The 72089-nt window shown below is 44.0% G+C and overlaps 2 protein-coding genes across 2 annotated transcripts; one reads left to right on the top strand and one right to left on the bottom strand.

Moving 5' to 3' along the window:
* The first annotated feature begins 41651 nt into the window (after positions 1-41651).
* LOC147869067 (pentatricopeptide repeat-containing protein At1g08070, chloroplastic-like) lies at positions 41652-43275 on the top strand. The gene has a single exon (XM_087335492.1). It carries the CDS (start codon positions 41776-41778, stop codon positions 43159-43161), a length of 1386 nt encoding a protein of 461 aa, XP_087191618.1. The 5' UTR covers positions 41652-41775; the 3' UTR covers positions 43162-43275.
* A 948-nt stretch (positions 43276-44223) lies between these two features.
* Positions 44224-49063, bottom strand: LOC147869068 (chaperone protein dnaJ 15-like). The gene is made up of 11 exons (XM_087326273.1): positions 48896-49063; positions 47594-47717; positions 47415-47497; positions 47160-47271; positions 46963-47067; positions 46783-46833; positions 46567-46656; positions 45355-45463; positions 45108-45259; positions 44941-44994; positions 44224-44644 (listed from the first exon to the last, which is right to left on the bottom strand). The coding sequence occupies exons 1-11, from the start codon at positions 49003-49005 to the stop codon at positions 44441-44443; spliced, it is 1194 nt and encodes a 397-aa protein (XP_087182399.1). The 5' UTR covers positions 49006-49063; the 3' UTR covers positions 44224-44440.
* Between the last annotated feature and the right edge of the window lie 23026 nt (positions 49064-72089).

Below are 72089 nucleotides of genomic sequence, written 5' to 3' on the forward strand. Positions count from 1 at the left end.
ACGCACCGTTCTGCGTACCGGTTTTATGCACCTAGTCTATGCACTAGTTACGCATCGTATTACGCACAAATGTTGAGCTTGTCTCTCAACACTTTCCGACTCCTTGGTCCGAGACCCCCGTCGTCCCGCCCGCTCTAACACGCGCACGCGGAATACCACGAGAATGTTGGAATCAGATGTTGGTAGAAGCGGCAAGGGTGATGCTTGAGGAGAAAAACATGCCGAAATTTTATTGGGCCGAAGCAATTCGGAAAGCCGTCTACATCCAGAATTGGATATCGACCTCAAGAACAAAGGTGTCGCCGCACGAGCTGTACTTCGATCGGAAGCCAAATTTGGTATGCCTTTGGGTGTTCGGTAGCATTGCATATGTGCATGTACCGAAAGAAAAACGAATGAAGTTAGATGTGAAAGCTGAAAAATGCATTCTCGTCGACTACTCGGATGAATAGAAGGGTTATAAGTGTTAAAACCCCCAATCGAATGCGGTCCGAGTTACTTGAGATGTCGTTTTCGATGAATCAGCATCTTGGTACTTCTCTCCACCCGAGTCCGAGCCAATTGTTGTAGATGATCCGGTGGAATCGGGAACAGAGAGAAGCGTCGTGGAATCCGAACAACCTGATAGTCTGACTTCTCTCCAGATGAGTGGATTGAATCCAGACTCATTGAGCCGGAGTGGTCAACCGGATCATGAACTGTAGAACTGAAAAGGAACCTCTAAGGAAGGGGTCGAGGTCGGCTCAGAAGGCCACGAAATCGGCGAATCAGGAATTGCGCTAATCCACCTGCCAAAAAAACCCATGAAGAGGTACGGGTACAATGAGTATATGGTGCGTCATTATGCGTACATGGCAAAGGTGGCAGTCGTGCATGAGCCGGAGAGCTACGCTGAAGCGGTTAAGGATCCGAACAGGCAAAAGGCCATGGAGGAAGAGATGCACGCACTCACAGAAAATGAGATGTGGATTTAGTGGATGTACCGAAAGGAGTGAAGTCGATCGGTTGTCGGTGGGTATACAAGGTCAAATACAACACCGAAGGCTCCATCAATAGGTACAAGGCCCATTTAGTGGCAAAGGGCTACGCGCAGCAGCACGACATCGACTACGATGAGACGTTCGCGTCAATCGCAAAGATGACAATCGTCCGTGTGTTGCTTGCAGTGGCAGTGGTGAAGCAGTATCATCTACATCAAATGGATGTAAAGAACGTGTTCGTGCAACATGATCTTCAAGAGCAGGTGTATATGGTTCAGCTCCCAAATTTCAGTCCGGAATGAATACATCGGCACTATGCCGATTGAAGAAGTCCTTCTATGGACTCAAGCAAGCCCCACGTGCCTAGAACGCGAAGATCACACAATGACTACGTTAGATGGGGTTTGCTCTGTCGAAATCGGACTCTTCACTTTTCATCCAACAAGGTAAGAATACTGCTCTATGTGGATGATCTTGTCATCGTCGACGCCGACCTAGACGAAATCGGCTGCGTGAAATCCTAGCCTGCAGCATCATTTTAGATGAAGGATCTTGGAGACCTTCACTACTTCCTTGGGATCGAAGTGATCTGAACCCCCGAAGGCATATGTGTTGAGTATGCTCTTCAAATTCGGTATGACGGAATGCAAATCTGTATCAACTCCTCTAGACCGAAATGTGAAGCTTCGTCGGAAGCCTTATATATCTGACCATCACCCAACCGGACCTCAGTTATCCTTGATGGGGCCATCGGCGTTGTACTTTACCATGTACACCCACCTGCATCCGATCAGCTTCACACCCTAGGGGGTGTCAACTAGGTCACATGTCTCATTCTCAATTAGTGCACGCATCTCTTTCTCCATTTGCGGCCTTTGCCGCCTCTGTGTCCTTTGTCGTTTCGTCATCTGTATCCAACATCCGTCCGCCATCCGGCTTGTCAGCTAATCTGGCATCCAGTCCGAAACCCAGTCCGAAACTTAGGCTCATTAGCCTAAACGGGCCTATCCGGTCGGATAGTATCCAACCCGACTTGCGGCTTGTCCAGCCGACTGGCCCATGTTGAGCTTGTCTACTCAAAAGCTTGGCTATTGTGCATGTCCCAATATCCACTTACTAGCGACACTAAATTAATTCCAATAATAGTGGAGATTCTTTTTTTAGATGGAAGTGATAGAATTGTGTTTTCATAAAGAGAGAGAAATTTCCTTCACACTCTCATGGGTTGAAAATCACCCATGCAACCAAAAATTCATGTAATACAAATGAATTGGATTAGTGATTCTTGAAGCTCGAGAATTTTGTGAAACAATATCGCAATTAAGAACTCTATGAATTTGAGAGAAATGTGTGTATGGATGGGATTGGAGTGATCCTCTATGGAAAAGAAACTTGAATGTGATAGAAAGTGGAGTATTGTAGTAGGGAGTGATTTTGATGCTTATGAACTCATTTAGGGCAAAATATGCATAATCACTAAGATTTCCCTCTTGTTCTCTAATGCCCTACATTGCATCAAACAAACCATGAATGAAATTAATTGTATGGAAGCAATGATGTGGATAGCACACAAAGGGATGAGCTCTAGAGAGAGAGAGTGTGTGTGTATACATATATGAATTTTATCATCCTCCAAAATAAATGAGAGAAAACAAGAGTTTACATGTATGTTGGTCATTTGGTAAGGTTGCCCAACAAAGACATGAAGCTCATGGGTTGAATCCCTACATTCCATAACTACAATGGCATCTAATCATTTAAGAGGATATATATAGAGTCTTAAAGAATTAAAGAATTGGGTTTCGAACCTAAGACAAACTTCGTAAATGACAGTTTACCACTATGGTAAACTAATTAAGAGAGAGAAAGAAATCAAAGACTAGTCAAATTTATCCTAGGTCAGGAAGTTATAAGGAAGGAAAGAACAAAGGTCTCCATACTCATCTAAATAGAAGAACATCCCAAAGGGTTGATAAAGATATGTTGATGAACCATGTTGATAGATTATGAGATAATTACAATGCTTCTAGTAATTAAATAGGATATGTGTAAGGAGTCTTAAAAAGGTAAGGAAATTGTATTTCAAACCTAAGACGAACTTAGTAAATGATAACTTAACACTAGGGTAAACTAATTAAGAGAGAGAAAGAAATCAAAGACGAGTCACATCTAATGTAAAAGAAATTAAAATTTTATTTATCCTAGGTTAGGAAGTTATAAGGAAAGAACAAAGGTCTCCGTACTCATCTTAAAAGAAGAACATCCCAAAGGGGTGATAAAGATATAGTAAACAATCCAACAAAGATGAACTATGTTAATGAACCAGGTAGATAGATTATGAGGTTGTAAAACAATTTCAGTAGTGTTCTCAAGATGACCTAGATAGACAACAACATGGTGGCATTAGTGACAAAATTGGGAAGGTCTCCATACTCATCTAAAAAGAAGAACATCCCAAAGGGGTGATAAACATATATGTAAACAATCTAGCAAAGATGTGAACATGAATGGTGTCGATAGAGTATGAGGTCGTAAAACAATTTGTGTGTTCTCAAGGTGACCTAGATAGACAACAATATGGTGACATTTGTAGCAAAATTTGAAAGAGGAACATTGAAAGGAAGTTATAAACATATAGTGAAGGATTAGGTAGTAGGTACTTGAGAGAGGAACAAGTAAGGTCGTTATACTAGATGAACTAAATGTCATTTAAGGGATAGGGCCTTGCTAACTTCACAAGAAATACCCTAAAACTCCATGGATCAGAGACACTTCCTGGGGTTCTCCAATCGCCATGGGTCAAACAAACCCCACCCAAAACACAAAAAAGATGAGGAAAAAGGGTTTTGAGGCAACTAATGGCGAAAGGGGAACCGTGTGAAAGCATCTATAAGGGAACAACACTGCCCCCTACCTAACCTTCAGTATTTTGCTGAAACTGAGTGGGTTTTCTCCCATAAATTGCCCACATTTTCATGGAAATTAAGGCAAGTGGATGACGTTAGAGTCCAGGTCGGACTGGAGCTCACTTAGTGTTATGAGATCCGCCTCCCAAATTGCAACCCCCTCATTGACATTCTGCCGTGGAGGATCAGTTCGAGATTCCGATACCGATTCCGAGTCGGAATAGGTATCCTGATATTCCTCTAGGTAGGGCGGTGCCGAAGAAGAGGTAGATTGGAGCGCCCCTTCCCCTGATAGGAAAGCTGCCGCCACTGCGGAAGCGGCGATGGATCGGACCTCCTTTTTGAGCATGCCCAGGTCGGACTTAGATTTTCCTATGTTGACCCTAGAGAGGTAGAGGTTGTTGCTAAAATTGAAACCCTTATAGCGGCCGTGGCAATTGGCAGCACCTCCTCCACGTAGTGCTATCGAGGCCGCTTCGAATGCGCATGCAGCTTGCTCGGCACTTGCGAATGAGCCGAGCCACACTCTGTCACGGCTCCGGGGAAGCCTGATTTCCGAGACCCAGCGACCCCAGGAGCGGCGTCTCACGCCCTTGAAACGTTTGGAATGGCAGGATGTGGAGGTGATCTGGTGCGATGTGCCCATGATCTCTGCAGGTGTGTAGGGGCTCAGGAGCCATGCATTGGGATTGGGGGTGGGGGTTGGGTGAGATGTGGCCACATTTGATGTGCCAGTGATGGGAGGTGATTTTGCAATGCCAAGTGGCAATGTGGTTGTAGTGATGGGGGTTATCCCCGTCCCCACAGCAATAGGAATGTTGCAAACCTTCGGCAAAAGGGCGGCATTCCGAGGTGATCTGGTGGAGACTCCGGCTGTAGTTGTGGTAGATGGAGATGGAGATGGAGATGGAGATGGAGATGGACCAAGGGAGGACGTCTCTCTCTTACTAAGGATGCTCTTCTTCACCTTCATCTTAGTGTAGGGCTCTTTTATCGATGGTTGTAAGAACTCTATGTACCCTGGGTACTAGGCAGCTTCATATGCTTGTTCAACTTAAAATGTGTGTGTGTGTGTGTGTGTGTGTGTGTGTGTGTGATATTTTGTAAAGGGACGACAAACTCACACACACATAGATATACATATATAAGTAACTATGCAATTTGCTTGCTTATGTGTAAAAGAGATGTAAAGATAAGAACTCTTCATTGCAATTTGCGTCGGTTGTACTGATATTGCAATTGCAATTTGCATGTTTGCTTTCATGAACTTTCCCAAACTGTTCCCACCCTTTCCTTTTCACACCATTGATGATTAGGGAATGAATGACCAATGTGTTTATGCTTGTTAGATAAGGTTTGTTATGTTGACCCCCACTTGTCAATCAATGTACCAAGAAGAGATAAAACCCAAGCAACAAACATCAAGATCTGACGTATTGGATTTAATCCAAAATTTAGACATCCTACTTACATAGGCACGCGTATCGTTATAAAAGATCTCTCATTCTATCCATGTAGTTGACGATCCACATCTAGTTGCACATAGAATATAATGACATTGTGATAATCTAGAAACAAGTGACAAACGTCCACTTGCACATAAAATATAGTAAAATTGTGAGACTTGTAAGAAACAAATTGTGACCAAAGAGTGACACGTGTTTTTAATGAAAAGACCTAAAATATGCAATACAATATTCTCGTCATTACTATGGCGACACTGTACACATGCTCAAAATTTTATAATGGTATGTATCTTCACGACAATTACGCTTATAATGCTTTTTATCTCCTAAAATATCGAATTAGGTAAAACATTTCTAATTGAATCACGATTCTACAATTAACACCACCTAAAAACTAATATTATACCTCATTAAAATGCTAGGAAAACATTTGAACATCCAATATTCATTTCTAGATTCATATCATTTCCCATCTATCATTCAAACATGTGAAGGATTCATATGTTAAGTTCATTGAAACAAAAGTCACTTCTAGAAGCACCTAAAGTTCTAATATGCATTAGTCCTTCCAAGTGAATTGTAAAAGGAAGGAATAGAATGGCTCCAACATACTCGTTGCAAAACATGTGTATGGAATGCTTTACAGAATGGAGTGACAATGCCCATTAATCGACTATAGCTGAGAAGATAGATAAGATTGTGCAACAAAGATTGGCCCCTAAATTCCATAGGTTCACCTTTTTCTAACAACTAGTAAACTATCATACAATTGTAATATGAGAAATTATATTCGAGATGTGGCATTCCAATCATTTATGATACTTGAACTTGCAAAACTTGTCTCATGAGAGAAAAAGTAGATTGTCTCATGGAATGCTTTCAAAAGTTGGTTTCGCGCAAAACATGTTGAGTCAATAAGTCTTCTCGTTGGTGATCTAACACCGCATCTCATATCAAAGAAGTTGTGAGCTAAGTTGTTGTATGTGTTAACATTTGCGTAGAAAAGTAGAGAACGTACAGATAAATATTGAAGAAAGTACAAAATGGAGAAGACAAATATTTATAATTCTATTTTCAATGGGTTATGATGGGTGTCCCCAACACTAGCAATCAACTTTAGCATTTGTTGACGGTGTTAGAAAATGTTGTTATGTAACTTGAACTAAGAGCTTGATTACTTAGCTTTATTGCACCTAACAAATTATTAAAAGGTCTTTAACAACAAATGTAAGTAACATGTAATTAAGTCTAAAGACACACCATACCAACCAAGTTAATGAGACACCAAACATACTACAAGCACTTCAACACAAGGTGGCATTAATGCTAGGCTCTTTTTGTGAAAATTTTGACATTAAACGTCAAACATTGCTTGAAATTCTTAAGAGTCCTTTTTAGACTAAAAGGAGACAAAATGTCATAGTGCTAAACTCCATGTGTCGTAAGTAGACAAAAAAACCCATGAGGTTTAGGGTGACTCAAACCCATAACCTCCTAAGAGAGGGCACTTAAAAATTAGCCATTAAACTATTCATATTGGATATAAAAATGTTTTTATGATTAAATTTATTATAACTTTGAGATTATGACCATATAAATATCCAAAGGGTGCTATGACCCTACAATATTCCAAAGGGTATCATCCCCCTCAAGAATCTTTTTTCTTTCTTTCTTTTTTCCTCAAGAATCCTACCAAGTGTTATCATTGCCATAGAGTCGGTGAGCAAGCAAGAGTATGTCTGAGTCATATTTGAGCTAGAGCTTCTCATAAATAAGTTCATGTTGTTAGAGCAAGAGAATCAATGATTGCTTGGCGATTTGCAACAAGTAGGCATAGAAAAGGCACAACAATGTGATGATTTATCAACACGTGTATTCCAACTCAAAACAACGTTGTAGTTTCTTCATCAACAAGCGTCAATGCAATAAAGCTCTCCCAAAGAACCAAATATTTCTTCAATCACAGTTTCGAGGATTTCTAAACCCAGAACATCTCACAATTCATATGCATGCTAACAAATATCCAACCAATATAGCTCAAGTCCGATTACTCAGAACTCTCTTGACAAGGGTAGCATTAGTGTGGTTTGCACCATTACTAGAGAAGAAATCTCCTCTTCTCCGAGACTTTGAAGGTTTCATCAAAGAATTTCAAGCAAACTTTGGAGACACTAAATTTAGTGTTCGAATGACGATTAACAAAATTCAAAGGTTGTGTCAAGGGGATCGTCTTACCTTAGCGTACGTTGTAGATTTATGCCTCCTAGCTTGTGATATTCCGTGGGATGAAGAAGCATTAATGGATCAATTCCAGTATGGACTACAAAATGATGTAAGGGATTTGTTATTAACTTTCCATAAAGATCCAAGATCACTTACAAAAGTGATAAGTTGTGCAGTGCAGTGTGATAGTTGCTTATTCGAGTGACGTTAAGTGCGTCAACTAATCTCAAGTCCAAGAATAGATCAAACATATGCTTTGGTAGTAGCCTTGACACCTATGAGAGCTGCCCAAACTTCACACATGATTCCATTAAGTGGTTCAAGACCGATGGAGATCGACGTAACACGTCATCGAGGGCTTTGGTCTGATTGTTTGATAGTCCATGTCACATTGCAATCACCTTACCACAAGCCAAAATGACAAGTAAATCAAGTAAGTACTAGTGATAAATTTGATTTCAATTCCCTAGTTACATCATCTAGCCCTAGTAATCCCACATGTCTAGGTCAGTCTAATAGTTTCGTAGTTTTGAGTCAGGTTGATGAAATATTAAAAGAATTTAAGTCGAGCCAAAATCGAAGCCATTTGGTTGGACAACCCAGAATACGTAAAGTCATCCCCAAGTATTGGCTCCATTTTATTGAATCATGTTAGTAGCGTTTTTCCAGCATAAGTTGAGCTTAAAACTTTGAGGTGTCGTCAATTTCTTGCCTTTGCTCACTTAGATTCAGGAGCCAACTCTTGTTTTCTAGACCAAGAATTTGCTTTAACCTAGAAAATCCTATTAATTAACCTCCCTTGTCTTGCAACTGCTATAATCATTGATGATCACTCTATTACATCTACAAACATGGTTGAAGAATTTGAGCCAATCCGAGTAATCTTAGGTAACTTGTCTTGTGTGATTTCCTTCAATATAATTAGTAGTCCTAAGCATCCAGTTACTTGGGTTGCCTTGGTTTAAACTTCATAATCCTGAAATTGATTTGAGAAAATTACAAAAATGAGCAATCAATGATTTCTAACGAGAACCTAAATCAACTTCCTTGTTGCTACGAACAAAGATTCAAAGCCTCACCAAATTTCAACCATCTCTCTACAAAGGTTACAAGAAGACGGATGAAAAAATGTTATGTTTGTATTTGTAGTGACAACAACTCTATCCTCTAGTTCACAAGGATCGAATGCCCTCGTCCCTACTGATTACCTAGAATTCAAAGATGTCTTCAACAAGGGTAAAGCTAGTACTCTCTCAAATCATCACCCTTATGATTGTCCTATCAATCTACAACCTAGAAAGGAGCCACTATGGGGGCCAATATATAATGTATCACCTTCCGAGTTGAAGGCCCTCCAAGAGTATATAGATGAGCACTTGACAAATGTATTCATTTGACATTCTGTAAAACCTTTTGGTGCACCCATCTTCTTTGTCAAAAAGAAAGATGGGTCTCTAGGAGTGGCTATAGACTATTGATGAGGTTTAAACAAAATCATGGTTCAAAACAGATATGTTCTACCATTCATATTGTCGCACGTTCGTGTTCACAAGTGGAAGGATCACGCAAAAATGGAAAGATAAGGAATATTCTGTTTGATTTTGGGGTTTATATATCCATTTCACAAAACACAATGATACCAGTATCACACGTTCTCAAAAATTCATTGGAAAAGCTTTAAAATCCACAATTTCATAAAGTTGGAAAGTCATAAAATTTAGGCTCTGATCCAAAAGTTACGATGTGTATTTTCTCAAAAAAACAACAAGTAATGTTTTTGTTAACAAACAATCTTCATATGAAGCAACAGATTTCAAAACATAACCTTTACAAACAGAATTTGATTACAATTTGATACCAAAATTGCATTCAAGAGTTTAGGGTTTACTCAAATCACTCCTTTCATGATCTAGAATCATTACTATAGCTAATATACAAGGTTGATTGTTCCTCGTCATCTTCAGATGTACCTATTAAAGCATTGTCTTCATTTGAAACCTGATGACGTGATTCTAAATTATGTGTTGATGACCTTATAGACTGCATTTGATTTTGGTTATCCTGCATCACCACATCCAAAACTGTACGAATCCAAAATTGGTGCCCTAGCTCATTATCATCAATAGGTGTCTCAATTAACGTTCCCATCTTGAGTTCTTGCAAGTTTCCTTGACACCTAGCTTCAGCTACTTTTGTCCTCCTTGATCCAACATAAATGTCTCTTTGTTGTGGATGGAGCAAGTTGTCATTAATCGTATTAGGTGTAGGAAGAGGAGTTTGAGAATCACGAGGGTGTTGTTTACATCACATAAAGGGGATTTGCATGGTCCAACTACTGACAATACAATTATCAACAATTTCTTCTTGTTCTCTAGCATTAGTGCACATGCTAAACTAACATATTAATTTGTAATAAGTAAAAAAGAAAACTAACTATAGTTATGCTTAACTAACCTTACTTAACTAACCTATTAATTAGTAACAAGTAAAAAAGAAACTAAACCTGTTGAGCAAAAGGACATCTAGGACCGACTCCAGGTAAACGTAAACCCTAAAATGTACGGACATTTTGTTTCTAAATGAGTAATTGTAAGGCAAGGCATTAACTTGATACAATTATAGAGTTTGGATTGTAACTTGATACATTGCATTGAATTTAAAGCCCCATGATCCCCAACTTGATAAATGTATCAAGTTGGAAAGTCAACTTGATACATTGTATGTAGTTGACCTTCCAACTCGAACGTTTATCCATTGTATCAACTACACCTCGATACATGTGTCAAGTTGGTGCACCTAGCAGCCTCAACTCAATACATTGTATAGAGTTGACCTTCCAACTGTCAAATTCTAGACTTGAACCTCTAACTTTTAACACACACAGTACATTGTGTTGTGTTAACCATATGGAAACTCTTGTGAACTGTCCACATTCGATTGTGAACTTGTATATATTCTAGAGTCTAGTGTTAGAATATTCTAGTTGTTAGTATATTCTAGAATTATTCTACACGGTGTATTCTAAATGGGTATATTCTCAAGATATTTCTTGAGTATATTCTAGAGATATTCAATCTCGTAAATTGTATAAATACTTGTAACATCCTTGGTCCCTTTCAAGGGATTCAACACCAGTCATTGACACATCAATCTAGTATTCTTGTTTCATGCTCTTGTGCCATTCCTCTTAGCCATGTCATCGGCGCCCTATCGTAGTTTGTTCTAGTGTCTTAAGTTCCTCGCATCATCGTCTCGAGTTTTTCGCCTTGTCACATCTAGTTCGTAGCCCCATCATCCATCCTCGGTTAGAGTCTACGGTTGGTGTGTTTATGACACCAACTAGCAATGGGCCTAGTTTCAGCTCAAACCGAACCGAACCGAAAAACCGTGGCTTAACAGTTTATAGGTTCAAAGATAAATAAACGGTTTGGTTTGGTTTAAAATGTTAATAATCGGTTTCGGTTCAGTTTTGAATTTACCGGTTTATCAGCTTATCGTCTTATTAGTTTCTGTTTATGTGGTTCAGTTTAAAGGTTTATAGGTTAAAAAATAGTCATAAATATTTTTTATAGGCTCTAACTTTTAACTTTTAATTTTAAACTCTTGTTTTAACTTATTAAATTTTATATGTATTATATGTAGAGTCTCCTTTTCATTTATGATAAGTATGATGATCAAATTTATGATAAGTATAATGATCAAATTTATGATACGTATAATGATCAAATTATGATATGTATGATCACAAAATTTATGATGAGTATGATCACAAAATTTATGATCATTTATAATAAGTATGATGATTAATATCAATAAAAAATGGTTTGGTTTGGTTTGGTTTTGATTTATAATAAACTGGTTTGGTTTGGTTTTAAATTTTTCATAAACGGTTTGGTTTCTCCTATTCTTTAAATGGTTTGGTTTAATGGCTCGGCTCTAAACGGTTCAGTTTAAATGGCTTCATAAATTTTAAAACAATTTGGTTCGGTTTTATTATTAATAAATGGTTTGGTTTCAATGCCAAGAAACCGAACCAAACCGGGCCCATTGCTAACACCAACTGGATACAATTTATCGAGTTTAGGCTCCTAGGTGCACCAACTCGATACGATATATCGAGTTGAAGTCCCAAGAACCTGAACTCGATATATTGTATCCAGATGGAAGGTCAACTTGATACAATGTATTGAGTTGACTTTCCAACTCGATACAATGTAGCGAGTTGACCTTCCAACTTGATACAATGTACCGAGTTGGAGTTCTAACTCAATACAATGTGATGAGTAGGAGTCCCAACTCACTACATTGTATCGAGTTGAGGTTCATGGAACTTCAACTCGATACAACGAATCGAGTTGTAGTCCAAAGTCCATACGTTATAATGAGTTGAGGCTCCTAGGTGCACCAACTCGGTACAATGTATCGAGTTTCCATTGCATATGAGCTACTCTCTATATAATGTATGGAAGTGAGTTATTCATGAACAAGACCAAGGGTTCTGTAGTCTTTAGTTGTATTTAACTACCAAAAAATGCTAAAATTAGTCTCAACAAGCTAATTTAAATAGAAACTTTAGAACTCAAAATGGGATATTTTAGATAGGTTTGTGATTCACAGGTGATGCTAAAGTATAGGTTTTATGGCCTTTTATCTTTGAAGGCCAAAGTAATAACTTGAACCTTAGAGTAACGTTGATGTTTCTATTAGTTTAATATTAGGTCTATCGAGCCTTAGGATGAGAGACCAATTAAAAAAATTCGAAACAAATATCAGAGCTCACCCATTGAGACCACCCAAATCCCTGTCATCACCTATTCCCAAAAAGGAAAAAAACTATTATTTGATGATGATATTGTTGGGCATCCTTTTGACAAGGTCAGTTAGAAGAAAATTGTGGCTACAGTAGGAGGGAAACCCTTGCAGATAGAGATATGACCGACTATGAGTGGGCCATGACTATGAGTGGCACTTGTCAATCCCTATTAGAAGCCTCAACGTCTGAAGATGCACCTGGTGGAAATGTTCTCTAATGAAGATGATTGGATATTAGATTTGTTTTCAATTCATTGTCCCAATTGCTTGATGAAACAAATTGTATTGTTGAACTGTTATGTGAATCATTCCTATTTTTAAATCGATGATAGGTATTACATCTACGTGTGTGTTGGAACTTTTCCACAATTCTATTGCATTGGAGAAGGATGAGGAGCAGGAAATCTTCATAAATATGAGGCTATGGGAATGCCCTAATCAAGACGAGGAGGTAGGGATGAAACATATAGCAAATACAAAATGTTTTCAACCTACCTCCCGTGAGCTCATCCGTCCACTAGTTGGTGAACCGAGGAGCTTATAGATCTTGAAGATGAGCTATTAGAGAACCCCACGGTAACCAGTCTATCTAGAGTGGATATCAATGCACAAAATATCGAGGATAGTTCACAAGGAAGACGAAGACAATGATGTAGATACCCTCATAGCTATGTAAACCATTTTTATCTCGATACAATTGATGTAGTTGTCACAAACGTGTTGCTTTTAATTAAATATTTACTTTTTTTAAGGTTTTATCTTATCAATGTGGTCCTATAGATGTTTGTTGTAATGTTTCAATTATTTGTATTATATGGTGTTTAATGTTTGAATTATTTGGTTGATGTGCTTTTTTTTGTTGCACGATCTTATTATTAATTGTAGATTATGTTTTGGTCTATATTCATTCTTTATAGCATTAGTCTATCTACATCCATTGCAACATTTATTTATTTATACAGTGTATAATGTTCGAATTATATGTATATGTGCTTTATCTTTGTCGCACAAGCTGATTATTATTTGCAAATGAGTGTATATTCATTCATTAGAGCATTAATCTATATGCATCTGCTAAAAATTTATTCCATATTCATCAATGAAACATTGCTTCATATTTATCCACCAATTGGGTGTATAATCCCTAAACACATTTTGTTTACTGTCAGTCACATTTTGAATTAAAGCATACTTTTATAAACACTTAAAACTTTACAATTTTATTTTCTTTCTTATTTTGAAATATTGCCAGTAGTTGGATTTAAATATAGATTAATAGCCATGTGTCCATTTAGGGTTTCCAATTAATGATCCATGGTTGTAGGTGTTCTCATTCCTTGGTATGTATAGCTATTTAAGGGTGTTCTTCAAATATCATGAGTACTCCTTTGTATGTTTGGGTGTGCCCTCTTGCTTTAGGGTTTATGGGTGTCTCTTTCTATACACGTTTCTTATTCACTGTTGACAATTGAATGTCATCTCTATTTTGGCTCCCAATTATTTAGCATGTTTATGGCTAAATAGGTGTCATACATGTTTGAGTGTATCTATTTTATGATAAACACAACCAAAATGAATATTTCTCAATACTTATATGTATAATTTGCTTGGGTTCTCACAAACATATACCTTTGGTATTATATCCTACAAGATCCATTAAGGATAAATTTGAATCAACTGTAATCACTAATGAATGGATCCATAGATAAATTTCGAATACACGGTTATGCCTTTCGGTCTCACAAATGTGTGCATAGTTTTTTCAATACACGACAAATGATATTTTCTGTAACTTCTTGGATACATTCACCATAGTATATCTTGATGAGATCTTGATCTACTCCAAGACTCAAGAAGAGCATCACATACACATCCGTCAAGTCCTCCAATGCTTGTGGAAATATGGGCAGAAATGTAATTTTCATCGTAACTATGTGGAATTTCAAAGGTATGTGGTTTCACAACAAGGTATATCTATGGATCCATTCAAGGTTCAGAACATTCAAAATTAGCAATCACCACGTTTAGTGTGTGATGTTCAAGTCAAGATGGGTTTCGAACCCACGACTTTGTCTATGTCATCAACTAGTCTAGCCGATAAATCAAACATAGAATCATGATATAAACACCAATACATATAGGTTCAATATCTCTTTTTGATGTTCCAGAAAGTTATGGAACTTTCTAGAAGCTCCTACATGAAAATCCCTCTGCTTGCATGCAGAACTCCTGGAATTGTATAAATACAGGGGTTCACCTTGATCCCAATCAAGGTGAATAACGCCAGTTACCGAATCAAATATTCAACTTCATCTAACTTCCTTCTACTTCTTGCTCATCTCTCAGTATTTTGTCTTCTTCTTCTTACTCATCTCTCAGTATCCTGTCTTCTGCCCTAGCTCTGCTCTACTTTTCTCTTGCCTAGCTCTGTTATGTTCTACCTTGCTCTACCCTTCCGTGACAGTTTGTTCACCTTCACATTTTCTAAACCTTAGCATCTCACATCTTACCAAGAGAATAAATCAACTCATGGAAGCCGTGCATCAACTTCAACTTGAGAATGACAACCTTTGGGAATCATTACAGAAGCTTCAAGTTGAAACACCAATGGAACTCGAGGAAGAAAAGAACAACTCTCCTCCTGCATCAAGAAATGTTCTACCTGTAGAGCCTAGTCCCTCGTCCACCCTTTCTCCAACTCCTCTCCATCCCACTACAGGTATGGAGCCCAAGATTAGTTTACCTGACAAGTTCAATGGCACGAGGAGGCACTTCCAAGGGTTCATAAATCAGATCAAGCTTATTATCCAACTACAACCCTAGCGGTATGCGGATGATTTTCGTCAAGTTGGTCTCATTGGGACCCTTCTGTCAGGAGCTGCACAAGCCTAGTTTGCATCGTTGGTCGAAATGTAATCACCACTTCTACAAAATTTTCCTACCTTTCTTACAGGGTTCGAGGCAACATTTGGGGATATTGTCATGGACACACCAACCATGGACTATGACGGATCTTGGATGACGAGGCTACGACCAATAAGTGGAACCGGAAGTGACAAGGCTAGAAACTCTAGAAGTTGTGGGCGACAAGACTATGAACATAGGAAGCTAGGGTTAAATGGAGAGCATGAAGAAAAATATGAAGATCAAGGAGACAATCTGGCATGAAAGGAGAATATTGTTGGGAATCCGGTTCCTCCGGATCGGTAAGGACAAGCCAAACCAAGGACAATATAACTAGGGCAACTAGAGAGTGTAAACTTTTTTGGTGATCATCATTATTGTTGTATTGAGAGAGAGTGAGCAGAAAACAAAAAGCATTCTCTGTTGTAACCACCGATTGGTGAAGATAGAGCTCAGGTCGTTGCCTCAGAGTCTCACATTGTAGTATCCTTCTCTCATAGTGATAGTTGTAGTCTGTGGGCTCCCATGGTTTTTACCGATTAGGATTTTCCACGTTAACATTTGGTGTCGTCTCTTCCACCTTGTTAAGTGCATTGTTACTTTTTGTTCAATCTTCCATTTGCGGTGTGGAACTCGGTTGTGGCTGAGCGCTATTTCTATCAATCTAGTATCAGAGCATGGAAGATCCATTCGGCGGCATGTTCAACTCACCAACTCCATCTACTCGGTGTAGAAGTCGAAGATTAGGGACATGCTAGTAGTAAAAGATCTATGGTTGCCGGTACACTTTGGAGATGCAAAAACGGACAAAATAGATGCACCGACCTAGTAAGTGATGCACATGAAGACGACAGCCTACATTCGATGCTTCATCGACATGAGCCTTTATAACAACTTCAATGAGGAGAAGAAGGCCCACAAAGCTCGTGGAGAAGATAGGCATCATATTTGAGAACAAGAATGTCGTAAATTGAGTCTCGGTCTTTCGGAAGTTAGTGAGACTCAGATTTCAAGATGGCTCCAGCATGGTGGAGCACATGAATGTTGTCTAGGGGCTTATAAATCTGACAACCTCGCTGGAGGTACCTCTAGCTGATGAGGTACTCGCGTTGTTGCTTCTTGGTTCCATCTTGAATAGATGGGAGACGTTGGTTGTCACTTTGGGCATTGCCGGGCCAAAAGGGAAACACCTATCCCTAGCGAGAGTAAAATCAAGCTTGCTGGATGAAGAGGCTCTTCAGAAAGACAAGGAAGTGATCTCCGACTCAAAAGCTCTAGTTACCGAAACCGACACACCATGGGGAAGAGGCCGGAATCGGAGTCCCCAAAACTGGGACAAATCGAGGACAAGGTCGAAGTCAAGGGGGGTGCCCACATGCTTCTATTGTAGGAAGTTGATGCATTTCCAGAAGAACTACCTACATTACCGAAAAGAGAAAGGGTCTGACAATGCCGACTCGAAGAAGAGTTCGGACCGCAAGGGTTCAGATCAGAAAGGGACGTCGGCAATCGCGACAAGCGAAGAAGAACTATTGCTCATCATCGAGGAGAGAGAACTACATCTTGTCAACGATGAAAGGACGTGGGTGGTCCACTCCGGAGCGTCGTTCCATCTAACTCCCGACCGGAAGTGCTTCGCATCCTATAGAGTCGGAGATCATGGTTGTGTGAAGATGGGGAATGAAGGTGCATGCCAAATTGTCGGCATAGGAGACGTGTGGCTGATTACGTCAACTGGGTGCAAGTTGTTGTTGACAGATGTCTGACACATTCCGGAGATTCGGTTGAACCTGATATCAACTGGCCAGTTGGATGATGAAGGCCTCGAATCCAGAATGTATTCATGAAGTTCAGGAAAGGAAGCTTGATCATGGCCCGAGCTCGAAAGATCAACACAATGTACCTAATGCATGCCCATATTTTCCGGGACGAAGTGAATGTGGCAGTGGACACTATCGGTCACTTGTGGCACAAGAGGTTGTGCCACATGAGTAAAAAAGGGATGCGAAAACTTTCTAATGATAACCTTATTCCGGAGGTGAAATACGTGCAGCTTGAGAAGTGCACTGACTGTTTGGCCGGCAAGCGGAACCGAACTTCTTTCCAAACCCGACCACCGACAAGCAGAACCGAACTTCTTTCCAAACCCGACCACCGACAAGACGGAAAGAACCGTTGGAGCTCGTGCATACCAATGTATGCCAGGTGGACACGAAGTCACATGCTAAGTCGTAGTACTTCGTGACGTTCATAGATGACCACAAACGAAAGTTGTGGGTCTCACTGTTGAAGACAAAGGATCAGGTACTGACCGCCTTCAAGGAGTTCCACGCGAGAGTAGAAAGAGAAACCGGCCGGAAGTTGAAGGCAGTTCGAGCCAACAACGATGGAGAGTACCAGGGGAAGTATGAGGAATATTGTCAGTCAAAAGGAATCTGACTCAAATTTATTGTGCCGAAGACACCGGAGCTGAACGGTTTGGCCAAAAGGATGAACCGGACCGTAATGGAGAGAGTCCGGAGCAAGCTTGTACAATGACGTATGTGCTAAATAGATCACCCTCAGCACCCTTGGACAGAGACACACTGTAGAGAGTATGGACCGGTAAATATGTGTCTTACTGACACTTGACGGTGTTCGGTTGTCTCGCCTATGTACATGTAGCAAAGCACAAGAGAGCAAAATTAGATCCAAAGTCTTGGCCATGCATATTCCTTGGGTATGACGATGATGAGTTTTGGCTATCGAGTGTGGGACTTGGTCGACAAGAAGGTCTTTCAGAGCCGAAATATAGTCTTCATGGAAGACGAGACCATTGCCGACTGGGAGTTAAAGAAGAAGATAGTGGACTCCGGGTCGACCGACGGAGATCGGTTGGAAGATGAAAGGACACATATGGTTGGACCGACCGAAGAAGAAATGGACACCGGAATTGGACAAGACCCTGAATCACATTCGGATGAAGAATAGATAGAGGAGTCGGTGGTCCAAAACTAAGGACGGAGATATGCTCTCAGAGAGAGAAGAGCTCCCCAGAGATTTCCCGATGCAATGCGTGTACTGCTAACCGACGAGGGGGAGTTGGAAGCTTTGAAGAAGTAGTGAAAGACACCAACGACCAAAAATGGTTGAGCACCATGCAGGATGAAATGGATTCTCTGCATGAGAACTGTTGAGAATCAAGCTCAACTTGGTCTAGTGTGTGAACTCACCTTGAGAGTGAAGAGACACTCCAACGGTCAAGAGTCACCATTATGTCACCACTTGCTCCATGAGCCTTGTAGTTAATAAGCTCCATGAGCCTTGTAGTTAATGAAGAGAGAGGGTGACTACATAAAGCACCCTCCTCCCATCTTGTATAATGTCGTGTCTTTCTCCTTTGTCAATATACTTTTACATTGCGTATTCCTTGTCTCTCTCTCTCTCTCATACACACACATAACTCATATCTCTTCTGCTTCACAAGAATCCATCTCTTGATTCTTTATAAGAACCATACATATAAACTGACGGAGCTTCCAAAAGGAAAGAGAGCGTTCAGGAACAAGTGGGTGTACAAGTTAAAATCGGGAGACGCCGGAAATCCACCAAGATACAAAGCCTGGATCATTGTGAAGGAGTTCCAACAGAAGAAAGGAGTGGATTTCGACGAGATCTTTGCTCCTTCATGACCGATCACGGATACCACAAGTCGCAAGCTGACCACTGCATATTCATGAAGAAGTTCGAGAGAGGACACTTCCTAATATTGCCGTTGTACTTGGACGACATGTTGATCGTCGGATGGGAACATATCAAGATCGGAATGCTGAAGAAGGCCTTAAGACGATCCTTCTCAATGAAAGATATGGGTCCGGCGAGGCCGATCCTGGGAATGCACATAATCCGGGACCAGTCGAAGAAACAGTTGTGGTTGTCACAGGAGAAGTACGTGACAAAGGTGCTTCAAAGGTTCAACATGTCAAACGCTAAGTCGGTCGGGTCGACACTCCCGAAAAATTCCAAATTTCTGGAAAGCAGAGCCCAAAGACAAAGGCAGAGAAGTCGGAAATGATGAAGATATCATATGCCTCTGCAGTCGGAAGCCTCGTGTACGCAATGGTGTATACACGATCAGACATCAGATATGCAGTTGGAGTGGTTAACCGGTTCATGAGCAATCCGGGAAGAGAACATTGGGCCGCCGTCAAGTGGATAGTCTGATACCTAAAAGGCACCTCGAGCTTGTGCCTTCGATTTGGCTCAGATAATCCCCAACTTGAAGGATTGACCAATTCAGACATGCTGGCTTATGCAGATACTAACTGGTCTACATCCGGATATGTCATGCCATTGCAGGGAGAGCCGTATCGTGGCAGTCAAGGCTACAGAAGTTCGTTGCATTGTCGACAACGGAAGCGAAGTACATGGTAGCTGTGGAAGCCGGCAAGGAAGTAATCTGGATGAGGGATTTCATCAGAGAATTGGGGATCCGGCAGGAGGAATACCGGCTCTACTTCGACAGTCAAAACATCATCCACCTTGCAAAGAACGCAGCCTACCACTCTAGGATGAAGCAAATCCAGCGTAGATACCACTTGCCTTGGGAGAGAGTAGAAGATCAAGAGTTCACTCTGGTGAAGATCCACACCGAGGAGAACGGGTCAGATATGTTGACCAAGGTGTTGTCAGTTGACAAACTGGACAAGTGCCAAAGATGGAACAGATTGACAAGGAGCCCCATGTTGGAGTGAAGGGGGAGTTTGTTGGGAATGTGGTTCCTCTGGATGGGGTAGGACGAGCTGAATCGGATGATCCAAAGCAAGGAGCCGGATCAGATGGACCCGGAAGGGGTCCGGCCGGATCCAATGTTAACCATGAGAAGGGACATATTGGTAAATATGTTCCTATGTGCCATTGAGGCCATACTTGCAAATAACCCGAAAAGTTATATGAGTATAAATATAACTAGGGCAACTAGAGAGTGTAAATGTTTTTTGGTGATCATCATTATTGTTGTACAAAGAGAGAGAGAGAGAGAGTTAGTGGAAAACAAGAAGCATTCTCTGTTGTAACCGCCGGTTGGCGAGATAGAGCTTGAGGTCGTTGCCTCAAAGTCTCACATTGTAGTATCCTAGTCTCATAGTGATAGTTGGAGTCTGTGGTCTCCCATGGTTTTTCTCGATTAGGGTTTTCCACGTTAACATTTGGTGTTATCTCTTCCACCTTGTTAAGTGCATTGTTACTTTCTATTCAATCTTCCATTTGCTGTGTGGAACTCGATCGTGGCCAAACGCTATTTCTATCAAATACTAGATTGATGTTTCAATGATTGGTGTTGAATCCCTTGAAAGGGACCAAAGAGGTTACAAGTTCTAAGATTGAATATCTCTAGAAAATACTTGAGAAATATATCTAGAATATACCCATCTAGAATACACCATAGAATATTTCTAGAATATACTAAAGACTAGAATATTCTGGAATGTAGTATATGCTAGACTATACAATACTAAATTATTATATGTAAATACATGCTCATATCCAAATGATTGAGCATGACATCTTGTTGACATGAGGTTACATGTTCAATACTCACCAACTATCTAATTTATGTCACTATGTCGTGGCATTATCCTCCCCTTTACGGCTGCCTTTTCGAAAGCATGGTGTAGGGGTGAATGGGAATTGGCGCACCAAAAATCATGAGCAACCATGTGTTGTCCTCACTGGAGACCGGAACACCAATGGACGTGAGTGACCATGTGCGGTCTTCATCGGAGACAGGAACACCAATGGGAGTGAGCGACCATGTGCAATCCTCACCAGAGACACAAACACCAATGAACGTGAGCGACCATGTGTGGTCCTCACCGGGAACTGGAACAACAACGGGCATGAGAGATCATGTGTGGTCCTCACCAGAGACACGAACACCAATGGATGTGAGCGACCATGTGCGGTCCTCACCAGGAATGGAACACCAACGGGCGTGAGCGACCATGTGGGGTCCTCACCAGAGACACAAACACCAATGGGCGTGAGCGACCATGTGTGGTCCTCATGGGGAATTGGAACAACAACGGGTGAAGGAGTGAAGGTGAAGTGTTGACTAGACTTCTTCTATCATGAGAGGGTAAATAATCGAGGTTGACCCAAAACACAGCACAAATGGTAGCATTAACGAGAAACCGACACAATCCGCACCAGGAAAGTGAGCGGTTGTAACCCCCACCAGAACTAGAAGGTGAGTGATCGAAATCAATCCTCGCCAAAGGAAAGTGTAGTGAAACTTGAACCAAAATGAAAATGGATTGCAAGCAAGCAATGATTTGATCCCCACCAGGAAAGTGAACGGTTGTAACCCCCACCGGAATAGTGAAGGTGAGCGATTGAAAATCAATCCTCGCCAAAATGGTGATATAAAATAATACCTATAGATGATGGCAATGACAATGAGGGCAGAACAATGACAATAATGACAGACCATGAAAAGTCATATTGATGATGATGAAGGTTGGGTGACGTAATGTTTATGAAGACAACAAGTGGTGCTAAAAAAGGATGATGTTGAAGACGAGGCAGTGAAGACAATGATGACAAGGAAGTGTCTCTAGAAGGAACAACTATGACTATGGTGATGATGGCATCTCTAAAACCAAGGATGTTGATGACGGTAACTCTGGAAGCAACAATGGTGATGATGGTAACTCTAGAAGCAAGGGCGATGATGAAGATGGGTGATGCTTCCAGTTGGAGGGTATTCAAAATGTCACTAACTATGTAATTTATGTCACTGTGTCGTGACAGATACGGACCGACGTCGAACTGCCATTACCAAACTCTATTTATTACATCAAGGTATTTGTCAGGTATCCGTTTATGCCTCTGAATTTAGACAATTTGCATGTGATGTTCAGTGGGATGGCCAAGAGCTCTACGACCATTTCCGTCAAGGCCTTTGAACCAAGATTAAAAATTTACTACTCAACTTTCTGGAGCCTACTTCATTGTCACAAGCCATCATGCAAGAAGTTAGTTGTGACAATCGACTATTTGAGCTTCGTCAAGAGGAAGGAGCAACTTCAAGGTGGCAACCCTCTTTGAGATCTCCTTCATCCTCATCATGCGATGACCCTGTGCCGATGGAAATTGATTGAGCTCGACCCCACATTTCAAATGACATTGTTATGATCGTGGCCCACATTTCATCTCAATATTCTAGAAACACTTGCTTGGGAAATCTCTTGTAAATTCTCTCTTCATGCCATCATCCACAAAGTGATTGTCAAACTCAGTGCACAAATCGGACACTAGAACAATATCTTCAGTGTTTCATCAATTACCAACATGATGATTGGGTAGATTTTCTACACTTTGCATAGTTTGCATACAATAATTCAGTTCATTCCTCAATAGGATATACTGCATTCTTTGCAAATGTAGAATACCATCCGCGTTGGACAATGATTGAACATCCAAAAATCTCGAAGAACCTTATGGTTGAGGATAGCTACATCAACTCCAAGAAGTTCATGGTGCAATTTCTCACTACTTGCATACCGCTCTGTTACCGGTTACGGTTACACGGTGCGTAACCCTCAGTCCTTCGAGGTTAGGGTCAAGGTGATTATGGTTTAGGGATGAACACGTACGTCGTGACCGTGGTATAGATGACTATGTACTAATCTCGTAAGTGCTGACCTAATCGTGGAGACTCCGGAGATTTGGAGGATGGCTACAACCGACTCCTTACGCAATAGCGCGCCCCTGCATATGAGACTCGACATGGAAATGAACTCGACACGAACAGAGATAAGAATTACGAGAACATAACAAGTCAAGCAAAACAAAGACTATATTGCAGAGATTGAATACAAAATTATTGCTCGTTATTACAAGTTTTCCATGCCCTTTATTTATAGGGTTATGGTCGGTTATGCTCGGCGCATGAACCATTACACGCATTCATAATGCTTCGGCTTTTACTACAGCTGCTACTACTCCCTCATTATTACACTTCGGCCCCCACCTGTCTACATCGCATGCCATAACCGTCCATTTTGTCTTTCCTTCTCAACTTTTCCCACTTGTCCGTCCAAGGCGGTCAACACATGGTACACCAATGGGACAGTGCATGCACGTCAAATCCATAGAAGACCTTCATTCGTCATCAAAGATGTCCAGGATGTTTGGTCCCAAACAGTCTGGTTCTGTAGAAACTACAGAGGGTGTCGTGGTCTGCGTCATAGGCGTGGCTTTGAGGGGACTGTTAGGCTCGGTTGTCTCAACTTTGGGGGGCCCTGTGTGCGTTGTCAGTTCTGGTACGGGCGGGGCAGTGGGTTCTATTGGTTCCGGTTTCACAAGACCTTTGTGTTGAAGACAAGGCCGTCAATGCGGAAGATCTGATAGCATTCGATTCGTGTTGAATACCTGCGTATGACAAATTCCAAGATCTTGTGCATCAGAGATAGAGAGAGAGAGAGAGAGAGAGAGAGAGAGAGACACACAAAGGATCTTTTCTATTCAATAGAAAAACAACAATACAACCAACCTTACAAAAAGGTTACAAGGTCACTATATATAGTGACCGACTTCGGGCAACTACCATTTATGCTAATTACACAAATGGCCCAAACTTGATCTATACAAGAGGATAGTGTGAATACGTCCATTATACACTTGTATTCGACACTCCCCCGTAATGGGCGTATACATGGGTTATCTAAGATTACAGGTATAAACCTAGGTTCTCGGACATATCAGTTTTGTTCGAGTCGGCAGTGTCCGAAGGCAGAAGACCGGACTGGTCGGGTCGGAAGAGTTGAAGCCGATCATTAGGGAACTGATGTCGGTTGTCTGAAACCATCCTGCGCTGTGTCCGGCTCTAACCGGACTGGTTTGTCGTTACGCCCATTTGATGCCGAAGGGACCGAAAGCGGTCTGCCGAAAGACACTTGGTCATTCCATCTGCGACATTGTCGGTTGTAGATATTTTCTCTAGACCGATTTTCCCTGAAATGACGCAGTCCCGAACGAAGTGATATCGAACGTCGATATGTTTGGAGGCGTTGTGGTGAACCGGATTTCTCGACAAGGCAACAACACCTTGACTGTCGCTATAGACAACTGGAGCCGAGTCATGGTCGACTTGCCGAAACGTGTGCGCCAGCCGGCCGAGCCACAAAGCTTCTTTTGCAGCGTCGGACGCAGCTACATATTCTGCTTCGGTCGTTGAGGTCGTTGTGCACTCCTGAAGTTTCGACTTCCACGAAATTGCTCCATTGCCGAATTTGAAGCAGTATCCGGTTGTTGATTTCCGACTGTCTATACAGCCGGCGAAGTCCGAGTCGGTGTAACCGACTACGCCTGAGGTTGAGTTCGGACCGAAAAGAATGCCGTGATCTTTTGTGCCAGCCAGATATTTGAACACATGCTTGACTGCGTTCCAATGCGATCGGCCAGGATTGTGCATAAATCTGCTAACGACTCCTACGGCATGAGAGATATCAGGCCGTGTCGCGACCATCAAGTACATAAGGGAGCCGACTGCCGGTGCATACGGTACCGACTTCATATCTTCCCCCTCCGGACCGGATGTCGGGCAGTCTCGCTGAGAGAGCCGAAGATTCATGGGGAGCGGGGTTGAAGTAGATTTGGCTGATTGCATGTTGAAGCGTTCCAAGACACGTCCGATATAGTCGGTCTGAGACAAAAAAAGATGTCGTTTATCGCGATGCCGACTAATCTTCATGCCAAGTATGTGTCGTGCCGGACCGAGGTCCTTCATGGCAAACTTCAACCGCAGTTGCCGAATGAGATCGGCAAGTTCGCCCGCGTGGCGTCCAGAAATTAGCATGTCGTCCACGTAAATGATGAGGAAGATGGGTGATCCATCTTGAGCTGTGTTGGTAAAAAGACAATGGTCCTCATCGCTTTTTGAGAAGCCGATCGATTGGATGAAGTCGTCGAACTTCTTGTACCATTGTCGCGGTGCCTGTTTGAGGCCGTATAGACTCTTCCTGAGTCGGCAGACTAGATGTTCTTGGCCAGTTGCCACGAAGCCTTTTGGCTGTTCCATATAAATTTCCTCTTCAAGATCACCATGGAGGAAGGCTGTTTTGACATCTAGCTGAATCAGCTCCAAGTTGTCGGCTGCCACTACGCCGAGTAGAAAACGAAGGGTTGTCATTTTCACCACTGGTGAAAAAATCTCGTCGAAGTCGACGCCATATTCTTGTCGGAAGCCCTTCGCAACTAATCTGGCCTTGTACTTTGGGGTGGTCGAATCAGACGTCTCTTTTAGTCGATAAACCCACTTGCAAGGAAGAGCACGTCGATTCTTAGGTAGTTCGACCAGATCCCAAGTCTTGTTTGCCCGAATGGAGTGCATTTCCGACTCCATCGCCAGATGCCAGGTGGCTGAATCGACAGATGTCGATGCTTCTTCGTAAGACGTCGGTTCGCCAACGTCGGTGAAGAAAATTCCAGGAGAATACCTCTCCGGAGGTTGCGACAGTCTCTCGGATCGTCGAGGTATGATTGGACTGGTCGCATTGGGTATCGAGGTCGGATGGTCCGAAAGCGAATTATTCTGCTGTGCCGAGTCGGAGTTGTCCGAGTCGGTGGTGTAAGGTTCAGCTACCCGTGAAGCTGACCGTGTGTTAAGAGCGGGGCCTTCTTGAAGGGTCGGCACATCGGAAAATGTTACCCTTCGGACTTCGATCGGTTTTTCGACTGATGGATTCATAGCCGACTCGTTGAACACAACGTCCGAACTTCGAACGATTTGTCTGCGTTCGGGGTCCTAGAGTCGGTATCCCATTTCGCCGTCTGATCCATATCCAAGGAAAATGCATTTCCTGGACCGAGGTGCAAGTTTTCGGCGATCATCTTTCGGAATAAGGGCGTACGCCTCGCATCCGAAGATCCTCAGCTTGTCGTAATTCGGCTTACTGCCGATCCATAGTTCCTGAGGAATTTGAAGTCCTAGAGGTCTGCTTGGCGACATATTGATTATGTGTACTGCCGTGAGTAGAGCCTCTGCCCAGAAGCCATCCGACAGTCCGGAGTGTTGGAGCATGGAAACTATCCGTTCTTGGATTGTCCGATTCATGCGTTCTGCAATCCCGTTTTGCTCCGGACTGTGTGGTGCCGTAAATTCACGTCGGATGCCGCGTTGTCGGCAGAATTTGACGAATTCTTCTGATTTGAACTCTCCCCCATTGTCGGTCCGAAAGCATTTCAGTTTTCGGTCAGTTTGATTTTCTACCATAGCGAGCCAATCGGAGAAGATCGAGAAGACACGATCTTTGGTGCGAATTGGATAAGCCCACACCTTTCGAGTCGAATCGTCAATAAAACTGACGAAGTAAGAAGCACCGCCGAGAGACTGATGCGGCATTGGGCCACAGACGTCCGAGTGGACTAAATCGAGAGGTCTCGTTTCTCTTGGTGCTGATGTCGAGTGTGATGCGGCTGCTTGTTTGCCATACTGGCAATGTTCGCAGAATTGATGGTCCGAGAAGGAGAGTTTAGGGATGTATCCGGCTCTAGATAGGTGCGTAATGCCGGCCTTGCTGAGGTGTCCTAATCTTCTGTGCCATAGTGATGACACAGGAATATCCACCAAAAACAGGTTACCCTCTCTGAGCGTAACATGTAACGGATACAGTGAGTGTATCTTGGGTCCTCTAGCAAGCAGGAGGTTCCCCCTGTGGAGTGTCCACCCTCCCGAAGAAAAACCGGCATGAATGCCGTCTTCATCGAGTTGTCTGACTGAGATCAATGGCCTTGAGAGCTCGGGTACATGTCGGACATTGTGAAGTACAAGTGTAGAGCCACCTGCAAGGTTGAGCTCTACTGTGCCGATTCCGATGATGTCACAGTGTTGCGAGTTGCCGACTCGAACTGAGTCGGAGTTGTTGGGATTTCGGTCCCTCCGGATGGGATGTCCAGAGATGAATGACGGCAAGCCCGGTTGCGGTTACGGAGCCGGATGATGAAGACCCTGGCTACGGAGCCGGATGATGAAGACCCCGGCTACGGAGCCGGATGATGAATACCCCGGCTACAGAGCCGGATGATGAAGACCCCGGTTACGGAGCCGGATGCTGAAGACCCCGGTTACGGAGCCGGATGACGAATGTACCCGGAGAGAGATCCGGATGCGGGGACATATTTGTGAATATGTTTTGCCAAGAGCCCTTGAGGCTATATTTGTAAATAGCCCGAAAGTCATATGTGTATAAATATGACTTAGGGCAAACAGTTTAAATGTTGTTGCTCATTTTTATGTGAAGTGATAGCAGCCGAGAGAGAGAGACGAAGAGGTCGTTGCCTCTGTGTATTACCGCCGCCTGTGGCGAAGACAGTGAGCTCAAGGTTGTTGCCTTGCAGCTTCACCAGTGTACATCCCTGTTCATAGTGATAGTTGGAGTTTGAGGACTCCCGTGGTTTTTCCCATTTAGGGTTTTCCACGTAAAATATCCAGTGTACCTTTCTCTCTATTGTCCTCGTGCACTTTGTATTTCCCGTTTTCTGTGAGTTGATCCTATTCCTCGGTTGTGGCCGAGCATTGTCTACAACAGGAGTGACGGATCGTATATTGCCGAAATTGGGATCGATGAGGAGTCACGTGAAATGACGCGCCCGAATCTAAGAGCCATGTGCTCGATTCTTCAGTCGTGAGCAGAACTTCTGATCCGACTGGATTTTCGATTGATAGTATATTCGGGTCGTTTGGTAGCACATCAGCTGAGAAGCTGACGTAATTGATCTCCTCATGCCGGCCACTCTTCTTGTCTGATTTCTGAGACTTGTCGTTCTTGTTCTTGAGTGCGCGGCAGTCGGCTTTGATGTGTCCGGGTTTCTTGCAATAGTTGCAGATTCGATTATCCCGTGACTGGCTCCGTCTTCGCTGATTGTTCGGCTGCCGTGAGGAATCTCTTCCTCGTATGTTCGATCGGTCTGTCGAACCTTGTACTACATAAGCGTCGTCTGTTGAGTCTTTGGCGAAAGACTTTCTCCAAGCTGCTTCGGTCAGGATTGTGCTCGTGACTTCGGAGTATTTAACAGTCGTGGTTGACGCGTTGCACACGGTTGTGACGAAAGTTTCCCATGATGAGGGAAGGCTGCTCATGAGTATCATTGCTCTGAGTTCATCCTCGATTGCCGTCCCCTGAGATGAGATTTGGGAGCTTATGCTTTCGTACTCATTGAGATGTGTTTGAACCGAATCTGATTCTTTCATCCGCAAGTTGTAGAGGCGCCGGATCAGAAACATCTTTGTTGCAGCGACCTTCTTTTCGTAAGTGTCCGACAGTGTTTTCCACAGTTCGAATGCTGTCGTACACGATTGCACCGTAAAGTATACCGATTCCGATAGGTGCATCCGAATCGTGGCGCGGACGATTCTGTCCAGCTTCTGCCACTCAATTGGTTTGTATCCTTCTGGAGGTTCTTCATTTTCGATGGGATCAATTTGCCCCTTGACTATGAGATAGTCCTGCATTTGCTCCTTCCAGAAGTTGAAGTTCGATCCATCGAACTTTCGTAGACTCATTTCTGACGAGCCGGATGTTGATGCCATCAAATTTGGTTTCGGTTGACGAAGCTCGGTTCAGAGTTGACTACGAACCTTGTTGGAGTGCAGCCGGTTGGCTCACCCGATATCGTTCTAGTCGGATTTGAACCCAAGTCGGTTCGGCTTCGGATATATGTATTGTTGAACTTGCTCGAATTGACTCCGGTAACTTGAGGGACAGAACCGACTGGTCTTCCCGAATGTTGCCGAGTCGGAGTGAGCCCGGTTCGCTTCCGAATATATATGCAAAAAACCGATTATTGAAGCCGATTGTCTGGACCGATTCTGCTTCGGGTGACTGCAGCGACGAGAGAGACGGATCCAACTGATCCTCCCGAATGTCGATCAGCCAGATGAAGCACGAATTTGGGTTGTTGTCTTGAGACCGATCTGCACCGAGTGGTTACAATAAGCGGCGAGCAGCGTTTGATGACCTCTTCGGATGCCGTTTAACCGAGTGGAGCACGATCGTGTCAATGTTGCACAAGGGGATTTCACCTCGAGCGGTTACGATCACAAGAAACAGAGTACAACCGGCTGGCTTACTCCAAGCGAAGATGATCTGACGCGATGAGATGCAAACCTCGTTTTTCTTCTTCTTCTCTCTTCTTCGAATGACTCAAGAAATCGAATGTTGTGCAGGCTGAGACGACGGCCGACAGCGGGATGAAGGACCGAATACTGTGCAGGCTCTGATACCAAATGTAGAAGACAAGGCCGTCAATGCGGAAGATCTGATAGCATTCGATTCGTGTTGAATACCTGCATATGACAGATTCCAAGATCTTGTGCATCAGAGAGAGAGAGAGAGAGAGAGAGAGAGACACACACACAAAGGATCTTTTCTATTCAATAGAAAAACAACAATACAACCAACCTTACAAAAAGGTTACAAGGTCACTATATATAGTGACCGACTTAGGGCAACTACCATTTATGCTAATTACACAAATGGCCCAAACTTGATCTATACAAGAGGATAGTGTGAATACGTCCATTATACACTTGTATTCGACACTTTGGGGCCGTCTCCTATGGCCGCTGGCATTGGTACTGCTTCTTTCATAGGTGTAGTTTCTTGTGCTTGCTCTTCTTTCGGTGCTTCCTACATTGGGCTTTCCACGGCATCTGCCGTCGTGGTGCCAAGGAGGTCCAAATGCACCTCCTCAGTTGGGTTCCGTGGCACCGTGGTGACCTCCGGAATTTCTTTGTCCGGGTGTTGCGGTCCTTTTTTTGTGTGCTCCCCAGAGTCGTTGTCAGGGAGTATGATGGCGGCCACTTTTTTTTCCTCTTTTGCCTTCTTCTACTCGTTTTGGATTGCCTAGAGCAGAAGGGAGGTGTCGAGCTGGCTATCTCCAAACTCCTCGAGGAATTGCACGATCTCCTTGGAGTGTCGGTCGGCAAGGGCTTGATATTCTTGCATAAGGTTCTCGCAGATCGTGGCAATGCTTTCCTCATTCAGCTTGTAGAAGCCCTTACCGTCTTTCTACCGATTTTCTCAATCGGCCCGGTATGTGTGGAGCTCAACGTCCTGCTTTGCCCATTCGGCCCATCCTCTATTCATCGCCGCTTGAAGTTGTTCCCATAATCTTTCGCACTTTGTTTCTAAGAGGATTTTTATGTGTTCGCTCTTCATTTCTGTGCATGTCTACATCTCTTCGAGAGCCACCTTGAGGTTCAAAATTTTGTTTGTGTTAGAGGCCATGTTTTCTTCGTAGCATGCCTTTAGCTCTTGCCATAGTTTTGATTCTTTATCGTGCAATGCTTCGAGTTGACCCATTTCATTATTCAAGCATACTTCGATAGCGCGCGTGTTTTGTTGTTTGTTCTCGATATTTTCCTCATACCATTGGCATCTGTTATGCTCAGCCTCCTGTAGTGCCGTAATGATCCCTTCAGCTCGACTAACTTCCTCCCTTTTCTTCTTAAGCTCTTTGGTCGTCTTTGCGTGAGCCGCGATTTCGGCATCCAATTTTTCTTGAATCATTTTTACGGCTTTTCGTCCCTTCGCCCTGATATCCGACTCACGATGCGATGAGTGTCGGAGTTCGGAGCGGAGTCTCTCTATCTCCATGTTGGCGATTTCTGCCACCTATTTGGCCTTGGCCGATATCTCCCTCTAAGCTTCGACCTCTTCTTGGAGCTTTTGTAGCTCGGGTGTGCGGGTGGCCGGGGTGGTGTTTGAGGTTGTGGCTGCTTGGAGTCTGTGCTCCAATTCGGCGATTATCTTTTGGGCCTCCTAAAGTTGTTCTTTTGTGTACTTTTCAGCCTTCTTTGTTGACTTGTTCTTGTGGACCATATCCTTTGCTCCGTTCCGCACTGTGTACTTCGACTAAGGCGATGTTTAATGGGGGCAGCTTGATTCCCATACAACTTTCATCCACGTTCTGCATTCGGCCGATCTTGCTTAGAGCATGTTTTTCCTCTCGTTCGATCATTGCGGCCAGGGCTCGCTTGATCATTTGCCTTTCCGCATGCTCCTCCGTCATGCATTGCAAGACCTAGATTTGCTGCGTGGCCAAGAATTCCATCATTTCAAAAGAGGTGCCGAATTGGAGCAGCGTTGCGAATTCATGGGCCACGACTGGCATCGCTGGGTAAGCCATTACCACATTATTGGGCGTGATGATGCCTTTGCCTCGTTCTGTATTTCCGGTCAGGGTTGATTGGGACCGCAGAATTTCTTCAAGCACCTACGTGGGCTCCTTTTCTATTGTTACGACGGAGGTAGGTTGTGCCACCACGTCTTTTACCAAACCCCGATCGTCTTTTCGATCGAGTCGGCGGCATTTGGGCTTGGGGCTACTTGGTTGTTCGTTTGTTTCCTCCTCAAGAGGAGTATGTTGCTCATCTCGGGGAACTATAAGTTCTGAGGCCCGAGTGCTCTCTTCTTTCTCCCATTCGGTTGTGGTGAGGTCTACAAGCCTCCACTTCTGTGGAAGCAGCACTGGTGAAGGGCGGGCCAAGACTGTACCTGAGAGAGCCTGTGGAGCAAACAGTATCGTAAAATATTGTTGGATTATCGGGCGGAGCTTCTTACCTGCATGGAAGGTGTGGAGGCCTTCCCGTAGGGACGGCCCTGTAATCACACCCCAATCAACGGCTTGTCCTTCGAAGGTTGCGATGATGATGTTGACCTTCTGCTTCGGCATCCCATACGCATTCGGGTGTACGCATCCCACTTCTAATAGGAACTTTGTGATTTCGCAGGAAAAGGGATCAGGGGCATCCCTGTTCTGTAGACTTTGGTGAAGACGGAATACCCACCAAAATAGTGTTCGGGAACCTCTAAGGAAGGGATCTTGAACTGGCGTTTTCCTGTTGGATTTAAACCCAGCTTCTTCCTGATATTGGCGTTGGTGATCGTCTCAATGTTTATTTTCTCCGCCATGTCGTGGGTGTTGGGGTGGGTCGGTGCCTCCACCACTCGGATGTACCCAGCAAAGCCGTGGTCATGAAGCCATCGTCGATCAACATGGCGCTATCATCGTTGAACGGTGCAGAGGGTTTGTCTGAGTGCTGGGAAGAACAAGAGGGACGGGCTAAGGGAAGAGTGAGAGAATTTGAGAGTCCGTGGGAGCGAGGAGACCTTAGCGAGCGAGGGGAGCTTAGAGAACGAGAGGAGCTTAGAGAGTGAGAGGCTTTTCTTCTATGTGTAGAGAAATGTCTTGAATCCCCTTTTTGTGAAGTTGGAAAGTTAGGGTTCAAGATTTGTCGAGCCATGATCTGCACGTGTGTACTTGCTTTCTTGGGATCTATGTCTGCATCCAAAACTCTTTTAAATAGTTCTGAATGCCCTCTTTTTTTTCTTTTTTTTCTTTTTTTTTCCCACACCTAACGGTCATGGTTATTACTATGGTACATTAATGATACACGATTACAAAGTTGGGGTCGCATTTAATGCGATATGGGCCCCTCCCCCAAAGTGAATTCAGCACAGAGTGGGACGGCGTTTTCCCCCACTGATTCGCGGTGTATTGGAAAGGGTTTGGTGGTGTGGGACCCCAGTACGGCTTGAGCCGGAAGCCATTAACCTTTTGTTATACCACTCCCCCGGCGAGAGTGCTGAGTTCAAATGTACCATTTGCGACACCGATTATCCAATACGGCCTTTCGACGGTGTTGCTCCTATTCCAGGATTGCCATGCTCCGAACCCTATCTTTGCCGAGGTCAAGAAGATGTTGCAAGCATATCTATTCCGATTGTTTTTTTGGGAGGCGCCTGAATCTGTATTCGCAAGCTTGGAACCTGGAACACGACGGGCATTACGGCTTTGAGTCCAAATGCTAACCGGAATGGGGTAGACTAGATACTAGTTTTGAAGCTTGTTCGATATGCCCATAGGGCGTTGTGAAGCTTTGTATCCCTATCCGTGCGATTTTCGTTGATGATCTTTTTTAGGATATTCTGTAAGGTTTTATTCGTCGACTCTGCGAGTCCATTCGCCTGGGGGTAGTAAGGGGTACTCTTTTTGTGGACTACGGCGTAATGGTCGGTGAGTCGTGAATCACTTTGTTCAGGAAGTGGCCTCCTTGGTCACTGATTAGTTCGATCGGACAACCGAAATGTCACTAGATATTTTCGTACAAAAATTTTGCGGTGGATGCGGTCGTGTTGTCCCTTAAGGCTTTCGCTTCGATCCATTTGGTGCAGTAATCTATTGCTACTTGTTACCCGTGTGTGCCGCGGCTGGGCTAAATGGGCCGACGAAATCGAGACCCCATTTTTGGAAGCTCAAGTGGAAGCAAGGGCTGATGCATCATTCGGGCTTGCTCCATAGGTTGGCCCATTCTTGGACACAAGTCACATTCCCGACAGCTATACCGCAATGGGCTTCTCGTAGCACGGCGTCTTTTTCATCATGCCGAACACACCTTTGCCAAATGTCGTCGCTTCCTTTGTGGTACAAAGATTCCTTCATGTAAGCAAAAGTTGTGACTTCTGACCGCCAATCATTTCTTCTCGTTTGTTCGCATTCGTGGGGGTAGTAGGCCCATGCTTAAGAAATGGCTCATGTCCTCAAGCCATTTGTCATTAGGTGACGACTTGTCTGCCTCGGTGTCGCTCGTCGAAATGCTGAGGATTCCGGTGTCCAGAAAGTCATCATCCCCTTCGATAGCCTCCTCACCATTTTCGATACGGCTTAGATAATCAACCACCGTGTGTTGAGCGCCTAGTCGATGCCGGATTTCGAAATCGAATTCCTGTAACAGCAGCATCCATCATGTCAGCTTCCCTATAAAAGTGTTTGCTTTGAAACCAGATAGAGTAGCGCCACATGATCGACGTGAAAGAGGAATTTTCGGCCTAGTAGATAGGGCCGAAATTTGTTGACGCTCAGTCGTGGAGTAGTTCCTCTCCGCGATCGACAATTTTCGGTTGGAGTAGTAGACCGGTCGATGCAAATTCGGCCCGGTCAACTGCATCAGTGCATTGTCGATGGCTATATCTGAGGCATCCACAAAGACGTGGAACGGGTTCGTCCAGATCGGTGACTGTACTATTGGTGCTTGTGTGAGCATTACCTTTAATGCCATGTACTCCTTGTCTTCCGTCTCTATCCAACTGAACGGTATGCGGTGCACTGTCGCGTGCAAGGGTATCGCGAAATCCACTAGATATCAAAGCATCCGACTGTGCCAACAAATCTGCCCCAGAAATCGATTGAGGGCCTTTGCATTTTTTGGGGTCGGGGCCTCAATGATGGCCTTGATCTTTCCCGGATCAACCGCAATGCCTTCTCAGCTAACTATGTGTCTGAGGAGAGCCCCGCTGATTATGTCGAACGCGCACTTGGCTGGATTAAGGCTAAGTCGTGTTGAGCAACATTGCTCTAAACACAACCGGAGGTGTCGTAAATGCTCGACTCGTGCGTCGTAAACCCCAAAATCATCGAGGAAGACTTGCATGAAAGCCGAAATTTACTCACCAAAAATTTCAGCGATGATGCGCTGAAATGTTGGAGGTGCAGTTTTAAGCTTGAACATCATCACCACATCTACGAACATGCCCCAATCTGTCATGAAAGCGGTTTTTTCCTGATCATTAGGATGCATGCATATTTGATTATAGTCGCTGAAGCCATCCAAAAAGTTATACATCTCGTGCCCGTCTACAGCGTCGAGTACGCCATCCGTGAACGGATGGGAAAAGGCATATGTGATCGTGACTGTGTTGAGCTTCCTGTAGTCGACGCAAACGCGGATTTTCCCCTTCTTCTTCAGGACGACTACAATCAGACTCAGCCACGTTGCCTGCTTGACTGGTTTGATGAACCCAATTTTTAGGAGCTTATCGATTTCTTCTTTAATGTGTGCTGCATAGTTCGGGTTCATGCGGTAGTGCCTTTGCTGGACGAGTTTTGCGTCCGTCTCCAGATTAATTTGATGTTGGTAGAATTTGGGGTCTAACCCCTTCATATCCTCATGCGACCATTCGAACACATCTTTATATTCGTACAGGAGGTCGATCATGGTTGCCTTCTCTGGAGGAGGTAGATCCTTCACTATAGAGAGGGGTCGTGGTGCATCGGCCATACCGACATTGATTTCTTCTAAGGTCGATGCCGTGAAGCGTCGGGAGATTTCCATTTCTCGATTGAACGCGTCCCACGCCCTATGGAGTTCGAATGAGTGCCTCTATATCAGGTTCGCAGTCTTCTATCTCTAGTGCCATAGATATGACATATGCGTCGGATGTCTCGATGACGTCGATCTCGAATAGTGGCACGATCCGAGGATTCTCCTCCAGGTAAGTTTCGAGTTCTTCGTCATTTATCCCCTCCAACATGTGGATTTCCTCCGCATAAAGCGGAGTCATAGCCTTAGTGGGTGGTGTGTTCTCTTGCGTTGGGACCCGAACCTTAGATCGGCCTCGACGAAAACTGATGTTGTTGTGCTGCCAGTTCTGCTTGATGTTTGCGGAACGTGGCCATGGGTGGCCTAACAGGAGGGGTACACGCCAAGGGCATCCAGGCCTAATACTACGGCCGTTATCTCGAATGTATGACTACCTACTATGATTTCTAACTTGCGGAGTAGCTCGAGTGGTCGGACGGATCGTGTATCTGCCATGCGGAGCCAGAATGGGCATACTTCCCACTCTGTAATGCCAAAGCGGTTGCATGTGGCCTTGCTAATGACATTCACTCCCGACCATCCATCGATATGCACCCTGATATTTCTTTCCCTTGCAGGAGCACCTTTATAGCCGAATTATGGTGGTCTATCACGGCTCGCCCCGTGCTCAATTCGACAAAATGGCCGGAATCACGACTCGGTCTATGTGACACATCGGGGTTTCCATGGCTTGTTGGAATCAAGGGACCAAATTTAACAACTTGTTCATTGTGAGGGTGATCTAACAGTCCGCAAGGGCCTGCCATATTGGATCGTCACCCGGCGTTGTGTCCTCTATGTAAGATGATGATGCCACGGATGCCACGTCCTGACGCATGTGATCAATGTTGACCTCATTGTCTTTTTCGGCCCAGGCTTTCACAGCTTTCTGTATTTCATCTTGTTCTTCCCACTCGGCTACTTTGGACTGGTTGCAGGTGGTCACCTACTGGACTTATGTTGTGATGGTATTCACGGTCAGTCCCTTTCCCTTATCGCATTGTGGGCACTAAGTCGTGTAATAGGCTGGTTGTTGATAAAATAATGTACAACAAACTCACCTTTATTTGTGATTGGTTGGGTCACGGCCTCCGGTGGTGACGTGGGTTCGTCACGAGGTCGTTGTTGATGATGCCGCGTGTTTTGGGGCATCCTGCAGTAATCACAGCGATTAGTATTCTGCGGGCGATGTTAGTCCTCCTCTTAGCTATCGTTGTGGTGTTGTTGGTTTCGTTGGTGTCGATCTCCTTCGTACGCCCGTGTTTCGGCCTGTCCCCCTTGATTGTTTGTGGAATGCCGATTCTCGTAGCGTTGCCCTCCGTAGTCGTTATACTAATCGTTCCGACGATAGTCATCTTCCTCTTGATTGTCCTCGTCTCGGCTATTACGGTCATTGTGGTTATTACGTCGCATCTGGTTCATGTTCCAATAACGCTCATCCTGTCGCAAGCGGTCGTGGGGCTATTGATTGTTACGTTATGGTTTGATCCGCCGAACCGGCACCGAGGGTTCAGGAGCCCGGGAATGGCATTGGTTGTATTCGCATTGGTTGATTGTACGTGCTCGGGAATGGCAAATAGGGCAGTGAGCCCGCATGTTGCAGTCGACTGCCAAATGTCCAAAGTTAAGACAGATTGTACATTGAATGGCTTGCCTGAACCGATACTCGTCGTCTCGCGGTCGCGCCTATCATAAGGATGTCATGGAACTACCTTCGTCTGTGTCCTCTAGCTCCATCCAAAGAACCCGATTGATAACCATGTTTGTCATCTGGCCCATAAAGTCGAACATGCCCAACGTCGTTCGCATGGGTCGGCGTAAGGCGGCAAGGAAGGTTTCTTTAGCCTCATCCTCGATAAGTGCCTGCATAAGCTGGCTCCTTAGGTTTTGGAATTGGATGATAAAATCGGCAGTTGATTCTTGCTAGAACTGTCGCTTAGGATTACTCACCGATGATTTGTCGCTACGGGACACTCCGGTGAAATAATCAAAGAAATTTCGTACAGAGTTGATCGAAGTTTGTAAAAGTCAAGAGATCGAGTTGCGAGTGCCATCGCATTGCTCATCTGTCGAGCGTAAGCTCGAACTCGGTGATTTTCGAGGCATGGCTTCAGCCTCCAGGAGTCTTTGCGACACATGGTTCGCGTTCTAGACGTTGAGGAAGGCTCAGGCGTGATCCTTTGCATCGGGTTCACCACTATAATGGGGATAAGAGAAGGCCATAATAGTGTACATAGATCGTTTGAAGCTATCGTAAGTAGACTCGGTCAGGCTTGGTAAGGGGTTTGACTAATTGGTGCTTTCACTATCTGAGTGAAGTGGGGAGAGGACCTCCTAACCACTCTGCTCGGTGAGAACGGACTCGAACATGCTTTTGGCGATATCCGGTAAGCGGTTGTTGAGGTGTGATGTTTCCACAGCAAGTTCTAACGCCTACCTCATGACCAGTTGTGCTCTGCTCAGTGAGAGCAGACTCGAACGTGCTTTTGGCGATATCTGGTAAGCGGGTGTCGAGGCGTGACTTTTCCACAACAAGTTTTGCGGCCTTTCGGGCTTCTGCCCGAGTCTGGGTTTACCTCGGCGAGTTGTTTCTTTGTTGCCTCTGTGGCTAGACAACATCCATCCCCTGATGTTCAGTTGTTCTTGTCACAGATCACTAGGCATGCCAAAAGTGTTACCACTTAGGGTTACACGGTACCTAACCCTCAGTCCTTTGGGGTTCGGCTCAAGGTGATTATGGTTCAAGGATGAACACATGCGTCGTGACCGTGGTATAGATGACTATGTACTGATCTCATAAGTGTTAACCTAATTGTGGAAACTATGGAGATTTGGAGGATGGCTACAACCGACTCCTTACGCAATAGCGCGCCCCTCCGTATGAGACTCGACACGAACAGAGATAAGAATTACGAGAACACAGCAAGTCAAGCAAAACAGAGACTATATTGCAGAGATTGAATACAAAATTGTCACTCGTTCTTACAAGTTTTCCATGCCCTTTATATACAAGGTCATGGTCGATTATGCTCGGCGCGTGAACCGTTACACGCATTCATAATGCTTCGGCTTATACTACGGCTGCTACTACTCCCTCATTATTACGCTTCAACCCCCACCCATCTATTTCTCATGTCGTAACCATCCCTTTTGTCTTCCCTTCTCGACTTTTCCCACTTGGCCATCCAAGGCGGCCAACACATGCTCAAGCGACACACAAGAAGGCTACAATTGATATGGATGAATAATCTTTAAAACAACAGAGAATGAGAGCTAAATCTAGTAAACATGCCATTAAAATCACCAAGCCCTCAAAATTGAGCTCCCCATCTCTAACACTCTGTTATATTGTAATAGGAAAGTTCATGATACACCCTCGGGAAGGTGCCCTAGAATACATTGAACACATTCTAATCCCCACAAATTTCTTGTAGCCTAATTGTAAAGAATCAAGAGATGGATTCTGTGCAGTGGAATAGATATGAACTATGTGTGTGTATGAGAGAGAGTGTGTGTGTGAGAGAGAGACAAGGAGTAAGACACAGAGAATACGCAAGGTAAAGTATATTAACAAAGGAGAAGGACTCAACATTATACAGGGTGGGAGGAGGGTGCTTTATATAGTCACCCGCTCTCTTCATTAACTACAAGACTCATGGAGCATGGGGAATGTGAAAGCTCATAAGTTATGTGTCATAGAATATGATTCTATGACTCATACTAAATGCTAGAATACAAAGTGGTGACATAATGGTGACTCTTGACTGTTGGAGTGTCTATTCACTCTCAAGGTAAGTTCACACACTAGACCAAGTTGAGCTTGTTTCTCAACACTAATTTACACTATGACATGCAATTTTATGTAATCAAATATCTACAAGATTAGGTGAATAGGACAAATTGACTTAAATTTGAAACTCATCTACATCCAGTAGATATTCCTATAGATTTTATTATTAGTCAACCTTGAACAAAAAGAGATCATCATTCTCTATGTGTTGTTATTAGTTAAGTAGCAAAATCGGCTAGAATTATACTAATAAAAGTGATAGTAAGTGCTCATGGATTGGCTTACTACTTTGTTGACAGGTTATTGATAGATGCAACTAACAATAGAGATTCTAATTTTACTAGATATTTCTAAAGTTGCGTCTTTAAAAAGTGAGAAATTATTTGGATCATGAATTCCTCGAATCATCCTTAGTCTAATGGTCAAACTTAATCAATCAATCAATCAAATTGTTGAGGTTGATTTGAGCTTATGAGGCAAAGAAGACTACAAATGGTGAACAATAGCTCCCTTCATTAGAGTTTACTTATAATATCTCTAAACATGTTTTAGCTAGATATAGTCCTTTTTTTATGATGGATTTCAGCCATGAGCCCCGATCAATGTTTTTTCATCAAAACAAATGAGAGAAAAACATTTTCTCAAGGATATACAAGAAATATTGCATATTACATGATATAATATTAAGACTAGATAGAACATGTTTGTATGCCAATTATAATAAGCATCCTCGTGCATATACATTCAAATTTTAAAACTTTATTGACAGGTATGTGGGCTAAAATAGGCCCATACTATTGTGGTCCTTTTATAGTCCAAGTGTCGTGGTTCATCTACTTATCATATTAATCCTCCAATCGGTGGTGTTGATGTTTATCTTATTTTTCATGTTAATCACCAAAAATAACTTCTTGGTTCTCACAAAACACGATAACCATTACATCTCTTGTAATCCACAAGGAATTTTCTTCTAAGCTTCATTCATCAAAAAAATTCTTAGTCCTTGAACGAAACATTTGAGATTCAAAAAGACTTGCGAACCATGTATTATGACACTTAGGAGAAGGACAATGTTTTTCAATCTAACTTCCTTGATTTTGGTTTCTTATTATAGTTCTACAATAATTTGGAAATGGGAGTATGTTATATACGTAGCCTTAGAGGGCAATTCCAAAGGCTTATTTCAATGGTTTACGGGTAGGATAAATGGGAAGCTAGTTATGTAGGAGTTGGGACATGTGGGAACATGTGATGGTCGGAGAGTCTAAGGAGTTGTTCTATAAATGGAACTAGGTACCCCCTTCATTATGGCATCTAGAGATGTGTTGGCTCTATTTGTGTGGCAAATCTCTCTTCGTTTGAATCCATTCATCTCAACTTCCAAGATCTAACAAAAATTCATTGTATTGGTTGTCGATGCTATTTTATGTTTGTCTCTTGCCCTTATCTTTGGCCTTCTCTTTATTCCATCTAGCGAGAATGTAAAACCGTAATCAATTGTTTATGCATCCATATTGTAGCTCTTCCTCTTAATAACTCCTTGGACATAAATCTTTGAGCCCAATATATTTTCTATCTCACTTTGCATTGTAAAATTTCATTCTAGTGTTTCTAAATTTGTCCTATACGGTTTTTGGCCAGGTGTCTCATATGGCTTTTTCGGTGGTCCAAAGGGTAGCAACAATAGTCATTTTCCCAAGTATAATTTGTGATTATTTTCATTAAAATGCATTCACCTCTACCACTATGATGCTTGTGCTTCATTATCGTTTATTTTTTACTAACGTCTTGATAATTTAAAAGAAGTATGTTAGAAGTTTAAAAAGAGGTAAATATAACTATTCCACGTAGTAATCGAATTTTATTGCCATCAAAGTGCATTCACCCCTATGTGTTGTTGTTACTTTCTTCCTTTAGTGGTTTTTTCTTAGCTAATTTATTGTTATTAAGCATCTAAAAGGCAATGCATGTTATTGTGTTTTGAATGTAACATCTAGTTTAGTTTCTAATCATTGATTACCAATACGCACAAAAGGTAAGCCCTATGTACTTGCAATAAAAAGTTGATCATATGAGCAACCTAGGTTATCACTTGCAAGCTTCTACACTAAAGTCACCATAAGGAGTGCACGTTTATGCGATAACATAATAACATACCCACATGTCGGTGTGCCAACGTGTAACATTTTGCAACCAATGCAATGTCCGTGATACTTGAGAATGATCATACAAATCTTCCTTGATTTGTAGAAGGTAACACCATCTTTATAGTTTGTAAATGAGAATGAGAACCATATTTCTACAATATGTATGTTCTCTTAACACCATCTTTTTAGTTAGTACATGAGAATATGAAGCATTGTCTATAAATTATAATATGTTCCTTAACCAATTTAGAAGAACTTTCTTTCTTATTAGTAACTCTATTTCTCCCAAGAATACTAATACATATGAATAACCTCGTTCTTTGATGAAGAAACAGAGCACTCCTTGAAAGGAGAAACAAATATGAATGGGTGAGCTGCCAGAAGGGCGAGGGATCCTCTCAAACCTTGCTCTTCTCTTATGCCAATACAGTAAACAGAAGGCATTTTACCATGGTAAGAAAGCCCATCATCATATCTATGAATCAGGTTATGAAAATAGTAGATTTTTAGCTAATTGGGTCATTCAAATGTATGGAGAGTGTGGGCTTATGGATGATGCTAGGGCTGTTTTTGATCAAATAAGATGCCCAAATACACATTCTTGGACCATTCTTCTTGCAATGTATGCACTAAATGGCCATATGGATCATGTGGAGAATGTCTTTTGTAGAATGACAGAGCGTAAAGTTGTCTCTTGGAATGCTTTGATGACAGCTCATGTGCGAATCGGCTCAAAAAACGAAGCTGTACATGTCTTTTATAGAATGCATTGTGAAAGTGTTCAAATGGACAATGTAAGCTTTGTTTGTGTGTTAGATGCTTGTTGTGGCCTACACGAAGGAAAGAGAATACATGTTTCTCTTGTAGAATGTGGCTATATGCTGGACATTGTGGTTGGGACAGCTCTTCTTACTATGTATGGACGATATCAAAGTGTGGAAGATGTGAAGATTGTGTTTCGTAACATGGTAGATAGGGATAAATCATGTTGGAATGCAATGATGGCTGCATTAACTCAAAATGATGAGGGTGAAGAAGCTTTAGATGTGTTTTATCAGATGCAATGCATAGGGGAAAAGCCTGATATTGTCACATTTGTATGTGTACTTGATGGGTGTGCAAGCATATGCACCACATTAGGGCAAGTTATTCATGCAACTATAATTGAACATGGAATTGAAGTAGAGCATATTCTCGGTACAGCTCTTGTTGACATGTATGGGAAGCATGGAAACTTAGAGGATGCATTTCATGTGTTCTCTAAAGCACCTCATACCAATGTTATCTCGTGGAATGCCATCATAAGTGTGTTTGCTCAAAATGGGTGTGGTAGCAAGTCCTTAGATTTGTTCAATCAAATGCAAAGACAATCCATTAAGCCAGACTATACAACTTTCATTAGTGTCCTTACTGCATGTAGCCATGCGGGGTTGGTGAATCTTGGATGGTATTTCTTTGTTTACATGGGTAGGAACCATGGAATATCAATAACTATTGACCATTGTTGTTGTATGATTGATCTTTTGGGCCGAGCAGGGCACTTAGAGGAGGCTGAATATTTGCTGAATAAAATCCCTCTTGAAGTCGATGATGTCACATGGCGTTCTCTGCTTGGTGCATGTAAAATACATAGTGATATTGAACGAGGAATACGTATTGCAAATAGATGTTTGTCATTGCATCCAGTTGATGCTGCACCATATGTAACTCTTCTAAATATCCATGCCACATCTGGTAATGAGATCTGTTAGTAGCATGAAGTTTCTTATTACATGTTATTCTTGCAATAACATGCTCATGATTCATGATTTGTCTGAGGCAGTCTGATTTGACAATAATTCCCCCAGGAATGGCAAGTTTATTTCTTTAGCAACCTATTCTTTCATTATCTCATGTTATATTTTGACATGTACTTAGCATTGCTCAGACTCGGTTTCCACCCAGGGCATTAATATCACATCAATCTATTTTATTCTATGGGGTTGCAGATCTAAAGTGTTTATGAGCAAGAATCCGCAATATCCTTGGTAAAACACTTAACGTACATCCTGAAAAACAAATACTATAATGTTGGAAAAGACAAGTTATTACAGTCAATATTAAAATAATCCTAATTGATGTGTAAAGGAATTTCTCGATATGCAATTTATCCATTAATTTTATCATGGATTAATTCTTCTGAGAAAGAGATCTACAGAATTACCCTGCATCCTCAAATATTCCAAAGTTTTGGACAATCTTTAAGAAGACGGCTGAATAGTGCTGCATCAGTATAAAATCATTCTGTTACCAGGAATCCGAATTTACAAATATGCCCTGTGACAATAGGGATTTATCTGCTTCTTCAGAGGTCTACACATATATGATCAACATATCAAAGATTCATGTTCCTTAACACCCACCATCTGATTATGGTTTTGTAATACTGTGTGGTCTCACCATACATACATCACTAGTGTTTCTGCTGATTAAATACGATGCTAAAGAATGGTAGTCTACCATTAGTAATCTTAATCATGGTTTGTTCTCAACACAGCAATAGGAGAAATAAGTTAATCAAATAACATTGTTAAGACTTCAATAATACATTGAAGTAAATAGTTTTGTTGGCATCTCATGAGTACAATCAACTATCTAGAGAGAGTTCTCCATGCATTTATGAATCGTCAATCATGCAAAGAGACAATTGGAAATCCATGCATCCCTATACATTCCAACCATGCAAGGAGACAGTTGAATTTCTTCATATCACCAAACTTTCACTCTTCTAGAACAAAATAGTTCACTATGAAAAAGGACAATTGTGTGCACAATTAATAAATTGCTTTGTATTGTCACAATATCTATACAAATTGATGTGGGTCTGACATACATATGCCAGTCTGCTTTGATAAATTTTGACCTATGGTAAATATATCACGGAATTGGAAAACACTTATATCTTGGAAAGACTTGTGTCGCACTAATCCTAGATATATATTCCCTTGCCCACAATCCGCAAAGAGAAAATTTCACAGAAGACATGTAGCATCATGGCTTCTTTTCCATTTTGAAACTAAACCATTTCTTTTTCTGGGATCTCTCTTTATCTGAATATGCTGCTTCTTGATGTAAAGGAGATTCCTCATTCATATCATCATTGAGCTTCATATTGGTGCTGCTCATGGTCCGTTTAAGAACTGTCGAAACAAAGGATGCTTGAACCATTTCCCGTTGTTTCAGCAGTTCTTCGATCTACACATAATTAACCATCAATCATTAAATATCAATCCAGTATGGACTATCATGGGATTTTCACAACTATTTTCATCCCTGTCATGACCTGACAACACTTTCCAACTATCATTTTATTGCAAGATTTTAATTAGTCCCAAGTTTATCTCAATGTGTCATCTTCCAGTCTAAAGAAGCCAGAATGCATAGAAGTAGAGCAATCAAGCATTAAACTAAGCCCTGAGGTTTCATTCCTTTGTATATACTAAATATTCAATTTATATAAGAAACCCAGCAATTATTGCAAGGATCTGTACCTCCTGTTTTTCCTTGGCATATCTGTTTGTGACAGCAGTAAAACGAGCTAGGACCTGCTCATGCACATTTAAATTTTATAATAAATAGATCGAAATCGGCATATGATCAAGACTGTCGTTCAGGATAGCCCTAAGTAATGAAGCTTTCCTTAGACAAAAAACTATACTTCTTTGTATTCTTTCTCGAATTCATGCAGCATGTTTCGTTTTCTAAGCATTTCAGCTTCGACCTCCTTTAGTTTTTCCTTTGAATCTTGAAACTCTTCTGATGCACATACAGCTTCAATGGCATAGCTCGCACTCTTGAAAAAGTTGTCACCTATTTTAAAGGAGACTCAATAATGTTTTGTGGAGATTACAATTTTGTTTCATTCAGATAACAAATGACAAAACGCTAAAAAAAAGGCCAGGTACCATATACTGCAAAGATATGTGTCCCTTCTTTTAGGGTTGAAACCTCACAAGGTTGCAGACCATCAAATTTTTTGAAGAAGGCAGCATCTGGATCTTTTGCTGTTGCAATCTGAAAAATATTTACAAAATATTACAACAAAATTGGCTTTTTCACAATGTTTCCACAACATCACTTATACCTTCGCATCTATTTACCAGGGTTCTTCGTCCCCTTGTACTTGTGCCTAGCACTGCGTTTTTGAAGCTTTCTAATATCATGCCTTCTGGGAACACAATTAGCCACACCTCCTTTTCAGAAAAGGAGAATGGGCCAATCAAATATGATTCCCAAGGATCATACTACACTATGAACTCCTGATCATATCTAGTCAGATAATTTCTTATCTGATCACTGAGTCTTAATCATGACAGCAACTATCTAGTAGTGTGTGACATCTCTAGGTTCCATCACAATCCTCTTCCTCCTCTTTCCAAAGTGAAATCATGAATGTGACCCTTAGATAATCATAAGTCATAATCTCTACAGTGATCCAGATGATAAACATGAGGGGAATGAAGTGTACAGTAAGCCAGCAACTCTAGGAGGCTGCCATCCACAATGTGAGAACGAGAGTATACCTTTCTGGAACTTGCTCTTTTCCCTAACCCAATGGAGAGAGAGAGTGAGAAAGAAAGAAAGAAAGATATATTAACGTCTTCTAAGGCCAAAATTGGCCCATGAGACAAATGGTTTACAACAAAAAATGGGATATTTACCCATTCATCGAAAGTAAAAAATAAAAATAAAAATAGTGTTTTAAGCTAAATAGTTCTAGTAAAATAGTTCTGAGAGAGAGAAATAAAGCCCGATTGAGCCATAGTTGTGACAGTTGGGTCAAGTTCTTGGAGACTGTAAGGTCATTAGTTTGATACACAAATATGAATATATTTCAGATATGGTGTAACAAAGATATGTGGGAAGTAAAGATTTGGACCCCTAAACTTTGTGTTGTTAGCCTAATTCCGTAATGTCATTAGTTTGATTCACAAATATGAATATATTTCAGATATGGTGTAACAAAGATATGTGGGAAGTAAAGATTTGGACCCCTAAACTTTGTGTTGTTAACCTAATTAACTTACTACTAGGGTAAGCCCATTAAAATCAAGAGAGAGATGAATGGCATACACAGTAAATTAAAGGATAACATTCTAAAATAAAAAGACACTCACAGTATTTAATGTCGTATCCAATCGATACACTTGATAATGAAGGAAATACATGCCTGCTGAGGTAACATTTCCAGTTTTGACACTATCTTCCTGCAATGGTACACAATAATAATAATAAATCCAAAGATCTGAGCATGATAAATGGTATCTCATTTATTCAGTGGTAAAAGTTTAGAACATAATGTTGCTATTGCTTTATAGCAAAATAAGCAAAACCTGTAAGGACAGCTCTAGGCGACCCATTTCTTCTTGCTCAAAATATAGAAGCTGATGATTGCAAACCCAAACACAAAGTAAATAAACCAATAGCCGAGACAAGAAAAATGCAATTCATAATAGCTCAATACTAGGTTATTGATTAGAGAAATGCAATTTGTAACACTAGTTTATTGATGCCTTGAATTTGCTCTGTGCTGCTGATGTGACTCGAACAACAATTCCTGCTTGAGCTTGAGTATCTGATATCGTTATACCAAAGAAATGAGCTCCTTGTTTTTCAACCTGTCACAAACCAAGCCCATAGGAACAATATCGCATTGAAGATTAAAAAAGAGTCTAAATACACAGTTCTGATTAATAAAAAATTTGCCAACCCTGTCATGTACAGTTCGACCCAATGGTAATGGTCGTATTGTCACAGTGCCATTAATAGCTTCTTCCAAGACACTGGTTGAGATGGTGGTTTTGATAGGTACTCCAAGTTTACTTGTAATGACAAGGCAAGAATCAAAAAACCAAAAATTTATCATTTTCTTGATTTTTGGCCTTTGCTCGTTCACATAAATTAGAAGCAAAAGAACAACAGAAATGTGCGTAAGATGCACATACAATGCTATGTATAAATATACCTGAAAAGTGCAGCAAACATCGTGTTGACAGTTCCTAAGTTTGAGAGGTCTAATTCCATATCAAATCCATCATTTGAAACTCCCTAACATACAACAGGATAGATTATATTATAAGGCATATAATGCCAATAGATGCTAACAAAGAGAGAATCGCAAGATACAGATGGTGGTTATTTTACCGCAAAACCAACTGCATCATACAGCTTCCGCTTCTCTGGATCTGAGAGAATGCTGTACGAATAAGCCACCTCCTTGAACAATTCAGCTGCATCTTCATTATTTGCATTTTTATCAGGATGGTACCTGTAAACATCAAAACATGACAGATAAAGACACAATTATTTTTCTTCCAAAATGCTCAGAGATATCATTTCTTGAGGCAATGGGAACCCAATCCATGCAATTAGTCCATTTATGTTCAGTTTCAAAAGGAAGCAGAGTAGAAAGTTGAATACTTTTTAGAGAAAAATGGCAAAATCGCATGATCTAGCTGGAAATTTTGGTCTCTAAGAAATGATAAGTTTGAACTATATGCATTATAGTGTCAGGGATCTTTCGCTTCAATTTGAAATCAGTGTTACTGTACTTTCATCTTGTTTCAAGGTTTTCATTGGTTCTATATTCCTGATCTGCTAGTTGTATTTCACGCAAAGGTGTGTATTCTATCCAAAAGCCACTTGAGCTTGAGCTTTTACCTTTTTTGTTCTGGATGAACAGATTATGCATCAATCAATTGGGTAAGTAACTTATGCATCCTCTAGAGAATGAAACTAGAAAGCGTGTGCTTCTGGATAGGACCTCTAAGTATGCCTAATGGTTTGGATCTCAATACCAAGTAAACTCAGAGAAAAAATTGTAAAAATTCTGGTGTTAATTTTATTGAAACTTACAAAGAAAAACAGCAAATCAGGGGGAGCTGTCACAACATTATAGGAATTTAGGGTGAAATGGATACATGTCAATACGATTCAATCACTTTATAAAGAAACATGATGCAACAGGAAGATTCAAATTTTTGACGGACTAATGATCAGGAAATCATTTTCCTAAACACAGGATGTAATTCGTGTATCGATGACATTTTCACTCAATTGCAATGCTTTGATATGAAGCATGGTATGCTACTTTGCCTGTTAAACGTATATATATGCCTATCAAAATTCATTCGGGAGAATTACCAACATTTTATAGAGATTGAGGATGAAAATGAGCAACATCTTATAGAGATTTAGGATCAAAATGCATAATTTTCTGTCAAAAATTGTTCCCTTTACTAAGCAAACTATACGATAACAATATATTTAAAAAAAACAATGTCCAACAGGGTAGAAAAGATCAATCAAAAACATATAAAATAACTCATGTTTCTAAATTCTACTTCTAATTCCATTTCAAGTATTTAAACATGGGAAAAATGTCAGACGAGTGCTGTAATGAATAACCGAAATTCCAGATGAGAAGAGATACAGAGGGAGCTTTACTTGAGAGCAAGCTTCTTATAGGCAGACTTGATTTGATCATCGGAAGCATCTGTGGGAACGCCGAGAACTTCGTAAGGACTCCTTTTGGGAGCTGAAATGGTATCAGACATGGTGTATTCTTTGGTTTTAGGGTTCCCCTGCTGCGTGTGCTTTTTCCTCTGTTTCCCTTCAGAGAATCTCCTCTATACATACATATGTACATAATATGTATGTATGTATATATACATACACTCACGGGAACAAAATGTGTCCCAAGTTCTTGTAAGTGTGTGTTGACCAATAGATTCTCTCAAAGAGAAAGAAAGAATCTCAAGCCTCAAGCCTCTCCTCTCCTCTCCTCTCCTCGCTTATTATTTTTACCATATGTCTCTCTCACTCCCTCTCTCCATTAACCTTTGGCCGGGGTCAAGCTCATAACACCACTCTTTACGTATGGTATGAGCTCCTCCTGACACACTCTCGATCCTGTTATTTTCCATGTGATATAACGCCCTTTTTACCTCTTCTTCTTCTAACCCCATCTACTTACTCATTACGTCGTTGGCTCAATTGAGTGTGATATGCTTTCTTCGTTGGAAGTTGGAGCTCGTAGATTGTATCCCCGTGGTGTGTCACTAACCCTTCCATCTACCCAATATGTCTCATTTGAGCTTGCTACATGAAACCCCAAATTTATGGACTCGATATAGTCTTGGAGAGAGTTGAAGTACCATTGCCCATCCCTTAACTAGACTCATAGGCGCCCCACCTTCACTCTATCCAGTAGACTGATTCAGATTTCGCCAACTCCATCATACCCATCCATCCCTACGTTTGTACTCGCAAACAAGACCATGGATTCAAAGTAAGGTTATAGTGGATTGGACAATATTCTAAGACTATAAATCTATAGAAAAGGGCATCTATTCTACATGCTCATCACTCTACATTTTGATAGATGGGTGTTAAGTAATTAGGTAATTAACTAGGGTTAATTAGAGACTAATTATATGGTTACATTAAGCAATGGAAGATTAGTATGATATGTGCGTGAGAGTGTGTGAGAGGAAGAGAGAGAGAGAGAGGAAGTTACACTTATGAACACGAAGATAAATGGGGGATGATTGACTATATTGAAAAGTGTCATCAACATACAAAAATACCCACAATGAGGTATATATACAACCCATGTGCAAAGGTGCACATGTGTGGGTAGAACATAGGTACTTATGTGTAAGTCCTACATTAAATGTACTAAGGAGTGGAGGATCTAGAATATCCCACTTAAGTACAAGGTCCTATTTAAAGGCTTAAGGTCAACACATTAACTAGATTCAATCTAGGTAACTACTAAGTTACATGTGTTGACTAACTAGATTAAACTAGTTGAGCTTGATATCTCAACACGCCCCCTCAAGCTCAAGTGTGAGGCGTCCAACGTCCGGTTTAGCTCGAGTATTTGCCGATTCTTTCTCTCGGCTACCCCATTTTGTTGGGGAGTGTGTCGGCATGAGAATTCTCTACGAATGCCTTCACCTTGGAGGTAGGAGGTGAACTCGTCGGAGAAGTACTCCTTTCCTCCGTTCGATCGTGTCAGGAATAGTACTAAAGCAGAGATGGAATTAGTACTAAGAAGAGTAGTACTATTAGTACTAAGAGGACGGGACTGCGTAAGATTCCCGAGAGAGAGGAAGTGAGAAGAGGAGAGAGAGAGATAGGATGATGACAACAGCTCTTATATTATATGAAAGATAAGTACAAATCGGCTAAGAGGCTTAAGACTAGTGTTGAACCAATTTGGTTCAAAACAATGCCTTGTGCCTCCTTTTATTGTGTTTTTAGGAATAATCCTGAAGCTTCTAGAATGTTCCAGAGAGATCTGGAATATACATCAATTTTCTATGATAAAGTATAAATGAAAATAATATCCTACAAATTATAATTCATAGTCTAATGGTAAGAGCTCGACCCATGTAGCATAAGGTCATGGGTTCGAGTCTTGCCATATCATGACAGATCGTAGGCATCGAATGTGCCGACCGGTTTCTTTCTCCACTTGGCTTTTGAGCCTTTGAAAGTGGGAGAGCACTTCTCTCTTCTTCTTCATCGGGTATATCCACGCGTAGCACGAGTGGTCGTCGATGAAGGTGACGTAGAAGCGGCATCCGCCGAGCGTCGGCGTTTGAGCCGGTCCCCATACGTCTGAGTGGATTATGTCAAGGAGGCCTTTGCTTGCGGAGCTCTCCTTCGGGAATGGGAGTCAATGTTGTTTGCCGAGTTGGCATGCTTCGCACACTCGGTCGACTCCTTTCGATTCGAAGGCCGGAAGTTCGATTACGACTCCCTTTGATTGCATTCCGCGAAGCCGTTGGATGTTTATGTGGCCGATTCGCTTGTGCCACAACTCGATGTTTGTCTCGGTCTTGAGACCTTTGGCGTACATGGCCGATTTTACCTTGTTCGAGTCGAGGATGAACAAGCGACCGTCTCTCCGTCCCTTGGCTATGAGTCGGCTGTCTTTCTCGATGAAGCAACCTTCATTGTTGAAGCGGACTTGCATGCCTTGCTCCACGATTTGGCTGACCAAGACCAAATTCTTTGTTATTGTGGGCACGTGCAAGAAATTCTTGATGCAAGTTTGCTCGCCTTCTTTCCCGAATGGGACATCGCCGATGTGTCGAATACATGTGTATAATGGACGTATTCACACTATCTCGTCTTTGGCCATTTATGTAATTAGCATAAAGGGTAGTTGCCCTAAGTCGGTCACTATATATAGTGACCTTGTAATCTCTTTGTGAGGTTGGATGTTGTATTCTTGTTTATGAATAAAGAGTCTTTTGGTGTCTCTCTCTCTCTCTCTCTCTCTCTCTCTGTGCAACGACCTACAAACAGTCATACGCAGGGAATAAACAGGAATCGAGTGCTTCTTGATCTTCCGCAAAGACGACATTGCTTCCAACATCTGGTATCAGAGCCTGCACAGTAGTCGGTCCTTCAATCCGCTGTCGGCCGTCGTCTCTGCATTCGGTTTTCTGCGTCATTCGAAAAAGAGAGAAGAAGAACAAAAGAAAAAAAAAACGAGGTTTTGCACCTCATCGCGTTAGATCCTCTTGCTTGGAGTAAGCCATCAGGTTGTACTCTGTTCCTTGTGATCGTAACCGCTCGAGGTGAAATCCCCTTGTGTATCATTGACACGATCGTGCTCCATTCGGTTAAACGGCATCCGAAGTAGTCAACAAACGCTGCTCGCCGCTCGTTGTAACCACTCGGTGCAGATCGGTCTCAAGACAACAACCCCAATTCGTGCTTCATCCGGCTGATCGACATTCGAGAGGATCAGTTGGATCTGTCTCTCTCGTCGCTGCAGCCACCCGAAGCAGAATCGGTCCAGATAATCGGTTTCAATAATCGGTATTCGGCATATATATCCGAAGCGAACCGGGCTCACTCCGACTCGGCAACATCTGGGAAGACCAGTCGGTTCTGTCCCTCAAGCTACCGGAGTCAATTCGAGCAAGTTCAACAAATACATATATCCGAAGCCGAACCGACTCAGGTTCAAATCCGACTAGAACGATATCGGGTGAGCCAACCGGCTGCACTCCTTCAAGGTTCGTAGTCAACTCCGAACCGAGCTTCGCCAACCGAAACCAAATTTGATGGCATCAACATCCGGCTCGTCAGAAATGAGTCTCCGAAAGTTCGATGGATCGAACTTCAACTTCTGGAAGGAACAAATGCAGGACTATCTCATAGTCAAGGGACAAATCGATCCCATTGAAAATGAAGAACCTCCAGAAGGGTACAAACCAATCGAGTGGCAGAAGCTGGACAGAATCGTTCGCGCCACGATTCGGATGCACCTATCGGAATCGGTATATTTCACGGTGCAATCGTGTACGACAGCATTCGAACTGTGGAAAACACTGTCGGACACTTACGAAAAGAAGGTCGCTGCAACGAAGATGTTTCTGATCCGGCGCCTCTACAACTTGCGGATGAAAGAATCCGATTCGGTTCAAGCACACCTCAATGAGTACGAAAGCATAAGCTCCCAAATCTCGTCACAGGGGACGGCAATCGAGGATGAACTCAGAGCAATGATACTCATGAGTAGCCTTCCCTCATCATGGGAAACTTTTGTCACAACCGTGTGCAACGCGTCAACCACGGCTGTTAAATACTCCGAAGTCACGAGCGCAATCCTGACCGAAGCAGCTCGGAGAAAGTCTTTCGCCAAAGACTCAACAGACGACGCTTATGTAGTACAAGGCTCGACAGACCGATCGAACATACGAGGAAGAGATTCCTCACGGCCGCCGAACAATCAGCGAAGACGGAGCCAGTCACGGGATAACCGAATCTGCAACTATTGCAAGAAACCCGGACACATCAAAGCCGACTGCCGCGCACTCAAGAACAAGAACAACAAGAAGAGTGGCCGGCATGAGGAGATCAATTACGTTAGCTTCTCAGCTGATGTGCTACCAGACGACCCGAATATACTATCAATCGAAAATCCAGTCGGATCAGAAGTTCTACTCACGACTGAAGAATCGAGCACATGGCTCTTAGATTCGGGCGCGTCATTTCACGTGACTCCTCATCGATCCCAATTTCGGCAATATACGATCCGTCACTCCGACTCAGTTCGGGTCGGCAACTCGCAGCACTGTGACATCATCGGAATCGGCACAGTAGAGCTCAACCTTGCAGGTGGCTCTACACTTGTACTCCACAATGTCCGACATGTACCCGAGCTCTCAAGGCCATTGATCTCAGTCGGACAACTAGATGAAGACGGCATTCGTGCCGGTTTTTCTTCGGGAGGGTGGACACTCCACAGGGGGAACCTCCTGCTTGCCAGAGGACCCAAGATACACTCACTGTATCCGTTACATGTTACGCTCAGAGAGGGTAACCTGTTCTTGGTGGATATTCCTGTGTCATCACTATGGCACCGAAGATTAGGACACCTCAGCAAGGCCGGCATCACGCACCTATCTAGAGCCGGATACATCCCCAAACTCTCCTTCTCCGACCATCAATTCTGCGAGCATTGCCAGTATGGCAAACAAGTAGCCGCATCACACCCGACATCAGCACCAAGAGAAACGAGACCTCTCGACTTAGTCCACTCGGACGTCTGTGGCCCAATGCCGCATCAGTCTCTTGGCGGTGCCTCTTACTTCGTCACTTTTATTGACGACTCGACTCGAAAGGTGTGGGCTTATCCGATTCGCACCAAAGATCGGATCTTCTCGATCTTCACCGATTGGCTCGCTATGGTGGAAAATCAAACCGACCGAAAGCTGAAATGCTTTCGGACAGACAATGGGGGAGAGTTCAAATCAGAAGAATTCATCAAATTCTGCCGACAACGCGGCATCCGACGTGAATTTACGGCACCACACAGTCCGGAGCAAAACGGGATTGCCGAACGTATGAATCGGACAATCCAAGAACGGATAGTTTCCATGCTCCAACACTCCCGACTGTCGGATGGCTTCTGGGCAGAGGCTCTACTCACGGCAGTACACATCATCAATATGTCGCCAAGTAGACCTCTAGGACTTCAAATTCCTCAGGAACTATGGATCGGCAGTAAGCCGAATTACGACAAGCTGAGGATCTTCGGATGCGAGGCGTACGCCCTTATTCCGAAAGATGATCGCCGCAAACTTGCACCTCGGTCCAGGAAATGCATTTTCCTTGGATATGGATCTGACGGCGAAATGGGATACCGACTCTGGGACCCCGAACGCAGACAAATCGTTCGAAGTTCGGACGTTGTGTTCAACGAGTCGGCTATGAACCCATCAGTCGAAAAACCGATCGAAGTCCGAAGGGTAACATTTTCCGATGTGCCGACCCTTCAAGAAGGCCCCGCTCTCAACACACGGTCAGCTTCACGGGTAGCTGAACCTTACACTACCGACTCGGACAACTCTGACTCGGCACAGCCGAATGATTCGGTTTCGGACCATCCGACCACGATACCCGATGCGACCAGTCCAATCTTACCTCGACGATCCGAGAGACTGTCGCAACCTCCGGAGAGGTATTCTCCTGGAATTTTCTTCACCGACGCCGGCGAACCGACGTCTTACGAAGAAGCATCGACATCTGTCGATTCAGCCACCTGGCATCTGGCGATGGAGTCGGAAATGCACTCCATTCGGGCAAACAAGACTTGGGATCTGGTCGAATTACCTAGGAACCGACGTGCTCTTCCTTGCAAGTGGGTTTATCGACTAAAAGAGACGTCTGATTCGACCACCCCAAAGTACAAGGCCAGATTAGTTGCGAAGGGCTTCCGACAAGAATATGGCGTCGACTTCGACGAGATTTTCTCACCAGTGGTGAAAATGACAACCCTTCGTTTTCTACTCGGCGTCGTGGCAGCCGACAACTTGGAGCTGATTCAGCTAGATGTCAAAACAGCATTCCTCCATGGTGATCTCGAGGAGGAAATTTATATGGAGTAGCCAAAAGGCTTCGTGGCAACTGGCCAAGAACATCTAGTCTGCCGACTCAGGAAGAGTCTATACGGCCTCAAACAGGCACCACGACAATGGTACAAGAAGTTCGACGACTTCATCCAATCGATCGGCTTCTCCAAAAGCGATGAGGACCATTGTCTCTTCACCAACACAGCTCAAGATGGCTCACCCATCTTCCTCATCATTTACGTGGACGACATGCTAATTTCTGGACGCCACGCGGGCGAACTTGCCGATCTCGTTCGGCAACTGCGGTTGAAGTTTGCCATGAAGGACCTCGGTCCGGCACGACACATCCTTGGCATGAAGATTAGTCGGCATCGCGATAAACGACATCTCTTTTTGTCTCAGACCGACTATATCGGACGTGTCTTGGAACGCTTCAACATGCAATCAGCCAAATCTGCTTCAACCCCGCTCCCCATGAATCTTCGGCTCTCTCAGCGAGACTGCCCGACATCCGGTCCGGAGGGGGAAGATATGAAGTCGGTACCGTATGCACCGGCAGTCGGCTCCCTTATGTACCTGATGGTCGCGACCCGGCCTGATATTTCTCATGCCGTAGGAGTCGTCAGCAGATTTATGCACAACCCTGGCCGATCGCATTGGAACGCAGTCAAGCATGTGTTCAGATATCTGGCTGGCACAAAAGACCACGGCATTCTTTTCGGTTCGAACCGAACCTCAGGCGTAGTCGGTTACACCGACTCGGACTTCGCCGGCTGTATAGACAGTCGGAAATCAACAACCGGATAGTGCTTCAAATTCGGCAATGGAGCAATCTCGTGGAAGTCGAAACTTCAGGAGTGCACAGCGACCTCAACGACCGAAGCAGAATATGTAGCTGCGTCCGACGCAGCAAAAGAAGCTTTGTGGCTCGGTCGGCTGGCGCACACGTTTCGACAAGTCGACCATGACTCAGCTCCAGTTGTCTACAACGACAGTCAAGGTGCTGTTGCCTTGTCGAAAAATCCGGTTCACCACAACGCCTCCAAACATATCGATGTTTGATATCACTTCGTTCGGGACTGCGTCATCTCAGGGAAAATCGGTCTAGAGAAAATATCCACAACCGACAATGTCGCAGATGGAATGACCAAGTGTCTTTCGGCAGACCGCTTTCGGACTCTTCGGCATCAGATGGGCGTAACGACAAACCAGTCCGGTTAGAGCCGGACACAGAGCAGGATGGTTCCCGACAACCGACATCAGTTCCTTAATGATCGGCTTCAACTGTTCCGACCCGACCAGTTCGGTCTTCTGCCTTCGGACCCTGCCGACTCGAACAAAGCTGATATGTCCGAGAACCTAAGTCTATACCTGTAATCTTAGATAACCCATGTATACGCCCATTACGGGGGAGTGTCGAATACATGTGTATAATGGACGTATTCACACTATCTCGTCTTTGGCCATTTATGTAATTAGCATAAAGGGTAGTTGCCCTAAGTCGGTCACTATATATAGTGACCTTGTAATCTCTTTGTGAGGTTGGATGTTGTATTCTTGTTTATGAATAAAGAGTCTTTTGGTGTCTCTCTCTCTCTCTCTCTCTCTCTCTCTGTGCAACGACCTACAAACAGTCATACGCAGGGAATAAACAGGAATCGAGTGCTTCTTGATCTTCCGCAAAGACGACATTGCTTCCAACACGATGTGCCGAATGGGATGCGGAGTGTCGTCTCCGGTCTCTATGTAGCCGGGTCGATCCGGCATTCGCAAGTCGCGAAACCACTCTTGGTGCGACGTCATGTGGTGCGAGGCTCCGGAGTCTACGAACCACGCGTGTTTAGAGTTGGAGGTGCTTGCGGAGTTTGCGGGATCGGAGGCCATCATAGAGTTCGCTTTATGCCTCATCGCAAAGAGTTCGTCGTAGTCCGCATTCGCGGTGTAATTTGTGAGTTACCGACTTGTTGAAGCTGACTCACTTCGTCTTTTTCGGCACTCCTCTTCGTGATGGCCAATTTTGCCGCAATAGTTGCACGTAGGTGGCGTCGTTCGCCGACCTTGTTCGGCATGGAAGCTCCCTCTTCTTGTGAAGGTTCCTTGATGGCTTCCGTTTCCTTGCCGAAATTGTGAATTCCCTTCGTTGGAGAAGAGCATTTGTCTTTCCGATGTGTTGGTCTTTGGTTGAACGTGGTTTTCTTCGACCAATAGCATTGATTGGAGGTTGAAGAACGAGGGAGGGGTATCTCTCGCCAAGATTGCCGTTCTCAACGGGTTGAATCGTTGTGCGAGGCCGCCCAAGCATACTTGCACCATCTCATCCTCATCGATGTTGACGTTGATGAAGCCAAGAGAGTCGCAAATGCTCTTGATCTTGGCGGTGTAGTCCGTCACGAACATTTCTTTTTGTCGTATGTTGTTCAACTCTTGCCGGAGTTGAAGCTTGCACGCGGATGTGTTCGCGGCGAAAATCTTCTTGAGATTTTCCCACGCCTCTTTGGGCGTCTTGGTGTCATGAATGTGGCTAAGCATGTGGTCGTTTACACATGTTGCCAAGCAATACATTACACAACTCGCGCCTTGCTCCCACGTTGGGTAGTTGGCGTGTGTGGTTTCGGGTTTGTTTTCTTGTGCGCCGTTGATGTAGGTCCAATACCCTTGGCCGACAAGGTATTGATTCATCTTGTACTCCCAAGATGAATAGTTGCTTCGGTTTAGCTTTTCGCTAGGGAGTGAGCTTCCCCTTTGTTTGTTCATGTTGATTGTTGTGTCTTCCGTTTTGTTTTTCTTCTCTTGGTCGTGTACACGTCCTTCGTAGCGGCACTACGATAGCGGATAGCGAATAGTTGGGATTTGTCGTTGGCGTCTCGAACACACAATCACGAATAAGCGGTGGGCTTAGTGGATTTCCTAAACCACGCGCTCTGATACCATGTTAAGTAATTAGGTAATTAACTAGGGTTAATTAGAGACTAATTATATGGTTACGTTAAGCAATGGAAGATTAGTATGATATGTGCGTGAGAGTGTGTGAGAGGAAGAGAGAGAGAGAGAGGAAGTTACACTTATGAACACGAAGATAAATGGGGGATGATTGACTATATTGAAAAGTGTCATCAACATACAAAAATACCCACAATGAGGTATATATACAACCCATGTGCAAAGGTGCACATGTGTGGGTAGAACATAGGTACTTATGTGTAAGTCCTACATTAAATGTACTAAGGAGTGGAGGATCTAGAATATCCCACTTAAGTACAAGGTCCTATTTAAAGGCTTAAGGTCAACACATTAACTAGATTCAATCTAGGTAACTACTAAGTTACATGTGTTGACTAACTAGATTAAACTAGTTGAGCTTGATATCTCAACAAGAATCTTTAATGCCACATATCTCAAGGATGCAAAAGGATATGCAAATGTATAGTCTCTCTTCTAGCGATGAAAAAGATCCAGACCAATTTGGGAAGTTACTCCTACAAATATGCAATAGTACCGGATTGCTTATTGCAAATTGTATTTCCTTATGGCCCAACACTAATGGTTTTACATGTATAAAACACAACAGAAATAGTGTGATTGACTATGTGCTACTTTCTGAAGGTATTTTGGATCTTATACATAAATTCTCACTTGGTGAATGGACACCGGAATCCGATCATAGGCCTTGATGTATTGATCTCAAATGTATGCATAGGTTTGATTGTGAGAAGGCTATTGAAGATAATAAACCGCACTTGAGCATGAACCTTAAGCGAGGACCCATTTATTCCAAGATGGTTGAGGATATGTTACAAATGACAAAGATACAACATGGTGCCACATTAAAATGCAAATGGGAAGCTTTCAAGAAAGTCATTCTCTCTTATACAAACAAATGTTTTTCAACCAACCGCACATCTTGGAAATGCACCAAGAAACTTAGGAAAAAATTGTTTCATAAAGAATGTCGTGAAGCTCGAAAGTGCCTTATGGTTTTGGATGTAGTTAAGGATAAAGAGAATTACCAAAAGCATTTGCATGAGTATAAAAGGCTTATTCAATGAAAGAGAAGAATATGGGAAGTTACTCAACAATTTATCCAAACGCAAGAGAAAGCACATGCATGTGCTAAATTTTGGGGAAATTTAAAGGGGAAACGTGTTGAGAGTTATGGTGACTTAACTCTTCACGACTTGTCTATGCATTGTAAGAATTTATATGAGTTATCTCTTGCTGGAAAGATGAAGTGTTATGGTTCTCTTTCACATATGTCTCCCTTCTTTACAATTGAAGATATATGCATAGGACTTAAGAAATTGGCCTCTCGAAAGGAAAGCGATCTTCAATGTATAAAGGCTTAAATGCTCAAATGGACGGGGAAGGAAGCACATGTATGGATAAGCGATATGTTTAATGATGCATTACAACATGGTATGCCATACGATTGGACTACAAATTGGATGAAACCTTTACATAAAGATGGAGATGTAAAATAATGTAAACAACTATTCAACCATCATGGTTGGCTCATTAATGGCAAAACTATTTGGATATATAATGGAATCAAAGATAAGTGTATGGGCTGAAAAAAATGGTTTAGAGATCTTATGGACAAGCTGGCTTTCGAAAACACCATAGAACCATTGATCACATTGTCACCCTTCGAGTATTAATGGAGGAAAGTCACCTTAGAGGTAAAGGTTTATATTGTTGCTTTGTAGACTTCAAGAAAGCTTTTGATATGGTACTTCGTGAGTATCTTTGGAGGCGAATGGAAGAACTTGAGGTGCCAAATGAATATATGCTTGCAATTTCCCGAATTTATGAGAAGGTTATATGTTGTGTGCATATGAAAGATAAACTTTCTAATTTTTTCAAAAGCACTATTGGTGTTAAGCAAGGATGCCCACTCTCACCAACACTATTTGGTCTATGCATTGATGAATTGGAAGAAATGGTTACCAAGTTTGCAAAGGAAGAATGTGTTGAAGAAGTTACTATTGGGAATGTTGTGATTATGCTTTTGCTATATGCAGATGTTGTAGTGCTTTTTGCAAATACTTTAGGAGATGCACAAAAGCTTATGAAAGCATTGGAAAAACTTTGCATGCATACTAAATTAAGTGTCAATAGCTCTAAACAAAGATTATGCTTGTGAAGAGCCAAAAAAGAGATAAAGCGTGCATTATGTACAACAATGAGCCACTTGAATGTGTGGAAAGCTTCAAATATCTTGGCCTTGAAGTTCCTTCAAATCATAGATGGAATGAATGTGCTACACGCCGCTTAGAGGCAAGTAAGCGAGCATACTATGCATTTGAGAACACATGCAATCTTGGAGATATTAAGTGTTGGGTCTCCAAGAAATATATTTTCGACACTTTGGTGACACTGATTCGTGTTGGGAGACAGGTCCCTCCGGATGGGAAGGGAGAAGAACAGTGCCGACAAACAATCTCGGCCGAGGCCGAAACCGGATGAGGAGTACCCGGCTACGGAGAGCCGAATGGTGCAGACCCGGTGTGAACCGGATGAGGAGTACCCGGCTACGGAGAGCCGGATGGTGCAGGCCCGGTGAGAACCGAATGAGGAGTACCCGGCTACGGAGAGCCGGATGACACAGACCCAGTGAGAACCGGAGGAAGAGACATATTCGTAAATATGTTTCTGAGAGCCCATCGAGGCTATATTTGTAAATAGCCGGAAAGTCATATTAGTATAAATATGACTTAGGGCAAATATGTGTTTGTAGTTGTTGTCATTCTTGTTGGTGCAAGAATATAGTGTGTGCGTAACTGTACAGAGAGAGAGAGAGAGAGAGAGAGAGAGAGAGAGAGAGAGAGAGAGAGAGAAAGAGGTCGTTGCCTCTGTTGTAACCGCCGCCTGTGGCGAAGATCTGTGAGCACGAGGTCGTTGCCTCAGTGAATTCACTGTTGTACATTCTTACATAGTGACAGTTTGCAGCTTGTGGGCTGCCGTGGTTTTTTCCCCTAGTTTGGGGTTTTCCACGTAAACCTCCTATGTATTCTCTTCCTCTTTGTGTCACGTTTTATTTCCCATTTTCTGTGTATGATCCTAAGCTCGGTTGTGGCCGAGCGTTGTGTATAGGGAGCGTTGAGTTCCCGACAAGTGGTATCAGAGCGAAACGACACAGAAATATGGACGAATCGTTTGGCGGCATGTTCAAGCTCACCGGTTCCAACTATTCGGTATGGAAGTCGAAGATGAGGGACATGCTCGTGGTTAAAGACCTCTGGCTGCCGGTTCAGTTCGGGGACAAGAGACCGGACAAAATCGACGCTGCGATATGGGAGGTGATGCACATGAAGACAACGGTGTACATACGGTGCTTCATCGACATGAGCCTGTACAACAACTTCAATGAAGAGAGCAAGGCTCATGAGCTCTGGGAGAAGATCGGCATAATGTTTCAAAACAAAAATGCTGTTAATGAGGTTTCGGTATTCCGGAAGCTAGTAAGACTCCGGTACCAAGATGGCTCCAGCATGGCGGAGCATATGAATGCCTTCCAGGGCTGATACACCAGGCAACGTCATTGGAAGTACCTCTCGCCGATGAGGTACTAGCGCTGCTCCTGCTCAGTTCCCTCCCGGATAGCTGGGAGACGTTGGTTGTCACTTTGGGCAACGCTGGACCGGAAGGAAAATGGTTATCCCTAGCAAGATTAAAGTAGGGCTTGCTAGATGAGGAGGCACGTCGGAAAGATAAGATACGAGCTCCGACTCCAAAGCGCTCCTTACCGAATCGGAACGCGGAAGACATAGAAACCGTAGTCCCCAGAACTGGGAGAAGTCGGGGACACGGTCAAAGTCAAGGGGGAGGCCTACTTGCTTCTATTGCGGCAAGCCGGGACACTTCCAAAAGAATTGTCGGCATTTCCAAAAAGATAAGGAGACCGATGGTACCGATTCGAAGCGGACCCCGGACCGGAACGGTAAAGACCGGAGGGGGCCGGACCGGAAGGGGACGACGGCAATCGCGGCAAATGAAGAAGAGTTGATGCTCATCACCGAGGAGTGTGAGATAAACCTTGTCGGCGACGAGATGACCTGGCTGGTAGACTCTGGAGCGTCATTCCACCTTACCCCAGACCGGAAATGCTTCTCACTGCCGGTGAGCTCTGGCATCCGACACTGCCGGTGAGCTGTGGCACAAGAGGTTGTGTCATATGAGCAAGAAGGGGATGAAGAGGCTTGCAGACGACAACCTCATTCCAGTGAAGAACGTGCACTTAGAGAAGTGCACTGATTGTCTGGCCGGTAAGCAGAACCAGACCTCCTTCCGACCAAGGCCACCGATGAGACGTAATGCACCACTGGAGTTGGTGCATACGGATGTGTGTCAAGTAGACACGAAGTCACATGCCGGAGCGCAGTACTTCGTGGCGTTCATAGATGACCACAGCCGGAAGCTGTGGGCCACACCATTGAAGACGAAGGATCAGGTGTTATCCGTCTTCAAAGAGCTCCACGCGAGAGTGGAAAGAGAAACCGGCCGGAAGCTGAAGGCGGTCCGAGCAGATAACGGAGGAGAGTACCGCTCGAAGGGAATCCGGCTCGAATTTACCGTGCCGAAGACGCCGGAACTAAACGAACTGGCCGAGAGGATGAACCGGACCATAATGGAGAGGGTCCGGAGTATGCTAGCGCATGCAAAACTACCCAAGAAGTTTTGGACTGAGGCATTGTCGACGGCGACATACGTGATAAACAGATCACCCTCAGTACCCTTGGACGGAGACACGTCACAGAGAGTATGGGCCGGTAAGGAAGTGTCCTACCGGCATCTGAAGGTGTTCGGGTGTCTCGCGTACGTGCATGTAGCAAAGGACCGGAGAGGAAAGTTAAACCCAAAGACCCGGCCATGCATATTCCTCGGTTACGGTGACAATGAGTTCGGCTACCGAGTGTGGGACCTGGTCGACAAGAAGGTATTCCGGAGTCAAGAAATTATCTTCATGGAGGACAAGACGCTTGCCGACTAGGAGTCGGAGAAGAAGATAATGAACTCCGAGTCGACCGGTAAGGATCGACTCTACGATGAGCAAACCCAACCGGCGAGAGACTGGTTAGCACTCGAAGAACCAGCCGGATACGGTGAGGATACCGAACCGGCAGAAGAAGAAGTAGAGGAAGGTGAAACCGGAACCGGCCAAGACCCCGAATCGGATTCAGATGAAGAGCAGATGGAAGAGCCGGTCACCGAAGCCCAAAGACGGAGATACCCTCTCAGAGAGAGAAGGTCCCCCGGAGATTTCCGGATGCAGAGCATGTTCTGCTGACCGATGAGGGGGAGCCGGAAAGCTTCAAAGAAGCGAAGGATGACACCCATAGCCGAAAATGGTTAAGTGCCATGCAGGACGAGATGGATTCCTTGCATGAGAACCATACGTAAGAATTGGTGGAGTTGCCGAAAGGAAAGCGGGCACTTCGAAACAAGTGGGTGTACAAGTTGAAACCGGGAGATGCCGGAAACCCCCCGAGATACAAAGCCAGGATCGTGGTGAAGGGGTTCCAGCAGAAGAAGGGCGTGGACTTCGACGAGATATTTGCCCCGGTAGTAAAGATGACCTCCATCCGGACGATGCTGAGTATAGCGGCAAGCATGGATCTCGAGGTAGAGCAGCTAGACGTGAAGACGACATTCCTTCACGGTGACCTCGAAGAAGAGATCTACATGCAGCAACCGGAAGGATTCGTGGAGAAAGGGAAGGAGCACCTGGTTTGCTGGCTGAAGAAGAGCCTCTACGGGTTGAAGCAGGCCCCCCGGCAATGGTACCAGAAGTTCGACTCCTTCATGACCGATCAAGGGTACTACAAGACGCAGGCCGATCACTGCATGTTTGTGAAGAAGTTCGAAGGAGGCGACTTCTTTATACTCCTCCTATACGTGGATGACATGTTGATCGTCGGACGTGACCAAGTCAAAATACGGATGCTGAAGAAGGCTCTCAACCGGACCTTCTCAATGAAAGACTTGGGTCCGGCAAGACAGATGCTGGGGATGCACATCATTCGGGACCGGTCAGCGAAGCAATTATGGCTGTCACAGGAGAAGTACGTGACAAAGGTGCTTCACCGGTTCAACATGTCAGATGCGAAACCGATCGGATCGACACTTCCGGCAAACTGCAAGCTATCCAGTAAGCAAAGTCCGAAGACGAAAGCAGAGAAGGCGGATATGATGAAGATTCCATATGCCTCTGCCGTCAGGAGCTTGATGTACGCAATGGTTTGTACCCGACCGGACATAGGATACGCAGTCGGAGTGGTGAGCCAGTTTATGAGCAATCCCGACAAGGAGCATTGGAACACGGTCAAATGGATACTCCGGTATTTGAAGGGCACTTCAAATATGTGTCTCCGATTCGGCTCAGGAAAACCTCAACTGGACGGTTTCACCGATTCGGACATGTCGGCTGATGAGGATACCAGCCGGTCTACATCCGGGTATGTAATGACATATGCAGGGGGAGCTGTTTCGTGGCAGTTGAGACTGCAGAAGACGGTTGCATTGTCAACCACAGAGGCGGAGTACATGGCGGCTGTGGAAGCCGGCAAGGAAATATTATGGATGAAGGACTTCATCGAAGAGCTCGGTATCCGGCAAGAGGAATACCGACTCTATTGCGACAGTCAAAGTGCCATCCACCTTGCTAAGAATGCGGCCTACCATTCCCGGACGAAGCATATCCAGCGGAGGTATCACTGGATCCGGGAAAGAGTAGATGACCAGGAGTTCGCACTGACGAAGATCCACACAGACGAGAACGGGTCAGATATGCTGACCAAAGTTCTGATACCCGACAAGTTGGATGCATGCCGGAAGCGGATCAGACTGATAAGACACCCCATGCCGGAGTGAAGGGAGAGTTTGTTGGGAGACAGATCACTCCGGATGGGAAGGGGAACGAGCAGTGCCGACGAACAATCTCGGTCGAGGCCGAAACCGGATGAGGAGTACCCGGCTACGGAGAGCCGGATGGTGCAGACCCGGTGTGAACCGGATGAGGAGTACCCGGCTACGGAGAGCCGGATGGTGCAGACCCGGTGTGAACCGGATGGGGAGTACCCGGCTACGGAGAGCCGGATGGTGCAGGCCCGGTGAGAACCGGATGAGGAGTACCCGGCTACAGAGAGCCGGATGACACAGACCCGGGGAGAACCGGAGGAAGAGACATATTCGTAAATATGTTTCTGAGAGCCCATCGAGGCTATATTTGTAAATAGCCGGAAAGTCATATTAGTATAAATATGACTTAGGGCAAATATGTGTTTGTAGTTGTTGTCATTCTTGTTGGTGCAAGAATATAGTGTGTGCGTAACTGTACAGAGAGAGAGAGAGAGAGAGAGAGAGAGAGAGAGAGAAAGAGGTCGTTGCCTCTGTTGTAACCGCCGCCTGTGGCGAAGATCTGTGAGCACGAGGTCGTTGCCTCAGTGAACTCACTGTTGTACATTCTTACATAGTGACAGTTTGCAGCTTGTGGGCTGCCGTGGTTTTTTCCCCTAGTTTGGGGTTTTCCATGTAAACCTCTTGTGTATTCTCTTCTTCTTTGTGTCGCGTTTTATTTCCCGTTTTCTGTGTATGATCCTAAGCTCGGTTGTGGCCGAGCGTTGCGTATAGGGAGCGTTGAGTTCTCGACAATTCGTAGTGTACTTTGTACACTACGTAAAATATGTATGGAGTACCCGATTGACTAAGTATAAAGAAATAGGAGAAAATACTAAAATAATTATGTTACATACTGTTGAGAATCGAACTCAACTTCCCATATAAATAGGTTTCACACTAGCTCATGGACATACCAGGCTAGTTTTGTAAATAGTAGAAAGGGTCCTTGCCCTAGTTTAGTTGGTATTTAAACCAACCATTTGTAACTTTGTTACTGCTAGATGTAATACATAGCTTTCTCATCTTAAGAATCTCTCTCTCAGTTTCGCATAAGTGCTCATATGCACACACACACACACACACACACACACACACACACACACATAGAGTCCTAATGTTGCCTACAATCACTCTCCTTTCTTTTCATGGTATCAGAGCGTGTGGTTTTCTGATCAAGACTAATCGACTATGGTGTTCTACATACTGACAATCAACAGAACCGGTTCAAGAAATGGAGAAGAAATCATCATGAATACTCAGATGGGAAGCGTTCTTCCTATGGAGAAGTTTGACAGGACAAACTTCGCATCTTGGGAGTAGAAGATGCATCAGTACCTTGTCGGACAAGGATACTAGAGCTATATTGAAGGAGCTCACGAAACGCAACCCAACCCAACACACGCCGACTATCCTGTTTGGGAGCAGGCCGCAAGCCGTGTGTTGTATTGCCTTGCATCATGCATACATGATCACATGCTAGGCTATATTCGAGAGACGAAAACACTGAAAGAAGTGTGCGACAATCTCAAGAGGATCTTCATGGCCAATACGGCTACCCGCAAGCTCCAGCTCCATCAGGAGTTGAATGACATTCAACAAAGGGACATGTCAATTGGTAGCTACGCCTTGAAGATGAAGGAGTTGTGTGATGCCCGTGGGTCGATCAATGTTGGCATTGAAGACGAAGAAATGGTGCAGATATGCCTCGGAGGCTTGGCACCTCGATTTAGCGCAATAAGGTCCGTCGTCCTCACAAGAGAGAATCCTCCCACCTTTTTCGATCTCCAGTCAATATTGCTGGTCGAGGAAAATCACGTTTGACAAAGGAGCAACGCACCAGAGGGTCAGATGCTCTACTTGTTGTCCAGAGTACAGAAATGTAAAATTAGGAAATTAGCAGACGTCGAGTCCGAGTGTCACGGGCCACCAAGGGCTTGGCTGTGTGTAAGGGGAAAAGTTATTTAAACGAGGAACAATACCTCAGAAAGGGAGAGAAGAAAATTATAGGCGGAAGCACTAGCTTAGTCATTCGAATTAGATAAACTTGTAAGGTCACCGGCCATAGGCCGTGTTCTGTAATCCTTTCTGCCATAGTAATACATCTTATTTGTGCCTATTTTGGTTGCATGATTCTGTGTTTCGATCTATACCTATGAGTTTCACGCCGCCACGTCTATCAAAACCTCGTTAGTGTTTTCTCTTTGAACCCTGTATCTCTCTCGACGCCTCTGTACGAGCCTTCACGTACCACGCCCTTGAAGACCGATAGTCGCAGATCTATCGAAGGTGTTCGCCCAAAGGAACGGGTAACACAATTTGGCACGCCCGGTTACAACTGTGAGTGCACAACGAACTTCGTTGAAGGTAACTACCAGCCGCCGTTACGACGCCCTCTCGCACCACGAGGTCTCGGCCACCTGCCCGATGCCCTGAGCCTGTCGAAGGAACTTCCGACTCGGCGGTCACTGACCAATCCTTTCCCGATCAATCGGGGGCTTGTCCAGTGCAATCCTCGCCACCGGACACTCGATCGCGAGTGGATTCACCACTAGAGCCCCCGTCGAGCCCTCCGGAGGTCAATCAACCGGAACCAAACCCTTTTCTGGTGCTACCAGAAGAACCACAATACAACATCATGCCGTACCCATACCCACGATATGCCGACGGACCTGACGCGGAGTGACACGTCCGTGCCTTCATATCCATGTGGCAGGCTAACCACTCCACGCACTGCCTCACACCAGCCGAAATCGATGCATCGAAGATTGCCGAGTTCACACTCTCCCTCGAGGGACCGGCCGCACGATGGTACTCTCGTCTCGAAATAGGAGAGGCCACCACTTTCCAAATCTTGCGCACAAAGTTCCTTGAACTTTTTCATCGCGAGGTGCCTAAACGGGAACTGCTATGGCAATTCTTCTCTATATGCCAGGAACCGCACGAAACGGTCGCCCAGTTCACGATCCGGTTCCAGGACCTCTACAGACAAGTGGCCGATGATGTCTCGGCACAACATATACCAGACACTTTCCTATCCAGTTTACGAGAGCCTCTATGAACGACTCTCGCACTTACAAATGTCGCCAACCAACTATCGAACAAGTCATAGCGCGCGTTCTCGCCCTCGATCGGAACCAACACGACACGGCCTTCTCGATGACATCCTTGCAAACCACTCTTCCCCAAGAGGACAATCACTTTCGCCAAGCCCTCCAATGCACTGCGTGTTCAGGATCAGGGCACCTGGCCCTCGAATGTCCCCACTGACCACAGTGTCCGATCTGTCAGTCTCGAGCTCACACGGTTGAGCAATGCGAATATAATATGCTGAACCGCACAACGGCAGCACCGGTCCGCCAGATCGAGCCACTCAATACATACTCTCGGCAGGACGAGCGATACATCTACCGCGACCAGGATAAGGACCAACCGCGATCCCCGGATCGATGGCGCCGAAACGACGACTACCAACGTGATAATCACCGTGATTATTATCGCGATGACCGGCACGACGATTATGCTCGGTACGATGACGATCGCGATGATCGGTATGACCGAAGGAACTCACGCATGGATCGGCGAAACGGCAATCGTAACACACGCAACAATAGAAAACCTAATCACAACCGCCGGCGGGACACTCCTCAACAGGACCAGCGCAACTCCAACACACCTCGGAACAACCCTTCACTAAACGAGACCGAGGATCCACAACAACAACTTCCACACACAGACCAAGCAGACACCAGCAGCTCGGCCAACGTGACATGTTTTAAATGTAACCAACCAGGCCACTACGCCACGCAATGTCTGACAACCAACCGTGGCAAGGCACCCGCGGTAAACAGTATCATGGCCGATGTGCAAATGGTCACTACCCGGAGTAAAGCACAGCCTACTCAGTGGCAAATCCAGGATGAAGTATGACAGGCAGCAAAAGAATGGGTCGACACGGCCAATAAAAATAATGCCGCACGCATGCAAACTGACATGAGGGACGGGCCCAGTGAAGTACCACACACCTCAGCCCCACCCACGTCGTCGGAGGACGACCAGCTATGGGATGTGCTTACCAATTCCCGCATCTCGCTGCCCCTACATAAACTGCTACCACTCATGCTGAGATTTCGGGACACCCTGGCAGCACTACAGGCCAATACTAAGACCGAGACACCACCGGTACACCTCACCGACGCAGGTACCGGTCCACCACTCATGGATTCTCAGAACCCAGCCGTGCGAATCATCATTAAGGGACAAGACCTACAAGGATGCATCATCGACGGCGGGTCCGGTGTAAACGTTATTAGCGAATCAACGTGTCTCAAACTCGGCCTGAATCAATGGGAACCATGCCCCTTTTGGCTTCGGATGGCTGACACCCGCTCCATTCGCCCCATTGGTTTAATCCGCCATCTCGACTTCACACTCGGAGGACACATGTTCACGATCTCGGCCGTCGTGCTACGACTAGAGACACAAGGCGCCTACCCAATGTTACTAGGTCGATCGTGGTTACATACAGCGAATATCAAGCAACATTGGCAACGCAACATGATCTCATTCCGAAAAGGGAAGACAAAAGTCCGGATCATCACTGAAGAACGAGTCCCCGTCGCCCTCAACACTTCGCCGTTATATGCAGAAGGAGTCCATATGCTCGACGGATTGGCCGATGCGGAGGTCGATGACTTCCTAGATGATCATCCCACGATCATTCCTCTCTTCGAAATCAATGCCTTACCAACCATCGAGCCATATAAAGACGAGGGAGTCACGGAGGAGTCACCACCCCAGGATGAACCCGATGCAACCACAGTGGCCGAGCTACGTCATACTCGGGAGGCTTTCGAACGCGAACTCACCGTTTCACAACGAGTGAAAGCATCAACCCTGGAAACAATAAACCTCGGTTCGGACGAGAATCCCCGTACGGTACAAATTGCCAATAATCTACCAACCGGCGAACGGGCATGCCTCATAAAATTACTCACCGACTACCAGGATGTTTTCGCTTGGTCTTACACCGATATGAAGGGGCTGGATCCTCAGTACTACCAACATCAAATTCACATCTTACCCGACACTCGGCCGGTTCAGCAGAGGCGCTACAGGATGAACCCCAACTACGCTGCTAAAGTCAAAGAGGAAATTGACAAGTTACTCCGAGTGGGCTTCATTCGCCCTGTTAAACGGGCTACATGGTTGAGCCCGATCGTAGTGGTCCCAAAGAAGAACGGAAAAATCCGCGTCTGTGTCGACTATCGGAAGCTTAACACGACAACAGTCACCGACGGTTTCCCTCTCCCATTCACAGATAGCGTCCTCGACACGGTAGCCGGCCACCAATGCTACAGTTTCCTCGACGGGTTCAGCGATTATAACCAGATAAGAATGCACCCGAAGGATCAGGAGAAAACCGCTTTCGTCACGGAATGGGGTGTGTTTGTAGTAGAAGTTATGATGTTCGGTCTAAAAACAGCACCGACTACGTTCCAGCGCATCATCACTGAAATCTTTCATGACTACATTCCGGCGTTCATGCAAGTTTTTCTCGACGATTTCGCCGTGTATGGCCATTGACGGGAACACATGACCCAGTTACGACTTTGCCTGGACCGATGTCGCCAAGCTCGATTGAGTTTAAACCCGGCGAAATGCGCATTCTTAGTCACCAACAACAACCTTCTGTTGGGGACAAAGGCCGTGTCGATGCGGAAGATCAAATAGCATTCGATTCTGTTTGAGTACCTGCGTATGACAGTTTGCAAGATCGTGCACAGAGACAGAGAGAGAGAGAGAGAGAGAGGCACAAAATGACTTTCTATTCAATAGAAACAATAATACAACCAACCTTACAAAAAGGTTACAAGGTCACTTTATATAGTGACCGACTTAGGTCAACTACCATTTATGCTAATTACACAAATGGCCCAAACTTGATCTATACAAAGAGATAGTGTGAATACGTCCATTATACACTTGTATTCGACACTCCCCCGTAATGGGCGTATACATGGGTTATCTAAGATTACAGGTATAAACCTAGGTTCTCGGACATATCAGTTTTGTTCGAGTCGGCAGGGTCCGAAGGCAGAAGACCGGACTGGTGGGTCGGAAGAGTTGAAGCCGATCATTAAGGAACTGATGTCGGTTGTCGGAAACCATCCTGCGTTGTGTCCGGCTCTAACCGGACTGATTTGTCGTTACGCCCATCTGATGCCGAAGGGACCGAAAGCGGTCTGCCGAAAGACACTTGGTCATTCCATCTGCGACATTGTCGGTTGTCGATATTTTCTCTAGACCGATTTTCCCTGAAATGACGCAGTCCCGAACGAAGTGATATCGAACGTCGATATGTTTGGAGGCGTTGTGGTGAACCGGATTTTTCGACAAGGCAACAGCACCTTGACTGTCGATGTAGACAACTGGGGCCGAGTCATGGTCGACTTGTCGAAACGTGTGCGCCAGCCGGCCGAGCCACAAAGCTTCTTTTGCAGCGTCGGACGCAGCTACATATTCTGCTTCGGTCGTTGAGGTCGCTGTGCACTCCTGAAGTTTCGACTTCCACGAAATTGCTCCATTGCCGAATTTGAAGCAGTATCCAGTTGTTGATTTCCGACTGTCTATACAGCCGGCGAAGTCCGAGTCGGTGTAACCGACTACGCCTGAGGTTGAGTTTGGACCGAAAAGAATGCCGTGGTCTTTTGTGCCAGCCAGATATTTGAACACATGCTTGACTGCGTTCCAATGCGATCGGCCAGGATTGTGCATAAATCTGCTAACGACTCCTACGGCATGAGAAATATCAGGCCGTGTCGCGACCATCAGGTACATAAGGGAGCCGACTGCCGGTGCATACGGTA

The sequence above is a fragment of the Azolla caroliniana genome, unplaced genomic scaffold (assembly GCF_043228905.1).
Source record: "Azolla caroliniana isolate FFs.n. ecotype wild unplaced genomic scaffold, voAzoCaro1.0.p SCAF_1, whole genome shotgun sequence".
NCBI lineage: Eukaryota > Viridiplantae > Streptophyta > Polypodiopsida > Salviniales > Salviniaceae > Azolla > Azolla caroliniana.

Excerpts from the sequence above, each read along its gene's own strand:
- LOC147869067 (XM_087335492.1), top strand. The coding sequence starts at position 41,776 with ATGGGTGAGCTGCCAGAAGGGCGAGGGATCCTCTCAAACCTTGCTCTT.
- LOC147869068 (XM_087326273.1), bottom strand. The coding sequence starts at position 49,005 with ATGTCTGATACCATTTCAGCTCCCAAAAGGAGTCCTTACGAAGTTCTC. Across the intron at positions 47,272-47,414 it reads ATGTTTGCTGCACTTTTCAG|TAAACTTGGAGTACCTATCA; the intron begins GTATATTTATAC and ends TGTCATTACAAG. Across the intron at positions 47,068-47,159 it reads GTCGAACTGTACATGACAGG|GTTGAAAAACAAGGAGCTCA; the intron begins GTTGGCAAATTT and ends GGTTTGTGACAG.